Source organism: Hibiscus syriacus, unplaced genomic scaffold (genome assembly GCF_006381635.1).
Source record: "Hibiscus syriacus cultivar Baekdansim isolate YM2019G1 unplaced genomic scaffold, ASM638163v2 tig00003041_pilon, whole genome shotgun sequence".
Taxonomy (NCBI): Eukaryota; Viridiplantae; Streptophyta; class Magnoliopsida; order Malvales; family Malvaceae; genus Hibiscus; species Hibiscus syriacus.
In genome coordinates this window covers 2,766,183-2,838,271 of record NW_024061960.1, presented here as the reverse complement: position 1 = coordinate 2,838,271, position 72,089 = coordinate 2,766,183, and the positions used below count along the sequence as shown (strand labels likewise).

The 72,089-nt window shown below is 33.2% G+C and overlaps 2 protein-coding genes, 1 long non-coding RNA gene and 1 pseudogene across 3 annotated transcripts; 3 read left to right on the top strand and 1 right to left on the bottom strand.

Moving 5' to 3' along the window:
- Nucleotides 1-20,178: 20,178 nt before the first annotated feature.
- On the bottom strand, nucleotides 20,179-20,981 carry LOC120166697. Its single transcript, XM_039175931.1, has 2 exons — nucleotides 20,663-20,981; nucleotides 20,179-20,542 (listed from the first exon to the last, which is right to left on the bottom strand). The coding sequence occupies exons 1-2, from the start codon at nucleotides 20,927-20,929 to the stop codon at nucleotides 20,372-20,374; spliced, it is 438 nt and encodes a 145-aa protein (XP_039031862.1). The 5' UTR covers nucleotides 20,930-20,981; the 3' UTR covers nucleotides 20,179-20,371.
- Nucleotides 20,982-47,267: 26,286 nt separating this feature from the next.
- LOC120167978 lies at nucleotides 47,268-48,920 on the top strand (annotated as a pseudogene).
- An 87-nt stretch (nucleotides 48,921-49,007) lies between these two features.
- LOC120167968 (cysteine-rich receptor-like protein kinase 36) lies at nucleotides 49,008-49,989 on the top strand. Its single transcript, XM_039176851.1, has 3 exons — nucleotides 49,008-49,131; nucleotides 49,225-49,817; nucleotides 49,897-49,989. The coding sequence occupies exons 1-3, from the start codon at nucleotides 49,008-49,010 to the stop codon at nucleotides 49,987-49,989; spliced, it is 810 nt and encodes a 269-aa protein (XP_039032782.1).
- A 1,320-nt stretch (nucleotides 49,990-51,309) lies between these two features.
- LOC120166690 lies at nucleotides 51,310-52,113 on the top strand. Its single transcript, XR_005519950.1, has 2 exons — nucleotides 51,310-51,620; nucleotides 51,741-52,113. It is a non-coding gene; the product is annotated as an uncharacterized LOC120166690 (long non-coding RNA).
- Nucleotides 52,114-72,089: the final 19,976 nt, after the last annotated feature.

Here is a 72,089-nt window from a genome sequence, read left to right as displayed (position 1 = left end):
GAAATAGGGTGGCAAGAACAACATCACTGCTAGAAGATCGGATCAGAAGTAACTGATAAAGTATGTATTTGTCGTGTATAGTATGTTGGCATGTAATTAAAGTGTCAGTTATGAATGCTCTGATCGATTTTGGTTGTTTTGGTCATTTTATGTAAATAAACTGATTTTGTGTTAATGAAAGTTTTAAATGTTTCTTGAATTTTGTCAAGAGTCAAAGTTTGATAAGTCAATGTGACACCTCAGACTCGTATTCGGGTCGGATACGGGTTGGGGGTGTTACAGATACAGAGATGTGCGTCATGCTCCTCCTTAGTCTTAGAATACACCAAAATATTGTCAATGAACACAACCATAAATTGATCTAAATACGGTTGAAATACCCGATTCATCAAATCCATAAAGTCTGCTGGAGTATTGGTCAGTTTAAATATCATCACAACAAACTCATAATGACCATATTGGGTTCTGAAAGTCGTCTTTGGAATATCTTCCTCATTTATCTTTAGCTGATGATACCCTGATCAAAGATCAATCTTAGAAAATACTGAAGCACCTTTAAGCTGATCAAACATATCATTGATCCTTGGAAGAGGGTATTTATTCTTCACCGTCACCTTATTCAGTTTACGATAATCAATACACAATCTCATCGATCAATTTTTCTTTTCAATAAAAAGTACCGGTGCACCCAATGGAGATAGACTCCATCTAATAAAACCTCGATCAAGTAGCTCCTGTAATTACGCCTTTAATTCTCTGAGTTCCATTAGAGCCATCCTGTATGGAGCCATCGAAATAGGTGCAGTGCTCGGGAAAATATCAATTTTAAACTCCACTTCTCGATCAGGAAGTAATCCAGGTAATTCATCAGGTAATACATCTAGAAATTCTCGAACCGTCGAAATATCCTCCAATCAAATTTCAGATGTTCGGGTATCAATCACATTTGCTAAGAAAGTTGTACAATATGTTTCCATCATTTTCGTTGCCGTCACTGCTGATATTACATTAGGTAAAGATCTCACTTTTTCTCCAATTAGTATTATCGTTGTACCCTCCACATCCTTTATAAATAATCGCTTCATGCGACAATCAATCCACCCATAATACCGAGATAACCAATCCATGCCTAATATAATTTCAAACTCTTCAAACGGTAATTCTAAAAGATTCACCGGGAATACAATCCCTTGAATCTTTATCGGACAATTTCTATTAATCCGTATAACTCTAGAACTATGACTCAGTGGATTTATAGCTATTATATCACTATTGATGGGTTATAATGGACTATTCATATTTTTAACTAATTTCGAACTAACATAGGAATGTATAGAACCCGGATCAATCAAAACAAATACAGGCTCATCATAAAGATAGAAGATACCTGCTATGATCTCTGGGTCATCACGGTCATCATTAGTCTTGATGTTATAAATTCTCACTAGAGCACGAACATCAGACTGGGAGGTTATCTCTAAATATCCTCTCCCTTTACCTCTACCTCGACCACCTCTCTGAGGCATTACCACTGACCGCTTTGTCTGAACAGATCTCTCTCCTGCCATCGGGCAGTCTCTGATATAATGACCTGGGTCTCCACAACGAAAACAAACTCTTGATCCCGCTCTACATTCACCAGAATGATATTTTCTACACCGTAGACATAATGAGTGTTGTCCCTGAGACTGAGCTAACCTGCCAGCTCCTGTAGCCATTGTCTGTACCTGACGCCCTTTTTCCTTAGCCTCGGATCCTCTACGACTAGATGCACCAACTTCTGATTTACTCTAGTACTGATATCCTGAACCTCGACCTCTTTTAGATTGAGATAAAAATGATGTTCATGATATTTTAGATTGTCGTCTCCGCTCTATCATAAAATTCTCATTTTGCGCCATTTTCAAATCTTTTGCTTTGTTCACCACTTCCTGAAAAGTGGTTAAGTTCGCAGCCAACAAAAGTTCCCTGAGTCTGGGACAAAGACCTTTAATAAATTTCCGACATATATCTCTCTCGATGGGAACCATCTCCGAGGTATAGCGAGCAAGTTTATTAAACTACATTCATGCTCGTACACAGATTTACCACCCCGAATCAGATTAAATAAATCCTGCTTCATATGGGTAATAAATTGCTCACCGATATATTTCTTCTGAAAGGCCTCTAATATGAATCGCCACGTGATCTGATCTGGAGGAACATGTGTTGTCACATTCGTCCACCATATACGAGCCTGACCTCGTAACAGTGAAACTATTCCATCAAATCTTTATCCTCAGAACAGTGAAGACTTTCCAACATTATTTTCACATCATTCAGCCACATATCTGCCACTATTGGGCCTTTATTTGCTTCGCCTTTAAATTTTGTAACTCCTAATCTTTTTTATTCATTCGGAATCGATATTCTCAAAACTAGAGAATGAGGTGGAGGTGGAGAAAGGGAAGGTGCTGCTTCCGGCTGACATCAAGCCATTATAACTTTCAGAGCCTGTAAGAATGTTCTCTAATCTGGAGTGGGTACTCCCTGATGTATCTACTCTCCCTGACGTTCAGATACGTGCTCTACCTCGTTAATACTTCCACTATCAGTTCCCTTAGGAACCTCTTATTCGGTGGCCCATTTTATGCCTTCTAAACCCGACATCTAAACAAAAGTACAAATTTATGTTAGTAAGGAGCATCAGACCATACCATATCAGTAATTTCGTCATCCTAGTGGTATGCACATATTTCTAATATAACATAGACTCGGTTTAGGCCGAGAATCGGCTAAACCTGTAGCTCTGATACCAATAAATATAACACCCTTAACCCGTATATGTCTCGATATACGAGTCAAAAATGCCACATCAACTTAAAAATATTTACTGAACTGAAATTTCCTAAAAAATTTGTTTCCTTTGAAAACACTTTTATTCTAACTTTAAAAATTTATTTCAAAGTATATCTCAACTTATAATTTATTTCTTTATTATAGGAAAATAAAATCATTTGTTTTAGTAATTTTACTAAACCATGTATTTTCGTAAAATCTTTTAAAAACATAATTATGTAATAAATTTTTGTCATGCATAGATACCGATAAAACTAAACTAAGTAAAATAAATTAAAATAGTTCTAGTTTACTATTAAAAATAACTAAAATAAATATAATAAATAGAAACTACTGACATAATTATATATGCCACTATAAGTCAAAAGAAACATCATAGATGTCTTATTGATACTAATGATATGTATGTCTTTCCAAAATGATGCTCCGATAGCTCATTGCTGATCGTACTTATCCTTATTAGAACCTACGCATGAAAATCATCACGCGCTAAGTATAACTTAGTGAGACAGTAATAATATAAGGTGAGAAAAATCTGAAAATATCATAAACATAAATAAAATAATTCAACTTAAAACATTAAATTGGAAACCAAATTATCCAAGTCGATTTCTTCACTGAAACCTGAAATTTCTTTTTAATTCATGAACTCATGAAAATTCTGATAAATCATATCTAAAAAATAAGCATATCAAGCTTTCTCTCAACTGAAAATCATTCAGAACTTGTATATTCATTTTCATAGCCCAATGCATATTTATGAGAACATAAGATACGTGAGTAAGGTGCGCACTATGCACAACACGGTGCAAATCATAACTGATAATGAGATATGATGCACTTCAGTGCCATCATAACCTGAATAAGCACCAACAGTGCTGGACATTGATACACGAATGTATCAAAGGTTATATGATAGCATTGATACACGAATGTATCAAAGCTGATAATGGATAACTACTCAACTAATGGCATGCCAAGTGTACCAACAATTCTCAATTAACATAGATATGATGCACTTCAGTGCCATCATAACCTGAATAAGCACCAACAGTGCTGGACATTGATACACGAATGTATCAAAGTTGATATGATAACATTGATACACGAATGTATCAAAGCTGATAATGGATAACTACTCAACTAATGGCATGCCAAGTGTACCAACAATTCTCAATTAACATACAATGGGCTAATATATATCATAATAAATCCATCGTAAACATATCATACTTGGGCAGTTCATACCCTAAATCATTCGTAAAACTGATATAGAATATTATAAAAATATTCTTTATAAACTTTATAAATCATACTGTAAATTGGAATAAGGTTGACTTATCGCAAGTCGTCCTCAATCAAAATAATTAAATAAATAACTGCACTCATCTGTGCCTCACTACAGAACTTTTATACAATAGTCTTAGTCACGAGCTTTGTCTTTTCCTTTTGGATCGTTCAGATTGCTAGATTTATCATAGTCTAACAATACCAAATTATAACACAAAATGTTCGAACTACATATTAGTATCGTACTAATATAAGCTCATTTTAACATTTGAAAATCTATAAAATAAAATCGATAACTAAATCGATATCAACCAAACTCATAACTCCATTATAACTTCAAACTTATTGAAACACTTATGCAATTCCATAAATAATTATTCCCAACATGATTCTTCAACTTTTATCAATTATAAAATTAAACCACATATTTTAAATTCTTTATAGAATTTAACTCAACTTTTCCTTTAATTCATAATGGTCCTTCACCATTATGATAATTGTACACTAATTACTAAAGTTCTAGCACTTGAATAAAATACCCAAATAATACTTTGTCATTTAAGAACTTGCAAACAAGTCCCCAAAGTTTTGGAACCTTTCGAATTCCACCATCTAACCATTAAAATGAATTCTTTTAGAATTCTTCTCAACATTTCCAATTTATTCAAAATGGTCTCTTTCCATTTAACTTCAATTCCATGCATCCAAAAATATACTCAACATTTAAACATTACTCTTCATCTTCTAATCCATTTCAAATTAAATTCTAAAATTTCCATATTCAGACAACTTGCACTACCTTTAAATAATCAGTATTATGTATTGATATACACACTGGAATTTAATTCCATTTCTTCTGTTAAAAACTAGACTTGAATACAAATCTATCCACATAAAGAAATCTTTCTAATTCATTCTGTACAATTTATGGTGAATTTTCAAATTTGACTGACAGAATCTGTTGCCCGTTTTTCTGACCTTTCCTCGGTTAAAAATTCATATGTTTTTATTCACCTTGAAATTGATCCCCCGTTTGTTTTAAACAAAACTAGAATGATATACAAACTCAAATATATAAAAATAACCTCCAAATCATTTTTATAGAATTTATGGTGAATTTTCAAACTCACTGCCAGATTCAAAATCTAAAATGTTTCCATTAACTTCATCCTTAGGTTCTTCATCAATTCTTACAAACAATTCTTTAAAATCACTTAACTCTTCATAACCCCTAAAACACAAGAAATCAACATCCCCTTCATCAACTAAAGATGAACTTGAACATAAACCCTAGTGATATTCATGTCAAAACGTAGTGAATTGAACATAGAACATTTTTCCTAACTACACCGAAGTCTAATTCTTAAGAAAATAGCTTCAAAAATGAAAATAAAAATCTTACCTTGATGTGTAGACTTGGCAGTAGCTGAAGATGAAGAGAGAGAGTTTCGTGAGATTTCTTGAGAAAAATCTCCCCCTATCTTTAATATATAATTAAAAAAAATGAATTTTATATTCATTTTGGGCCAAAAACACAAATTACCCTTAATAAATTCCCACAATTACCTCCATGCCACTCATTCATCTCTATTTTAATATTATTAAAATAGCTGTAAAATTCTCATCTCTCAATTTTTCATTTTGACCCTTTAATTTTTCAAAATTTCATTTTAGTCACTAAATTTTCAAAACTTACATTTTAGTCACTAAACAAAATTTGGGGTATTACATACCCCAAGTGATTTTCCTAAAAAAGCCTTTTATACTGTATAAGCAAGTTTGTTTCCACAAATCAAACGATTTTAATGGTTAAATGAATGATTGTTATCTTTAGAGGTTTTGGGTTCAAGTATATCGTATGCAGGGACGGAGCTCTTTTAAGGCCCAAGGGCCCTCGACCCCTGTTAAAATTTATATATTCAATATAATTTTGGTTTAATAGTATTTTGGTTCATGTAAATAATTAAATTTTTGTTGAAAACATTTTAATATTTCGATATAACAAATTAAGTTAAATGAATTTTAAGATTTTCCAAATGATTTTCTAAGTATATTCGATATAATTATTCGAATATCAAAACATTACTCCAAATATTTCAAAAATCATTTTTAATCCTTACTTAAGTGTAAAATTAAGTTTTAATCTTAAAACAATTTCAAAATAATTTTACAAAGTATTTCGAACCATTTCAAAGCTAAAAATTCCAGATTGCTCAGAGGGAACCGATTCCCCCCCAAGGGGGTACCGATTCCCCCCTGAATGGTTTGGCTCCGAGATTTCCAGAATGCTCGGAGGGAACCGATTCCCCCATAGGGGGTACCGATTCCCCCTGTTCAACGGTTGAAATATTTGAATTTTACACTTAGGGAACCGATTCCCCATAGGGGGTACCGATTCCCCCCACGCTCCAAACTGTTTTATTAATTGTTTTCACACTAAAACGGCTATATGATCTTCACTAATCATCCCCAACGTTCGGAAGAGATTCAAGGTGTATTTAAACAAGTTCTGAAGCCCTTGATCAACAAGAAATCATAGAGAAACAAGAGAGAAAGCATCAAACACCAAGTTTGTGCAAATCAAGCCAATTTTCCTTTCAATATTCATTTTGCTTTCAAGAACACCATTTGTGCTCATTTGTAATTATCTTTGAGTGTTCTTTTCTTGTTCTAGAATTGTGCAAACATCTTACCTTGTGAGGTTTTCTTGTAAGTTTACAAATTTGTAATCTTCTCTTTGGGAAAAAGAGTGTTCTCAAGAGTTGGGGTATACTATTGAGGGATTTTGTAAGGTTATCTCTTTGGCCTCAAAAGAAAGAACAAATTAGTGAATTTGTTGGAAAATCCTTAGTGTGGATAGCTAAGGTAGTGGACGTAGACTTTGTTTGAGAAAGTCGAACCACTGTAAATTGCTGTGCAATTACTTTCAATTTTTCTGCAAAAGCTTCCACGAAATTTTTTAATTGCCAATTCACCCCCTCTTGGCCGATTCCGTCGATCGATTAACTCAACAATTGGTATCAGAGCCTAACTCATTTGAAGGTTTAATCGCCTCTTGAGTCGATTCAGGAAGAGTTATATCGATTATTAAAGTCATCAATGGCCTCCGCTTCAAACTTCGACTCCGGTCTCGATTCGATGCCCGTCAACAAGCCTCCTTTCTTCAATGGAGCTAACTATGCCTATTGGAAGAATAGAATGATGTACTTCATTCAAGCAAGTGACATGGGAGCATGGAATGCTGTAGAAGAAGGATACATCAAACCTCTCACTCATCCAAGGTTGTGGAGTGAAGGAGAGACAAGAATGTTCCAGCTCAACTCCAAAGCCATCCATATTATTTTTTTGTGCTCTTGGACCAGATGAATACGGAAGAGTTTCATCGTGTACAACCGCCAAAGAAATATGGGACAAGCTTCAAGTCACACATGAAGGCACAGATGAGGTAAAGAAATCAAAAATTAGTATTCTAACGCATAGCTATGAAAATTTCAGGATGAAACCAAATGAAGACATCAAAGGTATGACGGATAGATTTTCAACGATTGTCAATGGTCTCAAATCATATGGAGAGATCATCTCAAATGAAAAGCTTATGAGGAAGTTAGTCTACTCCCTCCCAAAATCATGGCAATCAAAGAAGACGACAATCATCGAGTCTAAGGACCTATCGTCCTTAACTCTTGAAGAACTTATCGGTTCACTCCTCACTCATGAGATGATGCTTGAAGATGAGGTGGACCTTGATAAAGTTAAAGAGACACCAAAGGAAAAGGAGAAGAAGAAAAATATTGGAGTTGCTCTCAAATCCACAAAAGATGAGAGTGATTCTAATAATGATGATGATGACGAGGAAATGGCATTGTTTGCCAAACGGTTCAGAAAAATGATGAGACCTTACCAAGGAAGAAAATTCAAACGAAACGAAGGCCTCAAAAATGAACCAAAAGAGAAGGACCCAATCATTTGCTATGAATGCAAAAAGCCGGGGCATGTCAAATATGATTGCCCATAATTGAAGAAAAAGGGTCAATCAAAGAATAAGCACAAGGCTCATGTGGCTACATGGAGCGATGAAGAAAGTTCCGATGAAGAGGAACAAGAAGTAGCAAACTTGTGCTTGATGGCATTCGGGGAAGATTCTAAGGTAACCTCTAACTCATCCGATTTTGATGATTTATCTTATGATGAGTTATTTGAGGAGTACAATGGGTTGGCTTCGGATTATGAGAAATTGTTTTTAAAATATAAAAATGATGTTTCAAAATTGAAAAATGAAAACAAACTCATATCTAAAACCAACAACGATCTTGAAAGTAAAATCAAAGATTTGCAAATCAAACTAGAAGAGTTTGAAAAGAAAAATTTAGATTTGCAAAATTTACTTTCAAATATCAATGATGATCATCAAAAGAAAATTGATGATCTTAAAAATTCTTTTGATAAAGTTGGAACAAAACATTTTGAAAAAGGTGGAAATTCAAAATCCAACTTTGTTAGAAAAAGTTTTAGAAACTACAATCATAGAGGTCCCCAAAGAACCTCTAATGGAAAAATCATTAGAAGTATGTGGGTTCCTAAAGAACTCATTACTACTAAAGATAAAAATATCCTACACAAATGGATACCAAAGGGGACTAGGATTTTGGAAACTAATGAATATGGACCCAAAAGAATTTGGGTACCAAAAATCAAAAATTAATCTATGTTTGTAGGGAAAGGAGCATTGCTACAAGGCACGGGAAACAAATTCAAATTCATGGTACCTTGATAGTGGATGCTCAAGACATATGACCGGAGACAAAAGCTGGTTCACTGAGCTTAACGCCAAAAATGGAGGAGAAGTGACTTTTGGAGACAATTCAAAAGGTCACATTGAAGGTATTGGTACAATAGGTAATACCTCTTCCATACAAATTAATAATGTTTTATATGTGAATGGATTAAAGCATAATCTATTGAGTATTAGTCAATTATGCGATAAAGGATTCAATGTCTTATTTGAAATTAATGGTTGTAAAGTCATTGACATTGCATCTAATCGGATTATGCTTGTTGGTCATAGAATAGGAAACATTTACATGGTGCATTTAGATTCTATTAATATGACTAATTTATGCCTAGTTGCTAAGGATGAGCATGATAGTTGGTTATGGCATAGGAGACTAGGTCATGCTAGTATGAGTGTTTTGCAACGGTTAATTCAAGGAGACTTAGTAAGAGGGTTGCCTAAGCTTAAATTTGATAATGATAAAATCTGTGATGCATGTGCTAAAGGAAAACAAAAGCGAGTTTCATTTAAATCTATTAATGATGTATCAACTAGTAGAGTATTACAATTGATCCATTTAGATCTTTTTGGGCCAACTAGAACTACTAGCTTGGGAGGAAAACATTATGCATTTGTCTTGGTAGATGACTATTCTAGATACACTTGGGTTCTATTCTTAAGTACTAAAGATGAAGCATTAGAAAATTTCATCACATTTTCAAAAATAATCCAAAATGAAAAAGGTTACTCTATCACTAGTGTTAGAAGTGATCATGGAACTGAATTTGAAAATCTTGGATTTATTGAGTTTTGTAATTCTAATGGTATTAGCCATAATTTTTCAGCACCTAGAACCCTCAACAAAATGGAGTTGTTGAGAGGAAAAATCAAACTTTAGAAGAAATGGCTAGAACCATGCTTTGTGAAAATAATTTGCCAAAATATTTTTGGGCGGAAGCCACAAATACTGCTTGTTATGTTGTAAATCGAGTAATGATTAGGCCAATTTTAAAGAAAACACCATATGAAATTCTAAAAAAAAAAAAGCCTAACATTAGTTATTTTCATCCTTTTGGATGTAAATGTTTTGTTTTAAACAACGGTAAAGAAAACCTTGGCAAATTTGATGCTAAAAGTGATGAAGCAATTTTTCTGGGTTATTCCTTAAATTCTAAAGCTTATCGTGTATTTAATAAAAGAACTTTAGTTGTAGAAGAGTCTATACATGTTGTTTTCGATGATAATCCCCTTCCGAGGAAGGATTCTTCTGTTAATGATGATGTAGGTATTGTACAAGCAAATGACGTTAGACATGACGTTGGAGAATCATCATCAAAGGAAGAAACAAAAGATGAGGAAACTCATGATCCCCTCGAGAATCCAACCAGTGAAGAAAGGGAAGTATCTTTTCCAAGAGAGTACAACTATGTCAAGGATGGTGAAATTATAGGTGATCCATCAAAAGGGGTAACTACTCGATCTTCTCTTAGAAATATCTGTAATTATGTTGCATTTATTTCATGCATAGAGCCTAAGAACATCAAAGAAGCATTAAAAGATGAACATTAGATTATGGCTATGCAAGAAGAATTAAATCAATTTGAGAGAAGTAAAGTATGGACATTAGTTGAAAGGCCTAGTAATAAATCTACTGTAGGTACTAGATGGGTTTTTAGAAATAAACTTGATGAAAGTGGTAATATAGTGAGGAACCAGGCTAGACTTGTTGCTCAAGGCTATACTCAAGAAGAGGGCATAGACTATGATGAAACATACGCTCCCGTAGCTAGGATGGAAGCAATTAGAATGTTATTAGCATTTGCATGTTTCAATGAATTTAAATTATATCAAATGGATGTTAAAAGTGCATTTTTAAATGGTTTTATAAAAGAAGAAGTGTACGTGGAACAACCTCCAGGTTTTGAAGATTCAAATTTTCCGGATCATGTTTTAAAATTGACAAAAGCTCTTTATGGTTTAAAACAAGCTCCTAGAGCTTGGTATGAAAGATTGTCAAATTTTTTAAATGAAAAAGGTTTTTTAAAAGGAAAGGTTGACACTACATTGTTTTTAAAGAGAAAAGGTAAAGATTTATTAGTAGTTCAAATTTATGCTGATGATATAATATTTGGTTCTACTAATGATGTTCTTTGCCAAGAATTTTCTAAGCTAATGCAAAGTGAGTTTGAGATGAGCATGATGGGGGAGCTCTCATTTTTCTTGGGACTCCAAATCAAGCAAAGAAAAGATGGCATCTTCATTAATCAAGCTAAGTACGTCAAAGATATGCTCAAGAAGTTTGGACTGGAAAATGGGAAACCTCATAACACTCCAATGAGCTCCTCAACAAAGCTTGACTTAGATGAAGGAGGTAAATGTGTAGATATTAAATTATATAGGTCAATGATTGGCTCTTTGCTTTATCTAACCGCAAGTAGACCGGATATTATGTTTAGTGTTTGCTTGTGTGCTAGGTTTCAATCATGTCCTAAAGAATCACATTTACTAGTTGTTAAGAGAATCTTTAGATACCTTAAGGACACTCCTAGTTTAGGACTTTGGTATCCTAGAGACTCTAGCTTTAGCTTGCATGCCTTTTCTGATGCGGAATATGGAGGATGCAAATTAGATAGGAAAAGCACCTCCGGTACTTGCCAATTCCTTGGAAATATGCTGATTTCTTGGTTTTCAAAGAAACAAAATTGTGTTGCATTATCTACCACTGAAGAGGAATACATTTCAGCCGGTAGTTGTTGTGCACAAGTTTTATGGATGAAACAACAACTTTTTGATTATGGAATTGAAGTAGGTACCATTCCTATCAAGTGTGACAATACTAGTGCTATTTGTCTCACTAAAAATCCCATCCAACACTCTAGAACTAAGCACATTAAAATAAGACATCACTTCATTAGAGACCATGTCACTAAGGAAGATGTAGTTTTAGAATATGTTGATACTTTGCATCAATTAGCGGATATCTTTACAAAACCCTTAGACAAGGAAAGGTTTTGGACACTTAGAAGAGAATTAGGTTTAACTAACCTATCTTCACTTAGTGTTTAAAATAATTTAGCACTTTTAATAAATACTGAAAAATGCTTATAATAATAATTTTTGATTGCATTCTTGCTATTAGTTAGGGGGAGTTTATGATTCTTAGTGAAAATTAATTGTATGTTCAAATAATATTTAAAGATTAATTTAATTGTTTGAATATAATTATTTTTCAATATATGAGTTGCCTATACCACTAGAGAAGATTAATTTAGCATTTTATGTGCTTAAAAGTCGGATTTTAGCATTTTGGTGCAGAGGGAATCGATCCCCCCATGAGGGAACCGATTCCCCCTTTGAAGGGGAATCGATTCCCCCCACAGGGGAATCGATACCCCCCTGGGGTTCTGTTAAAATCGGGCAGAACCCTTCAAAACACGCAAAAACCCTCCTTTTCTTCTTCTTCTGCCATTCTTCATCTCTAAATCTCTCAAATCTCCATTGTTACCTCAAATCAACGATATTAATCGGAATTTGCTTCAAATATCATCTTCTAAACCTATTGAAATCATTAAAATCGTGCAAACAACATCTAAATCCCCTCAATCTTCATATTTCAAGGTAAATTTTTCTAAACTCTCTATTTCATTGTTTTTGAACATAGGATTAGTTTTAATTAGTTCTAGGTTGAAATAGTGATCGGGCATTGATTATTTAGTGATTAGAAACTAGATGTTACAACTAATTTCATCAAAAACACAAGAATTTTCTAAAATTTTTAATTTTTTGAAATAAAAAAAATGTTAATTTTCAAATTATTGTGTTTTGATTAAATTATGTTGTTGTTATAAAAACTATACATATATTATTTCTCAAAACCATATTTTTCAAAAGTTTTTCAAAAACTTTGCCCATTAGGATTGATTTAGAGAACCTTGAAATATTGAGGACTCATTTGAGTTTTGGGATTAATTGAATTGCATACATTTGTTTTTAAATTTGCAGGTTATTCAATCTATTCTGATTTCCTTCACCATGTCTAATCCTAAACGTGCTAGGTCTTCATCTAGTCGTTCACATCGACAACCAAATCCACCTCCAAATCCTCCACCTATTCCAATTTCTAATCCTAATCCTATTGATCCTAATTTGACTATCCAAAATTCGTGTTTCAATCATCATGGTCCTAAAAATCATCGTTTTTGGTATTATCAATATTTCGACTCTTACAAAATCCGGGAAGAACGTATTCCTTCTCGTCAAGCTATGTTAGCTATCAATTTTAAATATCTTCCTCTTTTACAAGAGTGGAAATTTGATAAACTCTTTGACCTTGAACCCATCGTTTACCATCAACTTGTTCGTATTTTCTATTCTAATGCCGTTTGTGTTAAAGACCAAACTGAAACCGAAACCATAGGAATTTGTTCCTACCTTCTAGGACAATTCTTATATATTGACTCGGCTTACATAGCCAATACATTCAGATTAGATAATGAAGGGATTTCAAATGAAAAACAGGTTTTAGGATCTCGTTATAAAAGAAGGGATAGTGCAAGTGTCCTAGACCTTCATGAACGTTTTCTTCATCTAATGATTTCTTGGTGGTTTCGACCATCTGGAGGTCGTTATTCTACTCTTAGAGCCTTAGATCTTTGGTGGTTACATTGTTTCGAAAACAATATTAAAATCAACCTACCTCAGATTATTTTTGCTGAAATTGTTGAAACCGTAAATCTTGTTCCTAATAAAAAACTTTGTTCATCTCTTGTTTACGGTTGTATTTTGAGTAATCTATTTTCCAAAGCTGGGCTTCGAGTCAGTCTGGATGCCGTTTTTCCTCTTAAGAAACAAATTAACCTTCTTTCCTTAACGAGAGCGGGATGGATTAAGGATAAGGAAACCGGGGAATGGGTTCGATCTTCTGCAACTACTCCGGGAGCTAGTTCTTCACGAGCTCCACCCGAAGCTGACGAAGATCTCGAGCTTGAGCAACTAATACGAGACATCGATGAAGGTGAACCTGAGCAGGCCGAGGAGCAGCCCGAAGAGCAAGCACAACAATCGACTCAAATGCCTCCATATTTTCAATCTTTTATGGAGACATTTGATTACCGATATGCGACCATGGATTCGCGCTTTATTTCTATAGAGTCCCATTTATCCACAATGGGAGCTCAACAATTAGAAATTCTTCGGGAAATGCGTGCAAATAATGAAGCAACCAACGCATGTATTAATGACCTCACTAACGAAATGGCCACTATGCGAGCTCGTTTTCCTCCTCCCGATCCTCCTACGGATGTTTGATTCTATGTTTTACATTGTTTTCCAAACTTATTGTTTTAACATTTTGAATATTTTGGGATGTTTGAATTTGAGGATTGTGAATTTGTTTGGATTTATGGATGGTTTGAACTTATATGTTTGGTGTGATTTATTTATTATTGCATCATTTACATCATTATTAGCAATATGACCAATTTTACCATATCACATTGTTTATGAATATTGATTATGGAACTAATGGCTAACGTTTCTCTTAATTGTGATCTTAGCAGCTTATGCATACATATACCTAATCAATTGGCTTAATATTTTTCACAATTATTTGAATCTTTTTGATTTAACAAAAAGGGGGGAGAAGTGTGTTTTAAGTGTGTTTTTAAAATGATAAATGGGAAAAGTGTTAAAGTAAGGGGGAGTAATTTCAAAACTTGATTTCAAAATCTTAAAATTACTAAAATGTTTTGTTATATCAAAAAGGGGGAGATTGTTGAAAACATTTTAATATTTTGATATAACAAATTAAGTTAAATGAATTTTAAGATTTTCCAAATGATTTTCTAAGTAGTTTCGATATAATTATTCGAATATCAAAACATTACTCCAAATATTTCAAAAATCATTTTTAATCCTTACTTAAGTGTAAAATTAAGTTTTAATCTTAAAACAATTTCAAAATAATTTTACAAAGTATTTCGAACCATTTCAAAGCCAAAAATTCCAGATTGCTTAGAGGGAACCGATTCCCCCCCAAGGGGGTACCGATTCCCCCTTGAATGGTTTGGCTCCGAGATTTCCAGAATGCTCGGAGGGAACCGATTCCCCCATAGGGGGTACCGATTCCCCCCCTGTTCAACGGTCGAAATATTTGAATTTTACACTTAGGGAACCGATTCCCCATAGGGGGTACCGATTCCCCCCACGCTCCAAACTGTTTTATTAATTGTTTTCACACTAAAACGGCTATATGATCTTCACTAATCATCCCCAACGTTTAGAAGAGATTCAAGGTGTATTTAAACAAGTTCTGAAGCCCTTGATCAACAAGAAATCATAGAGAAACAAGAGAGAAAGCATCAAACACCAAGTTTGTGCAAATCAAGCCAATTTTCCTTTCAATATTCATTTTGCTTTCAAGAACACCATTTGTGCTCATTTGTAATTATCTTTGAGTGTTCTTTTCTTGTTCTAGAATTGTGCAAACATCTTACCTTGTGAGGTTTTCTTGTAAGTTTGCAAATTTGTAATCTTCTCTTTGGGAAAAAGAGTGTTCTCAAGAGTTGGGGTATACTCTTGAGGGATTTTGTAAGGTTATCTCTTTGGCCTCAAAAGAAAGAACAAATTAGTGAATTTGTTGGAAAATCCTTAGTGTGGATAGCTAAGGTAGTGGACGTAGACTTTGTTTGAGAAAGTCGAACCACTGTAAATCGCTATGCAATTACTTTCAATTTTTCTGCAAAAGCTTCCACGAAATTTTTAATTGCCAATTCACCCCCCTCTTGGCCGATTCCGTCGATCGATTAACTCAATAATTTTAAAAATATAAAAAAATATATTAAACATGTAATCAAGTAGGGGTCGAACTAAAGAATGATAAGTCTATGTTCTCAAAACTTTGGTCTAATTATAATTGAAGTCATTGTAAGTTTAAATATTAGACAAATTATAAGTTGTCTTTTGAGTTTTGAGTTTTTTTTTTCTTTAATTTAGGGTGAATACAAGGTAATATATCTACAAAGACTTTCAACTATTTGACAATGAACGCTCATACCCCTACATAAGTGCTTGAACTCGGGACCTCAAGGATAATAACAATCCCTTAATCACTAAGGTCGCTTGGTTCATGATGAATTTCAAGTTTAAATACCTAATAAGTCTTTATATTTTTCTTAAATAGTCCAATATTCCGGCCCCTGCCAATATTTAATTCTAGCTCCGTCCCTAATCGTATGTAGGAGTGTTTGCACATTCATGGTCAAATGGTTAAGAGTTTTTTGAACATATACTATCTTATAATCATCATAGTCTAATAAAAAAGTGTGCTCCCTTAAGTTTTAGGTTTAGGGTTATTTCAACTTTCTATGTTTCCAAAATATTCAACTATCAATTCTATCGTGGATTTCTTCAAGCATTTCGAGATTTATTTAATACTATGTTTCTTAGTTTTATTTGTAAGATCCCCTATATGGATACCTAATTACACTTTGTGTTAAAATTTAAACTTGACTATGCCCTTGAACTTTTGCAACATTTGTAATTTGGTCCTTGTTCCTTTATGATACTTGTTTCGAATTTATTTATTTTACTGATTTTGTATATGATCAGAATATGACATTATTTATCTGATCGAATGTCCAGGTCGAGGAAGATGCGTTACACTATCTATGTCTTTGATTGCCATGCCTTATTGCTTTTGATTGTTTTTTAAAATCACTATTAGAATGTTTTTTTAAATGGAGTTTTGTATTCTATACTTTGCAAAACATAAAAATAAGACTCGAACATGGGTCTCGTTAAAAAACCTCCCTAATCTTAAATGGAGGAAAAAAATGCAACATGAACGAGTCAAAGCATAACAAAAACATAACATGAGTTCAACACACTAAATAACCCAAAATAAGATGGCCACAAGGAACCTAAACCCAACAACATATAAGCAACAGAATAAAAAACCTCGTTGCTTCACACAGCTCAATCTGGCATATACTCTTAAAATATGGATGCCAACACTTTAAATATAAAACATCCATGAGAGTTAGTTATATTTCCCATGATCTCTCCTATATAACTAACTCTCAGAGATATCCCGTCAACACTTAACATATTTGCTTTACTTCAAATTTTGAACTGCTAGCGTATACTTTTAACAGTTATATGGAAGCCAACTCTCAGGATTACAAAGTATACTAGTCACATAACCTGTTGTCTTGTGCGAAATTTGTTAAGTGTTGAAGAGTCATCGATGATGACCAAGAAAAAGAAGTAATGAAAATAATTAGGGTTTGTATAAAATGAAGAAAAGACGGGACTTGAGAGATATATGGATTAAACTATTTTTATAGAATTATCGATTTGGTTAATTTATAAATATGTAATAACTAAAATATCCTTTTTAACAGTAGAAAGATTGAAATAGAATTTTCATATAATAGAGGGACTTATAGTAATTAACCGAAGTAGTGAACATAATTGGTTTTCATTCTAAGGATTGGAACATAGTTGGGCTTGGTGTCGGTTTTGCGGGGCAACCAAGAGTGTACTAAAAACCCAAGCTTTTAACTGAACGAGCCCAGAACACGTGTCAATAAATGAACAATGTTGGTAGGAGTAGATATTTGGTACAGTGGAGTTGAATAAAGTTAAAAAAATTGGTTAGGAGTTAAAATATTTTGTGCTAATCGAGTTCAGGAGTTTAGTTTTATTTGAATTTTTTTAATTTTAATCGAGTTGTTTGAGTTTTTATTTAAATTTAATTACAAATATTTATAGGCATAATGATTAAAATACTCACAATGTTTGTACAAAATATCACTTTGTCTCCCCTTTTTTTGAAGCATTTTATCCTGACGTTTTAATTTTTGATCTAAAACAAACAATGTTTAACGAAAATCATTATTTAACTAATGCTTAACTCATGTTGTTGACGTGACATGTGTTACACCACCCAAAATGATGGCATAACATATGTTACGTCACTAAAAGTGATAATATGACATGTCACACATCAGCAATTGAACACATGTGAAAATATTACGTCAGTAATATGAATTGATTGTTAGTTAATTAACAATTTCCATAAAAAAAGATTTGTTTTGACCAAAAATTAAAATATTAGAGGGTAAAATGCTAAAAAAAAAGAATACGGTGCAAAATAATCATTTATGCAAATATGAGAGGGTAATTTTATAATTATGCCTTATTTATAATATTATGGTATTAATGGATTTTAATTTAAATAACTTTCTATAACCATATACGACATACATATATATTTCTTCATATTTTTTCATTTGTGATATGCATATATCATGCAGAGGTGAAGGATACAACTCAAACTTAAAACCAATCCATTAATTACTAAAAGTTTTGAGTTAATCGAGTTGATGAGTCTTATTTTATAATTCAATCTTTATTTGAAAATTTTCGAGTCAAGTTGATGACTTTCTATAACCATCTATGATATATAATAATAATAATATTAATTATAATAATAATAATAATTTTTCATTTGATCAAGACTCAAGAGTTGTCATGGCATTGGTATTGATTGGATGTCCTAAGAAGTAATGATTTAGACTAATTTATCATCAAGAGAGACCACATGTATCAACACTTGGTCCTTGGTGATCATACACAAGATGTATTCGTAGGATAGCAAGTAAACGACACGTGGTAATTACTTGTTGTTCGTGGGTACGCTCCGCATATATGCATTTCTAGAGCTCGCATTTGCATACATAAATGTTCGCACAAGTAGTACGTTCGCACACCCAGAGTTTTGTGGAACTAGAGGTTCGCAGGTAGTAACACTTGCCCCTAGGTGAGTGAAGGTTATAAAGTGACAATTGTAAGGTGTTCAATCTACGCTCACCGTATCCCAATAAGCATATCTTGAGTCTGTACGAAAATGGGATCCCCAATGGCTGGAGACAAGAGATTCATATAAGAAAACATAAGTAAACGAGCCTCTGCTTGCGCCTCTAAAGATAAAGGTACATGAACATCCATTTGATCCCCATCAAAGTCTGCATTGAATCCCTTACAAGCTAATGAATGTAAACAAATCGCGCATCCTTCCACAAAAATAGGTTGGAATGCCTATATACCTAATCTATGCAGAGTAGGCGCTCTATTCAGCAATACAGGATGTCCCTACATAACTTCTTGTAGTATTTCCCATACAATCGGCCCTTTTTCCCGAATTTTACTCTTAGCAACTCCTATGTTTAGAGCAAGATGTTGTCTAATTAGACCGCGAATTACAAATGTCTGGAAAAACTCTATTGCTATTTCGCGAGGCAATCCACAGCGAATGTAATGAAAGTGAGGGGCCAACAACAATGACAGAACGTCCTGAATAATCGACTCGTTTGCCAAGCAAAGTCTCGCAAAATCTTCCCTATTTGCCTTCAATTACATCTGAAAACGATTTGTAAACCTTATTATGTCCGTCCCTCATTGGTTGTTCGCGGATTCCATTATCAAGAAGTGTATCCACAGCTTCTTGTAGTGGTGATAAATCCTGTCAGTAAAATGGGCCCTATAGAAAGTCCATCTATTCCCAATCTCCAGTAAAAATAAAAAAAAATTATCCATTTATAATCTTCTGCTAGCTGGATTAATGGACCGTCCAATCGGAAATGATAACAAAATGCATAGGTTGTTAGAAGGAGTTCAAATATGCATATACACATGGTATACCACTTAATTAACTTATTTCCTCTATGAGGAAGAAAGAAAATTAAAGAGCCTGCAGATATTGGTAAAATTACAATTATTGTTAACCAAATCCAATATGAAAATAATAATCAATTAATCCCTTCTACACGAATGAAACATGGAATTATTATAGATTTGTTTGTCATGAGAAAAAAAAAAGTAACAATCAATATGATCAATCTCAATGAAGTGACTTGAATGATTACATTTTAACTATAAATGATCGATTGGGTAAATCTTTTCCACGAGGGTATGATTATTTTTTGACTGAGGTCTTTTTACCCCACCATGTAGGATACCCTTTGTTATTTTTATTGTGTTAATTTTAAAGTATTTAGTTATATATATTTACATAAATCTTAATATAATTCTTATTTAGGCTTAAAATGTGTACTAACATATATAGTCCCAAAAAAATGTACTATCATGTAGCTCGAGAAATTCTAAATTAGTTTATCTGACTTTTTCGAGGCGAAGAAACATAAACGAAATTCATTTTTACTTCAAATAATTAAGCTAAAATTTGATTTAGAGACTAAAAAAATAACGGTGACATAATAAAAAGACCTTTCTATTATGCATAAAAAAGGACCATACATGACTTAAATTACATTAGACATTGAAAGACTTAATAAAGGGGAAGGGGTTGTTGGAGGAAGACTTGAACACAAGTCATTTATTACCCAACTTCCCTTATTTTGATATTAGTAGTGCATACAAAGCATCATTTTTAACCAAGACAGAAGGAGATCAAGCTTCCTCGAGTTTTGCATCCAGGTTTGGCTTAACGCTGGTTGGATCAATTTCAAGACTCGACTTGAATCCGAGATTACTCGCTGCAGCACTGTTGGTAGCCTTTTTCAGTTGTACATTGATGTTGTCCCAATTAATAGGGCTGTCAGTAGTAATCTCAGTATAGACCTGCAGTTGGAAGAGATTTAATTTATGTGAAATTTGGTTGATTTATTTCGTTACTAATAACAAAGAATAAGAAACAACAGATTGGATCTTAAATACGAGTTTGGTATAAAAAATGCATACCTTATTCACTTCATTTACCCCATTCCTCCAGGCAACAACCCACTTAATGTTTTGTTTGATAACAAACACAGTTCCGCCGATGGAGGATCCGACATTGGAATCAGCCAAGTGTTGAAAATACCGTGTCTGATGCGCCGGAACATTTAGCGGCTGATTTCCGGATCCATACCAATCTTTCTTGTCGAACGTGCTAAAATCTTGATCGGTTTGATTGTTCAGATACACCTCTGTAGATATTGCAGGACCAACCTTGCTTGGAGCAGCCATGTCTTCTCTTAGTTTGATATTTGCAAGTACCTTATGCTATTGGTTTGGTTGTGTAGTGGTCTACTACAAACCCATATATATATAGACTAATTTCCAGCCCAGTAGATGACAAATAGTTGTTATAACTATATTTCTCACATGTTGGTTTTACTTTAATTATTTATCATGTGGTTGTTGTAACTATAATACTCTTTTTTAAATATAAAATGCTGTGTAAATATATTAGCATTTTGTCTAATTAGTTCATTGTTTAATTACCATTAAACAAAATATTTACAGTTTAATGGTAAACTGTAAAATAATTAAAGTATAAAAAATTGAAAAATATAGGATGTTAATATCCCATATTTACAGTTTTCAACTGTAAAATAATTATAGTTACAACCACGTGTAAAATATGGAATGACAAAATGCTATTGTTTTGATTTTCGTAAACCATATTTTCCAATTTACAGTTTCCAAATGCATGTTTTCTAAATTGGAAGAATACCTGCAAGTCATAATCCTTGGACCAACCAATATTGTAATCGTTTTCACCCCCGCATTCATAGATCAGTAGACAAATACAACGTTGCTGATGGTTCATCCCACTAGTTGCACAGTTGGAATACAACAGCTACAAAGTTGTATGCAATGGGAGCTCTGTAGACAAATACAAAGCTGTGCGGTGAGCAGTGGGCGCATATGCAAAATAAAGCAGTTTTCCAAGGAAAAAAAAAGCTCTAATAAAAGTATTTTGAGCATGAGTAGTAGCTATGATAAACGCCACAAAGAATAGCAACTTATCAAAACAAATTCATAACTTCCAAGGTCCCAGTTTCAGATGGTTGCAAATCCATAGTTATCATAAACATGACAGCAACAGCTACCAATTAATCCATGCATTTATCAACTGACGGTAACTGGTTAGCATGGTAATACTTGGAAAGCAAGTTGAATCCTTACCAGCCATTGTTCGCCCAATACTTGTATTCGATCCATTTTCATCAATGGCATCAATCAGATGCAGTTGCTTTAAAGCATCTTCGAATGACTCAGCTGCAGTTAAACCAAAGATTCAATATCTTGCAAAAGCTGAAAGAAACATCAAGTCATCGACTTACTTGCTAATTTGAACATCAAGGGAGTACATTCCAGTTGCTGCGTTGTATTGATGTTGCTTCACGTAACCAGAATCAACAACATACCTAGAAATATAATGATAATTAATGTAGAGAGAATCAATCAACATATCATTACTATTGATCTTATTAACTGAGACCAAGTGCAAAAGCAGGTGGCAAAATTAGGTATACATTACAATTGATCACAGTAATGTAGTTACCATTGGATCATATACAAGTCTTAATACTCAGCAGAACCCTTAAGACCAAATCTTAGTGACTTCATCTGGGTAGAAAATTGTAAAATTAAGAAGCAAAAAGGAAAATGAATAAAGGATAGTAAACCAAACTATAACATTGATTTTTCAATAAAATAATTATGAAGCATTCTACCAGTGATGTGTTTGATCATTTATATAATTAAATATATAATACAAAGGTGCAAAGGCCTTCCACTAGATATTCAGAATAGCCTTGTCTCTGCTATGTCTCCGTTTTACATAAGTTTTTGGACATGGAGACCAAGGACTTAACCGCTTCTTGGTTTATAGTTGACCATTTATGCTAAAGACATAATGAAACAAATACTCCTAAAGTTTGGCAATATATGTAATTTTGCTCCTATTGTTTTTTTGGAACATTTGACCTCTCCATGTTTCATTTTGGGTCAAAAAACACCCTCGTTAGAAGAAAACCGTTACTAAACTGGAGGTCAACGCCTAAAGCTAACTCAGCAAGAACATGTAAAGGGAAATGCTGACATGGCATGTCCATATCATAGTAGATGATGACATGGCAAATCCATGTAGACTAAAAGCTGATGCATGTCCACGTGAGATGCCACATCAATATTTTTTTAAAATTAAATAATAATAAATAATTATTTTTTATTAAATTAATAGCAACCAATCATATGTTGCTACTGACATATTGGTTTTTTTATTAAATTAAGAAAGGAGGGATTAAACTTTCACAAAATTTTGCAATTCATGGGATTTGAACCTGGGTCTAAGGATTGAAAGCCTTGACACCTAACCACCAAACCATGTCACTTTGTTTTTAATGTTAGGCTAATAACATTATTTAATGTATATTGACGCCTAACCTCTTTTCTCAATGTGTGTTCATCGAGCTTCTCCCAGAATTGTCTCAAACACTGCTGCTTCATTTCAGTCCTTTGTTCTTCCTGTTGGCAACTATGTTGACATTCCTAGAGTTCCTGGAATTCTCTCTGGAATTGTTGTTGGCATTGTGGCTGTTGCCTTTGTCCTTCCTGATAGCACCGTTCCCGGAACTCCTCAAACCTCATCTGAGGATATTTGGGGTTCAAATCACGGTGGTTCCACCGTTCCTCCTCTTATTTCTCCCTTTGTTCTTGCTTAAACCTCTCCTAAGATGGATCCTCCTCGTCTCTTCTGCCAGAAGGATCAGCGGCGGAGCAAAGCAAGCCGAAAGAAACCACGAGAGAGAAGAGCAAAACTACAGGAAAAAACCTACACGTCACCATGGCTATACTATACTATTTGAGCTGTGTTTTTTAGTGCGTGATGATAATGGAGCGAAGAGTGGTGATTTAACTTGTACCCCAAGTGACTGTCCTAAAAAAAAGCCTTTTTATACTATATAAGCAAGTTTGTTTCCACGAATCAAATAATTTTAATAGTTAAATAGATGATTTTTATCTTTAGAAGTTTCGGGTTCAAGTATATCGTATGTAGGGACGGAGCTCCCTTAGGGCCCAAGGGCCCCCGACCCCTATTAAAATTTATATATTCAATATAATTTTAGTTTAATAGTATTTTGGTTCATGTAAAAATAAATATTTAAATTTAAAAAATATAAAAAATTATTAAACATGTAATCAAGTAGGGGTCGAACTAAAGAATGATAAGTTTATGTTCTCAAAATTTTGGTCTAACTACAATTGAAGTTGTGGAAACGTTTTTTTCTTAAAAGGTGAGATTTTAAAAAAATCGCATATTTTTAATTCTCTCTTGATTAATTTTTAATTAAAAAATAAATGTGATTTAAAAAACCTCTCCTTTCAAAAAATTCGAGATTTCCTTTACGATAGAAAAATACGGTTTGAGGAGTTGCCACCAATAATTGATTAGGGTGTGATTGGGCACCCAAAAAACGTTTTGTCATTTTAAATAAAAAGTAATTTTAATTAAAACAACAAATTGAGGTCTGCGTTACCAGAAAATGAGTTCGAGAGTTGGTTACAAGTGGAGAAGGATTGACACCCCCACAGCGCCCTAAATCGGTACCTAGTCGATTAATTAACTTATTTGCAATGAACTCTACAAATTCCAACTTAATTTGATTTTTGATCCCATAAAACAAAGATGTGAATTTAATAATATTCAAAAGCACCCAAATAAATTAAATTAAAATTACCGAGTCGTTTTAGAAAGATAAAGAATGTTCGATTATTTAAAAATATCAAGACCATATCTTAGATGAGTTGTAACAATATTTTCTTGAAAAATTTAAATAACCGAACATTTCCTTTTCTTTCATTCCCAATTTTTAAGTGATGAATCAATATTTTAGGTTTAACTTTTGGGATACACTTTTAATTTAAAATCGTTAAAACGGCCCTCTAATGAGTTAAGACAAGCCACTCATGATAATTTTAAATTAAAAGGGTATTACCCTTAATTCAATTATGTGATAGGGGTTAAGCTATGCATATGAGGGTAACATACAAATTATGCAAAAAGAATATCATGCAAAAATTAATTAAACAAATATTATGATTAAAAACATCATACAATGTGACATTCTAATACAAAAATTATACGCATATGTTTCTAAATTTAAAATTATAAACCATGCATACTAACCTATAATGTACAAATGTGACTTAAATATAAAAAATAAAAACATGACATGCTAAACTATAAATTTTAAAATATATATATATATACGTATTAAAAAATGACTAAATTTAAATAAATGTAAAATTCAACATACAAATAAAAAATAAACCAGGGAATTAAATAAAAACACATGCATAAACAAATGATCTACACGTAAATAACCCAACAAAATTATAAATAAAACTAAAAATGGGAAAATAACGAAATTAGGATAAACACAAAAGGTCAAATTCGAATGCAGTCCTAAAGGTAACTAAAATGTAAAAATCGCTTAAACATGGAGAATTGGAATCTAATTTACCATTTGGCTTCAATGACTAAAACTTAATTTACCCAAAACATTTAATATAAAACCTAAACTTAATTAAGCCTAAACTAACCTCACGCAGGCAACACCCACACAGCTGCTCAGCCCCTTTCCATCCTCTTCCATGCTCGGTCGAAACCCCATCTAAGTCACTCTTCCGTTCGTAACTCGTTACCACTCTCTCTCTCATACCTCTCGCGCACGACCACCGGCCGTCTCACACTTCCCCTCTCTCATAGCGTCGTTCTCGCCAACCCACAACTAAACACTGTCGGCTATCGCTTCTATGGTGACACTTAACCCCTCGGACGGTACTAAAACAAGCAATGAATACAACCCAAATACCTAAAGAACCAAAAAAATGCCTCTATCCTCCTCGATTGAGAGCCATGAACTCACTACAACACCACAATCGACCCTTCCCCGACCACCAACAGTGGTGGTCAGACTTTAGAAAGCCTAAACCAACGTGAACTCTAAACGTAAGTCCCTAAAATTCGACTACTCCTCCCTCAATCCCGATGACACAAGTGAATGGTCTCTAAGATTAAAGGGTAAATAACCTTTCCCTACTCTTTCATTTTATTGGGTTCGAGCATTTATAAATGGTTAGAAAATAGTGCCTTTGAAATATGAATAGTTACTGAATATGAAAATGGTTCTTACTCTATTGTGTAGGAAAAAAAACAAATAAAAATAGTCTCCCTCATACTCGTAATGGCAATGGTTTGCTGATATCTCTCATTTTTTTCCATTTATGTCTGTGCTCTCTAGTTCTCCTCGTTCTCTCGGTTAACCGTCCCCCTTTCTTCTGGTGAATTGTTGATATATCTCTCATCCTTTCCCGCTTGTTAACCCCCACTATATGGTTATTTAACTGCTAAAAACCGACCTCAATTTTTCTTCTTCTTTTTGCATGCAGCTGCTAATGACCATTGGGCTTGAGATAGGTCTTCAACTGGTTTTGGGTCAAGGAATAATAGGTCTTGTAACATAGCTTGGGATTTGGACCCAAATTGGGTATATTTGTAATAACCTACAAAATAATAAAATAACAATTAAATTAATATTTAATAATTATAAAAATAAAAATAACAAAATAAAATAAAATAAAAATCCCGGATAAAACGGGTATCTACAGCTGCCCCTCTTTATCTACTGTTGTACCACAAAAGTAGGACAAAGACTAAAGACATCAGTTTTCGTTTTGGGTCAAGGAATAATAGGTCTTGTAACATAGCTTGGGATTTGGACCCAAATTGGGTATATTTGTAATAACCTACAAAAATAAAATACAATTAATTAATATTTAATAATATAAAAATAAAAAATAAACAAATAAATAAAATAAAAATCCCGGATAAAACGGGTATCTACAGCTGCCCCTCTTTATCTACTGTTGTACCACAAAAGTAGGACAAAGACTAAAGACATCAGTTTTCGTCCCAAGGCAACCAATTTTTCCATGTGAAATTCGTTCCACTGCAACTTCTGGGTAAGTCAGATTTGATATGTTCTGCTATTCATTTAAAAAAGATCAGGCCCGATCTTGATTTGCTTCACTACTCTTCCGTGAAGGCTTGGGATTGATTTGCATTGTCTACTCTTCCGTGAAGACTTAAAATGATTCGCTTCACTACTTTTTCGTGAAGGCTTGAGATTGATTTGCTTCACTACTCTTCCGTTAAGACTTAGGATGATTTGCTTCACTGCTCTTCTGTGAATGCTTAAGATGGTTTGCTTCACTACTCTTCCGTGAAGGTTTAAGATGCCCGGATGACTTAATCATCATGCTCGGAAGGCTTACTGATGGATTTCTTCACTACTCTTCCGTGAAGTCTTGAGATTGTTTGTTTCACTACTCTTACGTGATGGCTTAAGATGGTTTTCTTCACTACTCTTTCGTGAAGGCTTAAGATGGCCCGGAGGACTTAATCATCATGCTCGGAAGACTTACTAATTTCTTACTTCACTACTCTTCCGTCAAGGCTTAAGATGTTTGCTTTACTACTCTTCCGTGAAGGCTTAAGATGGTCCGGAGGACTTATCATCTTGCTCGAAAGCCCGACAAATGACCCGATGGATTTAATCATCATGCTCGAAAGGCTTACTGATGGCTTGCTTCACTACTCTTTTATGAATGCTTAAGGTTGATTTGCTTTACTACTCTTCCGTGAAGGCTTAAGATTGACTTGCCCCAATCTCATATGTGCAATTCCTTTTAACCGTTCGATCCGCTTCTTCATACATGAGAATCTTTACTTTTTCTCCTACGTCTGATGATCCTCACTTCAAATTCGTGCTTCTTCTATGGATTTGACCTCTTTATTCTTTAGGGTATACCTCTCTAAACATGTTTCCTTGTATCTGAGGTTTGAAATCTTCCTTTCAACTTGTCAGGCTTTTGACATCACGAATCTTCTCTTTTCACTTGAAGAGCTGTCAAAACCATGTGTTTAAATGCAAGTGCAATTAAATGTACTATATTTTTATGCAAATGATGTTCTTATGAATGCACAAATGTTGATTAAATCTTCATTTGACTCTAAAGTGATGAACTCGATCTTCTTCCACTTGATCATTCCTTCCAGGGTTTACTCATATATCATTGTAACAACTCATAATTTTCAACTTTGATTTTTGAAGAGCCATCTAATATTCTTTTATCTTCTTGTCGTCTTTGTTTTTTTTCTTCATTTCAGAGAAAGTGTTTGCTCTCTCAAATTCTTGATATGATCGAAAATATGACATGGTTGCCCCATTTCAGTCTTTGACTCAATTGCACTATCAGAGTTGTTTTTCCAGGACTTTGTTGTTGATTGATACTCGACTGGCTTCCTCTACAAGTTAAGCTCTACTCAATATTCCAGGTTTGCCCCTGACACTCCAAGTTGTAAGACTCATTCTCAATGTCTTCTTGGTTTGAATCTTGTCATCTCAACATGATCTGGGTTTCTGGTCATGCCCCAATGTGGGTACCCATGACTCTCTTCGTGCCCAAAATATCTTAATATTGAATGGTCTTAATCTGGTGTCACTAAACAACAACATTTTCAAATAGCTTGAGGGCTTCTCTTCATGTTTCCACAAACACTTAAGAAATGATCATATCTTTTAACAGAATGTCTTGCATTTTAATATGAGCTGAGATATGTGTGCCGCTCTTCCAATAATGAGACCACCTTCTTCTTGACGAGTCGTTGCAACATCACAAGGAAATGTTACAAGTTTTATTCTTCAGTCCTTCTAATCTCTCGGACTACTTACTATCAATAATGTAGAATGTTTCATTATTCTGGCATCATTTATTTTTTTCTCCAATAGAGGCATAATGAGCCTCACCAGCTTCAAGGACCTTTCACATTTGAGACTGTCCTGTTTGAAAATGGTTTTCCATTTCTCTTATTTTAGGGATCAAAGAATGAAAGAATTTTATAAAACATTGCTCCTTAATTCAGGCTCACAATCAAATCAAATCATAAACACGAGTTCAAAGAATATTAAAAGAATAAATAGCTCTTTTTAATGTTTTTAAAGTTATAGCTCTTTGATAAGTGTCAAAATTGATGGGTTGGCTTCAGGTTAGCTTCCTATTTTCTAAGGTTTCGGCTACCAAAATTTCATTTCTTTCTTAGTCTTTGTCAACATTGCACTATGCCCCTCTTTCTTGGCTTAGTATTTTAACCATATGCGGACAAAATGAGGCAGCTAGTATTATCAATTACTAGACTTTCTAGAATACTTCTATTTCTGTTCTCTAAAATCTTTCATTTGTTCAAGCTCTGTGGACTCCTCTAACAAAGGTAGTGCGGAAATATCGGTCTAAAAATGAAATTCCTTAGTGGTCATGTGAAATCGACTATAAAAGGTGTTCCTTAACTCCCTTAGTCCATCTTTACCGAAATTCCTTATTTAGATAAATTTGACATGTTTGGCTAGCTGAAATCAGCTTTATTGTAATTTGTCTTTATCAGGCTAGCTTAATCTTATCCATAAAGCCGGGGCGTTTAACCAATTTCTCTAAAGGGACATTTCAAGCTTTATTGTATATATATTATAATCACAGTTATCAGACTAGTTGAATCTTATCCATAAAGTCGGGGCGTTTAATCAATTGCTCTAGAGTGACAGTTCAAGCTTTATTGTATACATATAATATAATAATATGGGTATACGGATCCAATTTCTTAAGCTTGTCAAGAAGAACCTATTATAGTCTAGGTGTTGTTGACAGTCAAAAAATCTCATCCTTAGAGTTCAATTCTAAGCAACTAACCTAAACTAGATTCACATACTCGACTATTCCATCTGTAAAGATCATAATCATCATTGAATGTCATCAACAAAAGTATGGTCTAGTTAATTTCGTAATGTCATACACAAAAGATGCCCCATGTTGTCCGCTCCTATACATACCTGAATACTAAGCCTCTCGTTTATTCCCTTATAAGAGGAGAAGGCTATATTGTTCCTTGCAAGAAAAGGGTATGTTGTTTGATTGTATATTCTGGGGTAATATCAAGGTCCTTGTTTTATTAGTTTCAATCTTGTCATTTTGTCAATGATCTATAATTCCAATCATTTATATAGTTTTTAATTCAGTTGATATTCAAAGAAAAGTTACAAATTCAATTCCATGCTCATCATCATTAAAGTAGTATAAATTCATTTAAATATCACTACAAAAAAAACTGAGAAATGATGAAAAACAAATTCAAACAAGATACTGCAAATGGAATAAAGCCTCACGAGAGATGAAATGATTTCTTCCTAATTAGGATGCCTCGTTACTCATCTAATGTAGCAACACCTGACCTAAACAGATGCTACATATTGTGATTTGATACCCCACTCGAGCTCGTCATCCACCGTTTCACTAATTCTTATGTCAACGTCCCATTTTCAACAAGCATCTTTATCTCCTTTAACAGCAGTCTGCAATTCCCCGTTGAATGCCTAGATGCCCCCAAGTGAAAATCACAAACACTATCTTGATCGTAACTGTGGGCAGAAGGGTTTGATTGCACTTTCACTGGCCTCAGTTTGAGGTATTGACCTTCAATCAAATGGGGATACATATATGAGATATGAGTTTGGAACACTTTTAAAGTATTTTTCGATCTTGGGACTTTCTTTGGACGTCTCGAGTAACCTGCTGCCCCTTTTCTTTTACGGCTTTGAGAGCTCTGGACGTAACATTCATTCACCTCATCAGCTTGTTCCTTTTGATCACTTGGGTTTTTAGAAGTGTCTTTCAAGTTTCCTTTGCTGATTTCATCCTCAATTAACTCCCCAACTGTCATAAGATCCTTGAAGTTATTCATCGACTTTCCCAGCATTAACTCAAAGAAAGGAGCTGGAAGAGAATCGTGAAACATATATGATATTTCTTCTTCTAACAAATGAGGCTGAACTTGTGCTTCCACTCCTCTCCATCTTAGGACATATTCTTTAAAGCTCTCAGTAGCTTTCATTCTTATCAATTGGAGATCATGAAGTTTTGGGCTAATCCTTTAACATATTGGTATTGCCCCAGAAAAACATCAGCTAGGTTGACCCATGTCTTGATTTGTTCTTTGTTCAAACGGTTATACCATACTATAGCTGGCCCAACAAGACTATCATGGAAGTAATGAATCAATAGATTGTCATTATTTAGGTACCCTTCAATCTTTCTACAAAACATATTTAGATGAATTAGGGCACAACTAGTGCCATTATATTTTTCAAAATTAGGCACCCTATATTTATGTGGGATGACCAAATCAGGGACCAAACTAAGTTCTCTATATTTTAACTCCTAGTGAGGGGGATTAACAACCTTCATATCTTTAATGGCTTCATTCAACCACCTGAATTTGTCTTCAAGTTGCTCATAATTGACGAGGCTCTTCCCTTGGTTTGAGTTAGATGCTCCAGGGTAGGTTATGATTCTCGATGTATTAGTCTGATAAGACCAGTATCCTTTATCAACGATTTTCTCTCTATCAAAAGCGTTAGTTGCCAACACTTGGATCATTTGATTTGATACCCCTTGCAGAGAACCCGATGCTTGATTCGTCATATCTTGTTGTGACCCGGCTAACTGCTCTTGTAGTTGATATTGTAATTTCTCATTAGATTGTTACATTGCTTCTATTTGTTTATTCATGATGATGAGGAATAATATGAATGAATGATCTTGTTATTACTGTCACATAACCTTCCATAAGTTATTTTCGTGTTTTTATAATTAATGCATATAAAATGCTTAAATAAATACATGCAATGCAAATGAAAATGACAAATGCAAATACAAAAGGTGTCATCCAGAGTGATCATTTTAAAACAATTTTCATTGAACACAAAGGTTTCGGTACATCAAACAAACTTTACATATAACGGATAGCTTTCCCTCCTAACTTTTCTATCTCCTTCAAAAACCACTTTAACTTCCACTCATGCTCAGGGGTTGAGTTGTCAATCTGCTTTAATTCTCTTGTAAAGCCAGTTAAATCAACCCATTTGTGAACCACATTGCTTGCTTGGGTCATAGCTTCTTTCATGACGTTATCCCTTTTCTCTATCTTAAGTGCCGATTCTCGGAGCTGTAGACACTGCTGTTGAATCTTCCTTATAAGAAACTCATTGTGGTTATGAAGCTCTTGCATAAGATCACTACAATCATCCACAATCTTCATCAACTTCTTGTTCTTGGCTCTAACGGCTTCTAGCTCAGCGTCATTCTCCCGTTTGTGGCGTTGATATGAAATTTCCATATTGGCAATGAACCTATTCAATATCTATTTTCGGCCTGGTATCTTCCCAAATTATCAACAGCTATATTGCGTCTTTTTTTTACAATTTGTAAATCATGAGAAAACTTCTCGGCTCGACCTTCATGCACCTTGTAATTCTTTCTCAATTGTTCAACATCATTTTTAAGTTTAGTGACCCTTATTATCAACTCCTCTGGGATATTTCCTATACCAGCAAATTTAAAAGCATGACTGATCCTTTGAAAAACATCTCGCATGCCTTCTATCTCTCTACTCAATTTATCATTTTCACTCCTTAAATGGTGAATTTGAGCTTCGTATTTTGGTAAACAATCTTCTTCCTGGATGTCCTCACTGACATCCTTACCTTTGGTCACTTTTGGTTAAAACTCAACAGGATAATCCGTTGCCAAACTAGGTTGTCCTTTTAATTCAAACTCCAATACTCCATGATCTAGAAGAAGTTGGACTCGACGTTTTGAAGGTAGAACAATTCTCAATAGAATGTCCTTGAATTCCAGCATGATATTCACAACGAACGTTGATGTCATACCAACTTCGAAATGGAGGCTGAAGAGGTTTCACATAATGCGAGGCCACTTCTCGGGCTTCTAACAATTCATCATACAATTCCTTATATGATATTAGGATGGAATCACAACCAGAGCCACCTCTCAACTTGGGTTGAACTGGAGTTTCCAATTTTATTTCCCTTGATGTTGGGAGTAGACTATCAAATACCAACGAGTTCTGATTGCATGGCTTTTTTCCATCTTTATGAACTTCTACGGTTACCACTATTTCCTTGGTGTTTCCAAACAACTTGTTGATACAAACAATGATTATGCGCGATTTCTCATATCGGTTAGGATCAGCAGGTTCTAAAGTAATCCCATTCATATTTGACACCTCGAGATTGTTTTCATGCTCTTTCTTTTCTTTTGTAGAAGTCCCTCTTCCTTTGGTTAAAACATCTATTCTATCCATCATTTTGGACATCTTCTCTTTTATCTCTCTTATCTCATTGTGCTCTTCGTCAGACATATGATCTTTGTGTGCACAGCTCTCCACTATTCTCAAAGCTTTCTCAGGATGCCATTTCTCGACTGTGTTATAGTCTTCTTGATCACGAAACCCCTTGTCCATCATGAAAACCTTTTACTATGATGACTACTCACAAATCAACACCTTTTGATTATGTCATGATGATCATGCAATGAAGATAAAGAGAAAAATAACATAAAAACATATTAGTACAAAAAAGATAACAAAATGACAAAAAAACAATAGCAAAATAAATTAATAAGCTAATACAAAATGAAAATGCAAATGCAGAATATGTTAATTCCAAAAGTGACCACCATAGAACAACCTTTCATTTAGACAACAAGAATTCAGTAAGTAAACCATGTAGTCAAAATATAAATGTGATTCTTCATTTCTTTATTTCCTTGAGTCGTACTCTACATGGAATCTAACATTGCACCCCAAAGTTGTCAGCGTATTTTATCACCATTGATGACGCCAGATGTTCTTTTTGAAATCTTCCTTCTTACTTACAAAGTGGTCTTCATGTCTTTATGAAAGGTATTCTCGTATTTGGTATGATTGTATCTATCTCCTGAGGGAGCATATTGGCCTTTACGTCTTCAAATGAAGTCTTCAATCAGCTTCAAATTTCTTCATTCCTCAAATGTCATTCTTCATGGACCATTTTAACATCTTTGGATCTCTCGGTTTTGACTACATGATTAAGAATTTCTTGTCTCATTATGACTAGCCTTCTTATTAGTCAATCACTTGTGAATTAACACCTTTAGATGTCATGAAGATGCAAATGCAATAAAATCAAAATAAAATAGACATATAATAAAATGGGTTAGTACACATAATATAAACAAAAAAATAATAAGTATCATAATCATTAAATAAAACCCACCCTCACATGTTGGCTACCCAATCATGCTTTAATAGATCCTACCTAACATGATATCTACCTCATACTTTGTTTGAACATTAAAACCCTAAATGCATGATATCTAATTTGCATAATTGTTCGAGAAAAAATAAACATAACAGCATGATTTCTAGTTCGTATACATGTTAAAAAAAATAAACCTAACCGCATGATTTCTAGTTCGCATGCTTGTTCGAGAAAAATAAACCTAACCTCATGATTTCTAGTTCGCATACATTTATTCAAAAGAGAAATTAAATGACTCAAAAAGATTTTCCTTGTGTTCCCTCCTCATGGGACTCTTAAGGTTCGGGTTAGGCTCGACCTAAGTTTAGGCTCTATGTTCACTATATGCTGGGTTCGGTTCTAAAGTAATAGGTTCTCGAATTGTCCTTTTCGGTGCCCTCTTGGGCTATCGAACCCTTAATCTTGGACCATCACATGCTTTTGGGGATCAAGTTCAATTTCGAGGGAACACACCTCCTTATGTCCATGCGGAAGTGAATACCATCACGAGGACCATACGGCATGAGCTCCAGGAGCGATCCACTATCCCATACAGAGGTGAAAACCACACGAGGGCATAGTCTCTCACTCCTACTTAAATAGGACGGAACAGGGTTTTACCTCATGTCATGATAATGCAGTTGTACAGTGTGTGGGTAAAAGCGAAAAACACACAATCACAAAACACTCAAATCAATTCTCAATTCTTCTTAAAACACTCAATTAATCTGAAACAACAACAAAAAGATCAGTACAACTATTTATTGATTAATTGAACTACAAATCAAAATGCAAACAAAACTTATTTAAAACCAAACAAAGGATCAAAAACCAAATTAAAACGATTTTATAACTTTTAATTGCAAAGACAATTAATTAATCGACTATCGGCCTGACTCTCTAAAAAAAAGTCCCCAGCGGAGTCTCCAAGCTGTCGAAACGATTTTTTCCTTAAAAGGTGAGATTTTAAAAAACCACATATTTTTAATTATCTATTGATTAATTTTTAATTAAAAAATAAATGTGATTTAAAAAACCTCTCGTTTCGGAAAATTTGAGATTTCCTTTACGATAGAAAAATACAGTTTGAGGAGTCGCCACCAATCCTTGATTAGGGTGTGATTGGGCACCCAAAAATGTTTTGTCATTTTAAATAAAAAGTAATTTTAATTAAAATAACAAATTTAGGTATGCGTTACCAAAAAATGAGTTCGGGAGTCAGTTACGAGTGGGGAAGGATTAGCGAAGGATTAGCACCCCCACATCGCCCTAAATCGGTACCTAGTCGATTAATTAACGTCGTTGCAATGAACTCTACAAATTCCAACTTAATTTGATTTTTGATCCCATAGAACAAAGATGTGAATTTAATTATATTCAAAAGCACCCAAATAAATTAAATTAAAATTACCGAGTCGTTTTAGAAAGATAAAGAATGTTCGAATATTTAAAAATATCGAGACCAAATCTTAGATGAGTTGTAACAATCTTTTCTCGAAAAATTTAAATAACCGAACATTTCCTTTTCTTTCATTCCCAAATTTTAAGTGACAAATCAATTTTTTAGGTTTCACTTTTGGGATACACTTTTAATTTAAAATCGTCAAAACGATACTATAATGAGTTAAGACAAGCCACTCAAGATAATTTTAAATTAAAAGGGTATTACCTTAATTCAATTATGTGATAAGGGTTAAGTTATGCACATGAGGGTAACATACAAATTATGCAAAAAGAATGTCATGCAAAAATTAATTAAACAAGTATTATGATTAAAAACAACATACAATGTGACATTCTAATACAAAAATTATACGCATATGTTTCTAAATTTAAAATTATAAACCATGCATACTAACCTATAATGTACAAATGTGACTCAAATATAAAAAATAAAAACATGACATGCTAAACTATAAATTTTAAAATATATATATGTACATATTAAAAAATGACTAAATTTAAATAAATGTAAAATTCAGTATACAAATAAAAAATAAACCAGGGACATAAATAAAAACACATGCATAAACAAAGGATCGACACGTAAATAACCAAACAAAATTATAACTAAAACTAAAACTGGGAAAATAGCGAAATTAGGATAAACACAAAAGGTCAAATTCGAAAGCAGTCCTAAAGGTAACTAAAATGTAAAAATCACTTAAACATAGGGAATTGGAAACTAATTTACCATTTGGCTTCAATGACTAAAACTTAATTTACCCAAAACATTTAATATAAAACCTAAACATAACTAAGCCTAAACTAACCGCACGCAGACAACACCCACACAGCCGCTCAGCCCCTCTCCATCCTTTTCCACGCTCGGTCGAAGCCCCATCCAAGTCACCCTTCGTCGCCGTTCGGCCACCACACCTTGGTGGCCTCTTTCTATCGCAATTCATTACCACTCTCTCTCTCTTATACCTCTCGCGCATGACCACCGACCGCCTCACACTTCCCCTCTCTTATAGCGTCGTTCTCGCCAACCCACAACTAAACACCCTCGGTTATCGCTCCTATGGTGACGCTTAACCCCTTGGTCGGTACTAAAACAAGAAATGAATACAACCCAAAGACCTAAAGAACCAAAAAATGCCTCTATCCTCCTCGATTGAGAGCCACGAACTCACGACAACACCACAATCAACCCTTCCCTGACCACCAACAGTGATGGTCGGACTTCAGAAAGCCTAAACCAACGTGAGCTCTAAACGTAAGTCCCTAAAATTTGACTACTCCTCCCTCAATCTCGACGACACAAGTGAATGGTCTGTAAGATTAAAGGGTAAATAACCTTTCCCTACTATGTCATTTTGTTGGGTTCGAGCATGCCTTTAATAATGATAGAAAATAGTTACTGAAATATGAAAATGGTTGAATACCTCTTGAAGAACAGTCACTGGGTATGCTCTGTATATCGAAAGGGAAGTCTCTGTTTACTTTCCAATATGGCTTCTATTGCTTTTAGGAAAAGAAAACATTATACACTGTTTTTCGTTCTTGCTATATTTTGTAGGAAAAAAACAAATAAAAATGGTCTCTCTCCTACTCGTAATGGCAATGGCTTGTTGATATCTCTCAATCTTTTTCGTTTCTGCCTGTGCTCTCTAGTTCTCCTCTTACTCTCGGTTAACTGTCCCCCTTTCATCTGGTGAATTATTGATATATCTCCCATCCTTTCCCACTTGTTAACCCCCACTATATGGTTATTTAACTGCTAAAAATTGACCACAATTTTTCTTCTTTATTTGCATGCAACTACTGATGACCATTGGGCTTGAGATAGGTCTTCAACTGGTTTTGGGTCAAGGAATAATAGGTCTTGTAACATAGCTTGGGATTTAGACCCAAATTTGGTATATTTATAATAGCCAACAAAGTAACAAATTACATTAATATTTAATAATTAATAATTATAAAAATAAAAATAACAAAATAAAATAAAATAAAAACACTGGACAAAACGGGTGTCTACAGAAGTAATTGTAAGTTTAAATATTAGACAAATTATAAGTTGTCTTTTGAGTTTTTAGTTTTTTTTTCTTTAATTTAGGGTGACTACAACGTAATATATGTACAAAGACTTTCAACATTTTGACAATGAATGCTCATACCCCTACATAATTGCTTGAACTCGGGAATAACAACAATCCCTTAATCACTAAGGTCGCTTGGTTCATGATGAATTTTGAGTTTAAATACCTAATAAGTCCTTATATTTTTCTTAAATAGTCTAATATTTCGTCCACTGCCAATATTTATTAAATATGGCTCCATCCCTGATCGTATGTAGGAGTGTTTTCACATTCATGGTCAAATGGTTGAGAGTTTTTCGAACATATACTATCTTATAATCATCACAAACTAATAAAAAAAGTGTGCTCCCTTAAGTTATAGGTTTAGGGTTATTTCAACTTTCTATGTTTCCAAAATATTCAACTATCAATTCTCTCGTGGATTTCTTCAAGCTTTTGGAGATTTATTTAATACTATGTTTTTTAGTTTTATTTGTAAGATCCCCTATATGGATACCTAATTACACTTTGTGTTAAAATTTAAACTTGACTATGCTCTTGAACTTTTGCAACATTTGTAATTTGGTCGTTTTCCTGATGATATTTGTTTCAAATTTAATTATTTTACTAATTTTTTATATTATCAGAATATGACATTATTTATCTGATCGAACGTCCAGGTCGAGGAGGATGCATTACACTATCTATGTCTATGATTGCCATGCCTTATTGCTTTTGATTGTTTTTTAAATCACTATTAGAATGTTTTTTTAAATGGAGTTTTGTATTCTATACTTTGCAATACATACAAAACGAGACTCGAACATGGGTCTCGTTAAAAAACCTCTCTAATCTTAAATGAGGAAAACAAGTGCAACATGAACGAGTCAAAGCAGAACAAAAACAGAACATGAGTTCAGCACACTGAATAACCCAAAATACGATGGCCACTAGGAACGTAAACCCAACAACATATAAGCAACAGAATAAAAAACCTCGTTGCTTCAAACAGCTCAATCTAGCATGTACTCTTAAAATATGGACGCCAACACTTAACATATAAAACATCCCTGAGAGTTAGTTATATTTCCCATGATCTCTCCTATATAACTAACTCAGAGATATCCCGTCAACACTCAACATATTTGCTTTACTTCAAAATTTGAACTGCTAGCGTATACTTTTAACAGTTATATGGAAGCGAACTCTCAGGATTACAAAGTATACTAGTCACATAACCTGTTGTCTTGTGCGAAATTTGTTAAGTGTTGAAGAGTCATCGATGATGACCAAGAAAAAAGAAGTAATGAAAATAATTAGGGTTTGTATAAAATGAAGAAAAGACGGGACTTGAGAGATATATGGATTAAATTATTTTTATCGAATTATCGATTTGGTTAATTTATAAATTATGTAATAACTAAAATATCCTTTTTAACAGTAGAAGGATTGAAATAGAATTTTTAATATAATAGACGGACTTATAGTAATTAAACGAAGTAGTGAACATAATTGGTTTTCATTCTAAGGATTGGAACATAGCTGGGCTTGGTGTCGGTTTTGCTGGGCAACCAAGAGTGTACTAAAAACCCAAGCTTTTAACTCAACGAAAGCCCAGAACACGTGTCAATAAATGAACAATGTTGGTAGGAGTGGATATTTGGTCTAGTGGAGTTGAATAAAGTTAAAAAAATGGTTAGGAGTTAAAATATTTTGAGTTAATCTAGTTGAGGAGTTTAATTTTATTTGAATTATTTTCAAGTTTAATCGAGTTGTTTGAGTTTTTATTTAAATTTAATTGCAAATATTTATAGGTATAATGATTAAAATACCCACAATGTTTGCACAAATTGTCACTTTGCCTCCCTTTTTTGAAGTATTTTACCCCGACGTTTAAATTTTTGATCTAAAATATACAATTTTTTTATGAAAATCATTAGTTAACTAACGGTTAACTTATGATGTTGACGTGACATGTGTCACGTCACCCAAAGTGATAATATGACATGTCACACATCAACAATTGAATATTTGTGAAAATATCACGTCTGTAATATGAATTGATTGTTAGTTAATTAACTCTTTCCATAAAAAAAGATTTTGTTTTGACCAAAAACTAAAATATTAGAGGGTAAAATGCTCAAAAAAAGAATGCAGTGCAAAATAATCATTTATGCAAACTTGGGAGGGTAATTTTGTAATTATGCCTTATTTATAATATTATGGTATTAATTGATTCTAATTTAAATAACTTTCTATAACCATATACAACATACATATATATATTTCTTCATATTTTTTCATTTGTGATATGCTATATCATGCAAGGTGAATGATACAACTCAAACTTAAAACCAATCTATTAATTACTAAAAGTTTTGAGTTAGTCGAGTTGATGAGTCTTATTTTATAATTCAATCTTTATTTGAAAATTTTTTAGTCGAGTTGATGACTTTCTATAACCATAATAATAATAATAATAATAATTTTCCATTTGTGATATACATGTATCATGTAAAGTTGAGAGACATTACTCGATCTTGAAAATAAATCTACTAATTACTAAAAATTATGAATTATTTGAGTAGCTTATTTTATAACTCAAATTTTATTTGAATTTTTTTAATTCGATTCGAGTTTTAAAAATTATGAGTCGAGTCAAACTACATCTATTTTTTAACTAATTAACAATGAATGCTCAATCACCCTTCTAGTTATTGGTACTCAAACCCTTGACCTTTAGAAACAACAATAATTCATTAAACTACTAAGTTAAATTAATTCATACAAATAATTAGGATCATTTCAGTTAAACTGAATCAATTTGACTTAATTAGTTTCAGTTAAGCAATATATCATTGGGCATAATAATCACAAGGTTTCATCATTCAATGGCATAATTTAAGTAACACGATTTATTAGTTTAGTGTGATTAGTGAGATGACCTTAAGTAACATGATGCATGTATATCTCAAATGAAAAATTATTATTATTATTATTATTATTATTACTATATATCATAGATGGTTATAGAAAGTCATCAACTCGACTCGAAAATTTTCAAATAAAGATTGAATTATAAAATAAGACTCATCAACTTGGCTAACTCAAAACTTTTAGTAATTAATGGATTGGTTTAAAGTTTGAGTTGTATTATTCACCTCTGCATGATATATGCATATCACAAATGAAAAAAATTTGAAGAAATATATATTTATGTCGTATATAGTTATAAAAAGTTATTTAAATTAAAATCCATTAATACCATAATATTATAAATAAGACATAATTAAAAAATTACCCTCTCATATTTGCATATGATTGTTTTGCACCGTATTCTTTTTTTGGAGCATTTTACCCTCTAATATTTTAATTTTTGGTCAAAACAAATCTTTTTTTTATGAAAATCGTTAATTAACTAACATTCAATTCATATTACTATCATGATATTTTCACATGTGTTCAATTGTTGATGTGTGATATGTCATTTTATCATAATTAGTAACGTAACACATGTTATGCAATCATTTTGGGTGACGTGACACATGTCACGCCAACAACATAAGTTAACAGTTAGTTAACTTATGATTTTCGTCAAACATTGTCTATTTTAGATCAAAAATTAAAACGTCGGGATAAAATGCTTCAAAGAAAGGGAGACAAAGTGACAATTTGTGCAAACATTGTGGGTATTTTAATCATTATGCCTATAAATATTTGTAATTAAATTTAAATAAAAACTCAAACAACTCGATTAAAATTGAAAAAAAATTCAAATAAAACTAAACTCTTCAACTCGATTAACTCACAATAGTTTAACTTCTAACCATTTTTTTAACTTTATTCAACTCCACTGGACCAAATATCCACTCCTACCAACATTGTTCATTTATTGACACGTGTTCTGGGCTTTCGTTGAGTTAAAAGCTTGGGTTTTTAGTACACTCTTGGTTGCCCAGAAAAACCGGCACCAAGCCCAACTATGTTCCAATCCTTAGAATGAAAAACAATTATGTTCACTACTTCGGTTAATTACTATAAGTCCCTCTATTATATTAAAAATTCTATTTCAATCCTTCTGCTGTTAAAAAGGATATTTTAGTTATTACATATTTATAAATTAACCAAATCGATAATTCGATAAAATAGTTTAATCCATATATCTCTCAAGTCCCATCTTTTCTTCATTTTATACAAACTCTAATTATTTTCATTACTTCTTTTTTCTTGGTCATCGTCGATGACTCTTCAACACTTAACAAATTTCGCACAAGACAACATGTTATGTGATTAGTTTACTTTGTAATCCTGAGAGTTGGCTTCCATACAACTGTTAAAAGTATACGCTAGCAGTTCAAAATTTGAAGTAAAATAAATATGTTACAAGTTGATGGGATATCTCTGAGAGTTAGTTATATAGGAGAGATCATGGGAAATATAACTAACTCTCAGTGATGTTTTATATGTTTAGTGTTGGCGTCCATATTTTAGGAGTACATGCCAGATTAAGTTGTGTGAAGCAACGAGGTTTTTTATTATGTTGCTTATATGTTGATGGGTTTAGGTTCCTTGTGGCCATCGTATTTTGGGTTATTCAATGTGTTGAACTAATGTTCTATTTTTGTTCTGCTTTGACTCGTTCATGTTGCACTATTTTTCCTCCATTTAAGATTATGGAGGTTTTTTTTAAAGAGACATGTTCGAGTATAGTTTTGTATGTATTGCAAAGTATAGAATACAAACTCCATTTAAAAAAAAACATTCTAATAGTGATTTAAAAAACAATCAAAAGCAATACGGCACGACAATCAAAGACATAGATAGTGTAACGCTTCCTCCTCGACGTGGACATTCGATCAAATAAATAATGTTGTATTCTGATAATATACAAGATCAGTAAAATAAATAAATTTGAAACAAGTATCATCAGGAACAAGGACCAAATTACAAATGTTGCAAAATTTCAAGGGCATAGTCAAGTTTAAATTTTAACACAAGGTGTAATTAGGTGTCCATATAGGGGATCTTACAAATAAAACTAAAAAACATAGTATTAAATAAATCTCCAAAAGCTTGAAGAAATCCACGAGAGAATTGACAGTTGAATATTTTGGAAACATAGAAAGTTGAAATAACACTAAACCTATAACTTAAGGGATCACACTTTTTTTATTAGTTTGTGATGATTATAAAGATAGTATATGTTCGAAAAACTCTCAACCACTTGACCATGAATGTGCAAACACTCCTACATACGATCAGGAACGGAGCCATAATTAAATATTGGCAGGGGACGAAATATTAGACTATTTAAGAAAAATATAAAGACTTATTAGGTATTTAAACTCGAAATTCATCATAAACCAAGTAACCTTAGTGATTAAGGGATTGTTGTTATCCTTGAGGTCTCGAGTTCAAGCACTTATGTAGGGGTATGAGCGTTCATTGTCAAATAGTTGAAAGTCTTTGTACATATATTACCTTGTATTCACCCTAAATTAAAGAAAAACACTCAAAACTCAAACGACAACTTATAATTTGTCTAATATTTAAACTTACAATGACTTCAATTGTAATTAGACCAAAATATTGAGAACACAGACTTATCGTTCTTTAGTTCGACCCCTACTTGATTACATGTTTAATAATTTTTTATATTTTTAAAATTTAAATATTTATTTTTACATGAACCAAAATTATATTGAATATATAAATTTTAACAGGGGTCGGGGGGCCCTTGGGCCCTAAGGGAGCCTCGTCCCTACATATATGATATACTTGAACCCGAAACCTCTAAAGATAAAAAGCATCTATTTAACCATTAAAATCGTTTGATTCGTGGAAACAAACTTGCTTATACAGTATAAAAAGGCTTTTTTTAGGACAATCACTTGGGGTACAAGTTAAATCATCATTCTTCGCTCCATTATCATCACGCACTGAAAAACACAGCTCAAAATAGTTTAGTATAGCCATGGTGACAAGTAGGTTTTTTCTTGTAGTTTTTTTCTTCTCTCTCATGCTTCCTTTCGGCTTGCTTTGCTCCACCGCTGATCCTACCGACAGAAGAGGCGAGGAGGATCCAGCTCGGGAGAGGTTCCAGGACTGCCAGAGGCGATGCCAATGGGAGAATCGTGGAGAAAGGGAGCAAGATCGATGCGAACAACAATGTGGAAGGCAATTTAAGCAGGATCAAAGGGAGAAAGAAGAGGAGGAACAGTGGAGCCATCGTGATCTAAACCTTAAATATCCTCGGATGAGGTTCAAGGAGTTTCGGGAACGGTGCTATCAAGAAGGACAAAGGCAGCAGCCAAAATGCCAACAACAATGCCGGAGAGAATTCCAGGAACTCCAGGAATGTCAACAAAGTTGCCAACAGGAAGAACAAAGGCCTGAAATGAAGTAGTAGTGTTTGAGACAATTCTGGGAGAAGCTCGATGAACACACATTGAGAAAAGGAGGTTAGGCGTCAATATACCTTAAATAATGTTATTGCCTAACATTAACAACAAAGTGACTTGGCTTGGTGGTTAGATGTCAAGGCTTTTAACCCTTAGGGGGTGTTTGGTTCAGGTAATATGAGATTATTGGGGGAGCGGAATGTCATTCCCCCGTTTGGTTGGCCAGTAATCCTATTATCCGGTAATCTTTTATCCCCAACAGTGGTATTTTGGGGTATATTACCGGAAATGTGATTACTCTCTTCCCTTAGGTATTGTTGGATTACCGGCGTTTTAGACTAAAATGCCCTTGAATTTTTTTCTCAAAAATATTATTTTTTCTGTCGTTCAATATTAAAAATTCTATGAAGGTTAAATTACAAATTTATCCTTAAACTATTTTAGATTTACAAAAAAAAGTTCCATAATTATAATTTTATATGAAGTTCAAGGGTTAAAATAAAATTTTACCCTTTCATTAAACATATTTATCTTTTTAATTTTGTAAAAAAAATTATATAAATTTTATGAATTTTTTTAAAGAAATTTTTTATTAGATTTTGTAAAAAAAATTTTGGTAATAATAATTATATTTTATTTCCTTTAACCAAACACTGTAATCTTACATTCATACTAAACGAACCAAACACAACATTCCCAGTAATCTTATTCCCGTCGGTAATCCTATTCCCACTGGTAATTTTACATTCCGTGAACCAAACGCACCCTTAGAATTTTATATGAAGTTCAGGGGTTAAAATAAAATTTTACCCTTTCATTAAACATATTTATCTTTTCAATTTTGTAAAAAAAAAAATTATATAAATTTTATGAATTTAATTTTTTTAAAGAAAATATATAAATTAATTATATTAATATTATAGTAGAATTCAACTTGCTAAAAAAAATATATAATAAGGACAGTTTGGTAAAATATACATTTCAATAATCTTTTATTCCTTTAACCAAACACTGTAATCTTACATTCCTGCTAAACGAACCAAACACAAAATATAACATTCCAGTAATCTTATTCCCGTCGGTAATCCTATTCCCACTGATAATTTTACATTCCGTGAACCAAACGCACCCTTAGACCCAAGTTCAAATCCCATGAGTTGCAAAATTTTGTGAAAGTTTAATCCCTCTTTTCTTAATTTAATAAAAAAATCAATGTTCCACGTGGCAACATCTGATTGGTTACTATTAATTTATTAAAAATAATTATTTATTATTAATTAATTTTTAAAAATTACTGACGTGTCATCAAACGTGGACATGCCACGTCAGTATTTAGTCTACGTGGATTTGCCATGTCATCATCTACTATGATATGGATATGCCATGTCAGCATTTCTCTCCACATGTTCTTGCTGAGTCAGCTTCAGGCTTTGACTTCCAGTTTACAAACGGTTTTCTTCTAACAATGGTGTTTTTTGACCCAAATGAAACGTGAGGAGGTCAAATGTTCTAAAAAAACAATAGGGCCAAAATTATATATATTGCCAAACGTTAGGAGTATTTATTTGCATTATGTCTTTAGCATAAATGGTCAACTACAAACCAAGAAGCGGTGAAGTCCTTGGTCTCCATGTCGAAAAACAGAGACATAACAGAGACAAGGCTATTCTAAATATATAGTGGAAGGACTTTCCGTCTTTGTATTATATATTTAATTACATAAATGATCAAACACATCAATGGTAGAATGTTTCATAATTATTTTATTGAAATATCAATGTTATAGTTTGGTTTACTATCCTTTATTCATTTTCCTTTTTGCTTCTTAATTTTACCATTTTCTACCCAGATGAAGTCACTAAGATTTGGTCTTAAGGGTTATGCTGAGTATTAAGACTTGTATATGATCCAATGGTAACTACAATACTGTGATCAATTGTAATGTATACATAATTCTGCCACCTGCTTTTGCACTTGGTCTCAGTTAATAAGATCAATAGCAATGATATGTTGATTGATTCTCTTTAAATTAAGTATCATTATATTTCTAGGTATGTTGTTGATTCTGGCCACGTGAAGCAATATCAATACAACGCAGCAACTGGAATGTACTCCCTTGATGTTGTTCAAATTAGCAAGTCGATGACTTGATGTTTCTTTCAGCTTTTGCAAGATATTGAATCTTTGGTTTAATTGCAGCTGAGTCATTCAAAGATGCTTTAAAGCAACTGCATCTGATTGATGCCATTGATAAAAATGGATCGAATACAAGTATTGGGCGAACAATGGCTGGTAAGGATTCAACTTGCTTTCCAAGTATTAACATGCTAACCAATTACCGTCAGTTGATAAATGCATGCATTAATTGGTAGCTGTTGCTGTCATGTGTCATGGTGAGAGGAGAAGGGTGAGAGCACGAAGACGAATTGGGGGAAGAAATGCAAGGGTTAGGGATTGGGCATGAAAGATTGGGGATTGAGGCACGTGAGGGAGAGGTTAATCACTTACCTTCTGATGTGGAGCATGCCGAACCGGATCTGAAGAAGCTGGAGCAGACCCAAGAAGAAGTAAAGCAGCCCGAGTACACTAGTTCAATATCTACAAAAGAAGAAGGTTAAATGAGTTGTTATATTCTGTTAGAAAGGACCGTAATCTGGCTATTTTCTATTAGCATTGTAATTAAATAAAAACGGCTGAGAGGATATTTCACATATGTTATGAATGAACAAATATGGGGAAGAAATGTGAGGGTTAGGGAATGAGCATGAAAGATTGGGGATTGAGGAACATGAGGGAGAGGTTAATCACTTACCTTCTGATTTGGAGCAGGCCGAACCGAATTCGAAGAAGCTGGAGCAGACCCAAGAAGAAGTAAAGCAGCCCAAGTACACTAGTTCAATATCTGCAAAAGAAGGTGGTTAAATGAGTCGTTATATTCTGTTAGAAAGGACCGCTAGCTGGCTATTTTCTATTAGCATTGTAATTAAATAAAAACGGCTGAGATGATATTTCCCATATGTTATGAATGAACAAATATTTTCTTCTCTAAAATTCTCTCTATTTCCTATTACCTCTTTCTCGATTCTCTTCTATTTCTCTCAAACCATAGTAATTGGTATCAGGAGCCTTAATTCCTGGCAAATTGCAGACTGGATATGCAAAAGAAGAACCTAACCATGGTCGAATCTACTGATCTCTCTGACATTAAAAAGCAGATTGAGGATTTAAAGAAAACAGTGCAGCAAGCAAATGATGAAACCAACCCTCCTAAGTGGTGGGAGGCACAAGATAAACGTATCAGTTCGTTGGAAGCTAGGATGATGACGCTCAAAGTTACATGGAGCAGATACTGGGGGTCTTGACAGGAAAGACGGCGGAGCAAGACCAAAACAGCCCTGAAATGGGGTCGTTACCAGCTGCAATTAAAGGCACAAATGATGGGTGTCAAGTGTTTGATAAAATGCCATCTATCACTAGTACCCAACACTTGAAAAGTGATTCCCAGCGTGAGTGGTATGAAGAACAAAAACTGGAATGGATGATTACGCTTGATGCTCCGGGTTTTATTTCAGTTATGCAACATGCTCGTAACCGTGCTTTGCGTGAGGAAGTTTACCGTGCTTATATAACACGGGCATCAAGTGGTGATTTGGATAATACACCAATCATCAATCATATATTGAAACTTCGGTTAGAGAAGGCTAAGCTTCTCAATTACAAAAATTATGCTGAGGTAAGCATGGCAACAAAAATGGCAACTGTTGATAAAGCTGAGGAACTATTAGAAAAGCTTCGGAGTGCTTCGTGGAATGCTGCTGTCCAGGATTTTGAAGACTTGAGAAGTTTCTCCAAAAGTCAAGGTCCTACAGAAGCTGATAATTTGAGCCATTGGGACAGGAGTTTATGGAGTACGAAGCTTCGTGAGTCAAAATACAACACCAATGAAGAAGAACTCCGACCATATTTCTCATTTTCAAAGGTTATGGATGGCCTTTTCAACCTTTCCAATGTACTTTTCGAGATTGATATTGAACCAGCTGATGGTCTGGCTCCTGTCTGGAACAATGATGTGCCGTTCTACTGTGTCAAAGACTCTTCAGGTAGTCCAATTGCCTACTTTTATTTTGATCCATACTCTCGTACATCAGAGAAAAGTAGAGGTGCATGGATGGATGAGGTCGTTTCTCGAAGTCGAGTACTGTCACGTAATGGTACCACCTCAAGGTTACCTATTGCTCACATGGTGTGTAATCAAACACCACCATTCGGGCACAAGCCAAGCCTCGTGACATTTCGTGAAGTAGAAACTGTCTTCCATGAATTTGGCCATGCACTTCAGCATATGCTGACTAAGCAAGATTAGGGTCTAGTAGCTGGCATTCGGGGGATTGAGTGGGATGCTGTTGAGTTGCTGTCCCAGCTCATGGAAAATTGGTGTTATCACAGGGATACACTGATGAGCATTGCAAAAAATTATCAAACAGGGGAGAGCCTGCTTGAAGAGGTATATTTGAAGCTCCTTGCTGCAAGGACTTTCTGTGTTGGTTCTCTAAGCCTTTGTCAGATTAAATTTGCTAGCCTGGATTTCGAGTTGCATACAAAATATATACCAGATGGGTCTGAATCTATTTATGACGTTGATTAGAGAGTTTCTAGAAAAACACAAGTAATCCCTCCATTGCCGGAAGATAGATTTCTTTGTGCTTTGAACCATATATTTGCAGGTGGATATGCTACTGGATATTACAGTTACAAGTGGGCAGAAATTTTGTCTGCAAATGCTTTCTCAGCTTTTGAGGATGCTGGATTAGAAGACAACAAGGCGGTTAAAGAAGCTGGCCACAAGTTCCGAGAGACTATTCTTGCTCTTGAGGATGGAAAAGGCACTCAAGCAATTCCTGTTCGAGGAGTCCATGGCCAACTCATATCAGCCATCTCAGTCGATCCCAATTTCAGACCCAAGCATGAGGAGAAGAAAACAAAGACTTTCCCAATTGTCATTGGTCTTGTAGGATCAGTTCTCGTATTCTTGGCATTTAGGATTCTAATCTAGAGATACTATTTTAAAGCCAAGAGCCAGAGAGAACAAGATCTCAAGGGACTGGATCTGCAAACAGTTTCTTTCACCTTAAAGCAAATAATGGCGGCAACTAACAACTTTGATTTTGGAAACAAGATTGATGAAGGTGGATTTGGACCTGTTTACAAGGGTCAGCTAGCCGATGGAACAATAATCGCTGTCAAGCAGCCCTCTTCAAAGTCGAGTTAGGGAAACCGTGAATTATTGAATGAGATGGGCATGATTTCATGTTGGCAGCATCCTAATCTTGTGAAACTTTACATTTGTTGTATTGAAGAAAATCAATTGTTGCTAGTATACGAGTACTTGGAAAATAATAGCCTTTCTCGGGCTTTGTTTGGACCAAAAAACTCGCATACTTGGAAAAAGATTTGTGTTGGAATAGCTAGAGGCTTAGTGTTTCTCCATGAAGAGACTAGACTGAAAACTGTCCTCGAGACATCTCAGGAGCCATTACTTGAAGTTAAAGATAATATCAACTCAGCTTATTCCTTGAGCGTTGAAGCTGCATATATAAATCACAAGGACAATGCGAATAAGTTGGCTAAATGGACTGCACAAGTGATTTTAGCCAATGTTGAATTGATGAGATTGGGACATGTTCCGACGGTGCATCCTAGGGATCATTTTAACCAGGTGATATTGGGTGTTGTTGGTTACAAGCAATGGCTAATTAGTTGGGATGGACTTCCATCTTTTGTAACTTGGAAGATTTTTGTGGTCTTACTACCACAAATTCAATACTTTGATCCTTGGGGACAAGGATCGTCTAAAGGGGGGAGGAATTGTCATGGTGGGAGGGGGAGGAATTGTCATGGTGGAAGGAGAAGGGCGAGAGCACGAAGAAGAATTGGGGGAAGAAATGCGAGGGTTAGTGATTGAGCATGAAAGATTGGGGATTGAGGCACATGAGGGAGAGGTTAATCACTTACCTTCTGATGTGGAGTAGGCCGAACCGGATCCGAAGAAGCTAGAGCAGACCCAAGAAGAAGTAAAGCAGCCTGAGTACACTAGTTCAATATCTGCAAAAGAAGAATGTTAAATGAGTTGTTATATTCTGTTAGAAAGGACCGCCAGCTGGCTATTTTCTATTAGCATTGTAATTAAATAAAAACGGCTGAGAGAATATTTCCCATATGTTATGAATGAACAAATATTTTCTTCTCTAAAATTCTCTCTATTTCCTATTACTTCTTTCTCGATTCTCTTCTATTTCTCTCAAACCATAACATCATGTTTATGATAACTATGGATTTGCAACCATCTGAAAGTGGGACCTTGGAAGTTATGAATTTGGTGCAGTCAACTTCCTGTCGATCAATTACGGACCCTTTTCATTAAACTAAACCCAGAATGGTCACCTTCTTTAATTCCTAGTTAACTCATGTCTAGAACCAGAAAGCATGAGTTTCTATCTATTACAATGCTAAGGAATTATATTTACCTTGAATGACCTTGGAAGATATGAATTTGGATGCAGTCAACTTCAGGTGATCAATTACAAACCCTTTTCGTGAAACCAAACTCAGAATGGCCACCTTCATTGATTCTTTGTTAGCTCATGTCTAAAATTGGTAACCCTGAGCTACTGTCTATAACAATGCTAATGAATTTTACTTGCCTGTAATTACTATTTGTTTTGATAAGTTGCTATTCTTTGTGGCGTTTATTATGGCTACTACTCATGCTAAAAATACTTTTATTAGTGCTTTTTTTTCTTGGAAAAACTGCTTTATTTTTCAGATGCGCCCACTGCTCACTGCACAGCTTTGTATTTGTCTACAGAGCTCCCATTGCATACAACTTTGTAACTGTTGTATTCCAACTGTGCAACTAGTGGGATGAACCATCAGCAACGTTGTATTTTTCTACAGATCTAGAATGCGGGGTGAAAACGATTACAATATTGGTTGGTGCAAGGATTATGACTTACAGGATTCTTCCAATTTAGAAAACATGCATTGAACTGTAAATTGGAAAATATGGTTTACGAAAATCAAACATAGCATTTGTCATCCCATATTTACACATGGGTTGTAACTATAATTATTTTACAGTTGAAAACTGTAATATGGGATATTAACATCCTATATTTTTCAATTTGTATACTTCAATATTTTACAGTTTTACCATTAAACTGTAAATATTTGTTTAATGGTAATTAAACAATGAACTAATTAGACAAATGCTAATATATTACACAGCATTTTATTTTTAAAAAGAGAGTATATTATAGTTACAACAACCACATGATAATAATTAAAGTAACCAACATGTGAGAAATATAGTTATAACAACTTTTGTCATCTACTGGGCTGGAAACTAGTATATATATATATGGGTTTGTAGTAACCACTACACAACCAAAACAATAGCATAAGGTACTTGCAAATATCAAACTAAGAGAGACATGCTGCTCCAAGCAAGGTTGGTCCTGCAATATCTACAGAGGTGTATCTGAACAATCAAACCGATCAAGATTTTAGCACGTTCGACAAGAAAGATTGGTATGGATCCGGAAATCAGCTAAATGTTCCGGCGCATCAGACACGGTATTTTCAACACTTGGCTGATTCCAATGTCGGATCCTCCATAGGCGGAACTGTGTTTGTTATCAAACAAAACATTAAGTGGGTTGTTGCCTGGAGGAATGGGGTAAATGAAGTGAATAAGGTATGCATTTTTTATACCAAACTCGTCATTAAGATCCAATCTGTTGTTTCTTATTCTTTGTTATTAGTCACGAAATAAATCAACCAAATTTCACATAAATTAAATCTCTTCCAACTGCAGGTCTATACTGAGATTACTACTGACAGCCCTATTAATTGGGACAACATCAATGTACAACTGAAAAAGGCTACCAACAGTGCTGCAGCGAGTAATCTCGGATTCAAGTCGAGTCTTGAAATTGATCCAACCAGCGTTAAGCCAAACCTGGATGCAAAACTCGAGGAAGCTTGATCTCCTTCTGTCTTGGTTAAAAATGATGCTTTGTATGCACTACTAATATCAAAATAAGGGAAGTTGGGTAATAAATGACTTGTGTTCAAGTCTTCCTCCAACAACCCCTTCCCCTTTAATAAGTCTTTCAATGTCTAATGTAATTTAAGTCATGTATGGTGCTTTTTTATATGCATAATAGAGAGGTCTTTTTATTATGTCACCGTTATTTTTTTTTTGCCTCTAAATCAATTTTTAGCTTAATTATTTGAAGTAAAAATGAATTTTATTTATATTTCTTCGTCTCGAAAAAGTCAAATGAAGTATTTTAGAATTTCTTGAGGTACATGATAGTACTTTTTTTTGGACTATACATGTTAGTACATATTTTAAGCCTACATAAGAATTATATTAAGATTTCTGTAAATATATATAACTAAATACTTTAAAATTAACACAATAAAAATAACAAAGGGTACCCTACATAATGGGGTAAAAAACCTCAGTAAAAAAATTAACCATACCCTCGTGGAAAAGATTTACCCAATCGATCATTTATAGCTAAAATGTAATTATTCAAGTCACTTCATTGAGATTGATCATATTGATTGTTATTTTTTTTTCTCATGACAAACAAATCTATAATAATTCCATGTTTCATTCATGTAGAAGGGATTAATTGATTATTATTTTCATATTAGATTTGGTCGAGGTTTAAATGAAGTGAATGGTGATAAGTTGAGGCTTAGGATTCTTTGGAGTTTCAGTAATTGATATGGTGAGCGTAGATTGAACACATTACAATTGTCACTTTATAACCTTCACTCACCTAGGGGCAAGTGTTACTACTTGCGAACCTCTAGTTCCACGAACCTCCGGGTGTGTGAATGTACTACTTGTGCGAACCTTTATGTATGCAAATGCGAGCTCTAGAAATGCATATATGCGGAGCGTACCCACGAACAACAAGCAATTACCACGTGTCGTTTACCTGCTATCCTACGAATACATCTTGTGTATGATCACCAACGATCAAGTGTTGATACATGTGGTCTCTCTTGATAACAAATTAGTCTAAATCATTACTTCTTAGGACATCCAATCAATACCAATGACACGACAACTCTTGAGTCTTGATCAAATGAAAAAATAATATTATTATTATTATTATATCATAGATGGTTATAGAAAGTCATCAACTCGACTCGAAAATTTCCAAATAAAGATTGAATTATAAAATAAGACTCATCAACTCGACTAACTCAAAACTTTTAGTAATTAATGGATTGGTTTTAAGTTTGAGTTGTATCCTTCACCTCTGTATGATATATGCATATCATAAATGAAAAAATATGAAGAAATATATATTTATGTCGTATATGATTATAGAAAGTTATTTAAATTAAAATCCATTAATACCATAATATTATAAATAAGGCATAATTATAAAATTACCCTCCCATATTTGCATGTATGATTGTTTTGCACCGTATTATTTTTTTTGGGAGCATTTTACCCTCTAACATTTTAATTTTTGGTCAAAACAAATCTTTTTTTATGGAAATCGTTAATTAACTAACATTCAATTCATATTACTAACGTGATATTTTTCACATGTGTTCAATTGCTGATGTGTGATATGTCGTATTATCACGTTTGGTGACGTAACACATGTTACACAATCATTTTGAATGACGTGACACATATCACATCAACAACATAAGTTAACAGTTAGTTAACTAATGATTTTCGTCAAACATTGTTTGTTTTAGATAAAAAATTAAAACGTCGGGGTAAAATACTTCAAAAAAAAGAGAGACAAAATGACAATTTGTGCAAACATTGTGGGTATTTTAATCATTATGCCTATAAATATTTGTAATTAAATTTAAATAAAAACTCAAACAACTCGATTAAAATTAAAAAAAAATCAAATAAAACTAAGCTCCTAAACTCGATTAACTCAAAATATTTTAACTCCTAACCATTTTTTTTAACTTTATTCAACTCCACTGGACCAAATATCCACTCCTATCAACATTGTTCATTTATTGACACGTGTTCTGGGCTTTCGTTGAGTTAAAAGCTTGGGTTTTTAGTACACTCTTGGTTGCCAGCAAAGCCGACACCAAGACCAACTATGTTCCAATCCTTAGAATGAAAACCAATTATGTTCACTACTTCGTTAATTACTATAAGTCCCTCTATTATATTAAAAATTCTATTTCAATCCTTCTACTGTTAAAAAGGATATTTTAGTTATTACTTATTTATAAATTAACCAAATCGATAATTCGATAAAAATAGTTTAATCCATATATCTCTCAAGTCCCGTCTTTTCTTCATTTTATACAAACTCTAATTATTTTCATTACTTCTTTTTTCTTGGTCATCATCGATGACTCTTCAACACTTAACAAATTTTGCACAAGACAACATGTTATGTGATTAGTTTACTTTGAAATCCTGAGAGTTGGCTTCCATATAACTGTTAAAAGTATACGCTAGCAGTTCAAAATTTGAAGTAAAACAAATATGTTACAAAGTTGACGGGATATCTCTGAGAGTTAGTTATATAGGAGAGATCATGGGAAATATAACTAACTCTCAGGGATGTTTTATATGTTAAGTATTGGCGTCCATATTTTAAGAGTACATGCCAGATTAAGTTGTGTGAAGCAACGAGGTTTTTTATTCTGTTGCTTATATGTTGTTGGGTTTAGGTTCCTTGTGGCCATCGTATTTTGGGTTATTCAGTGTGTTGAACTCATGTTCGATTTTTGTTCTGCTTTGACTCGTTCATGTTACACTTTTTTCCCTCCATTTAAGATTAGGGAAGCTTTTTTAAAGAGACCCATGTTCGAGTGTCGTTTTGTATGTATTGCAAAGTATAGAATACAAAACTCCATTTAAAAAAAGCATTCTAATAGTGATTTAAAAAACAATCAAAAGCAAATGAGGCACGGCAATCAAAGACGTAGATAGTGTAACGCATCCACCTCGACCTGGACATTCGATCAGATAAATAATGTCATATTCTGATAATATACAAAATCAGTAAAATAAATAAATTTGAAACAAGTATCATCAGGAACAAGGACCAAATTACTAATGTTGCAAAAATTAAAGGGCATAGTCAAGTTTAAATTTTAACACAAAGTGTAATTAGGTGTCCATATAGGGGATCTTACAAATAAAACTAAAAAAACATAGTATTAAATAAATCTCTAAAAGCTTGAAGAAATCCACGAGAGAATTGAAATAACCCTAAACCTATAACTTAAGGGAGCACACTTTTTTTATTAGTTTGTGATGATTATAAGATAGTATATGTTCGAAAAACTCTCAACCACTTGACCATGAGTGTGCAAACACTCCTACATATGATTAGGGACGGAACCATAATTAAATATTGGCAGGGGCTGAAATATTAGACTATTTAAGAAAAATATAAAGACTTATTAAATATTTAAACTCGAAATTCATCATAAACCATGTGACCTTAGTGATTAAGAGATTGATGTTATCCTTGAGGTCCCGAGTTCAAGCACTTATGTAGGGGTATGAGCGTTCATTGTCAAATAGTTGAAAGTCTTTGTACATATATTACCTTGTATTCACTCTAAATTAAAGAAAAATACTCAAAACTCAAAAGACAACTTATAATTTGTCTAATATTTAAACTTAAATGACTTCAATTGTAATTAGACCAAAATATTGAGAACACTGACTTATCATTCTTTAGTTTGACCCCTACTTGATTACATGTTTAATAATTTTTTATATTTTTTAAATTTAAATATTTATTTTTACATGAACCAAAATACTATTAAACCAAAATTATATTGAATATATAAATTTTAACAGAGGTCAGGGCCCCTTGGGCCTTAAGGGAGCTCCGTCCCTGCATACGATATACTTGAACCTGAAACCTCTAAAGATAAAAATTATCTATTTAACCATTAAAATTGTTTGATTTGTGGAAACAAACTTGCTTATTCAGTATAAAAAGGCTCCTAATTACACTTTGTGTTAAAATTTAAACTTGACTATGCCCTTGAACTTTTGCAACATTTGTAATTTGGTCCTTGTTCCTGATGATTCTTGTTTCAAATTTATTTATTTTACTGATTTTGTATATTATCAGAATATGACATTATTTATCTGATCGAATGTCCAGATCAAGGAGAATGTGTTACACTAACTGTCTTTGATTGCCATGCCTTATTGCTTTTGATTGTTTATAAATCACTATTAGAATGTTTTTTTAAATGGAGTTTTGTATTCTATACTTTGCAATAGATACAAAACGAGACTCGAACATGGGTCTCGTTAAAAACCTCCCTAATCTTAAATGAAGGAAAAAAAAGTGCAATATGAACGAGTCAAAGTAGAACAAAAACATAACATGAGTTCAGCACACTGAATAACCCAAAGTACGATGGCCACAAGGAACCTAAACCTAGCAACATATAAGCAACAGAATAAAAAAACCTCATTGCTTCACATAGCTCAATCTGGCATTTACTCTTAAAATATGGACGCCAACACTTAACATATAAAACATCCCTGAGAGTTAGTTATATTTCCCATGATCTCTCCTATATAACTAACTCTCAGAGATATCCGTCAACACTTAACATATTTGCTTTACTTCAAATTTTGAACTACTAGCATATACTTTTAACAGTTATATGGAAGCCAACTCTCAGGATTACAAAGTAAACTAATCACATAACCTGTTGTCTTGTGCGAAATTTGTTAAGTGTTAAAGAGTCATCGATGATGACCAAGAAAAAAGAAGTAATGAAAATAATTACGGTTTGTATAAAATGAAGAAAAGACGGGACTTGAGAGATATATGGATTAAACTATTTTTATCGAATTATCGATTTGGTTAATTTATAAATATGTAATAACTAAAATATCCTTTTTAACAGTAGAAGGATTGAAATAGAATTTTTAATATAATAGAGGGACTTATAGTAATTAACCGAAGTAGTGAACATAATTGGTTTTCATTCTAAGGATTGGAACACAGTTGGGCTTGGTGTCGGTTTTGCTGGGCAACCAAGAGTGTACTAAAAACCCAAGCTTTTAACTCAACGAAAGCCCAGAACACGTGTCAATAAATGAACAATGTTGGTAGGAGTGGATATTTGGTCCAGTGGAGTTGAATAAAGTTAAAAAAAATGGTTAGGAGTTAAAATATTTTGAGTTAATCGAGTTTAGGAGCTTAGTTTTATTTGAATTTTTTTTAATTTTAATCGAGTTGTTTGAGTTTTTTTTAAAATTTAATTAAAAATATTTATAGGCATAACGATTAAAATACCCACAATGTTTGCACAAATTGTCACTTTGTCTCCCCTTTTTTTGAAGCATTTTACCCAGACGTTTAATTTTTGATCTAAAACAGACAATGTTTGACGAAAATCATTAGTTAACTAACGATTAACTCATGTTGCTGACGTGACATGTGTCACGTCACCCAAAATGATGGCATAACATGTGTTACGCCACCAAAAGTGATAATATGACATGTCACACATCAGCAATTGAACATATATTCTTCATATTGTTTTTCATTTGTGATATGCATATATCATGTAGAGGTGAAGGATACAACTCAAACTTAAATTCAATCCATTAGTTACTAAAAGTTTTGAGTTAGTCTAGTTAATGAGTCTTATTTTATAATTCAACCTTTATTTGAAAACTTTCGAGTCGAGTTGATGATTTTCTATAACCATCTATGATATATAATAATAATAATAATAATAATAATAATAATAATAATTTTTCATTTGTGATATACATGCATCATGTAAAGTTGAGAGACTTTACTCGATCTTGAAAATCAATCTACTATAATAATAATAATAATAATAATAATTTTTCAATTGTGATATACATGCATCATGTAAAGTTGAGAGACTTTACTCGATCTTGAAAATCAATCTACTAATTACTAAAAATTATGAATTATTTGAGTAGCTTATTTTATAACTCAAATTTTATTTGAATTTCTTTAATTCGATTCGAGTTTTGAAAATTATGAGTCGAGTCAAACTACATCTATTTTTTAGCTAGTTAACAATGAATACTCAATCACCCTTGTAGTTATTGATATTCAAACTCGTGACATTTAGAAACAACAACAATTCCTTAAACTACTAAGCTAAATTAGTTCATACAAATAATTAGGATCATTTCAGTTAAACTGAATCAATTTGACTTAATTAGTTTCAGTTAAGCAATATATCATTGGGCAAAATGATCACAAGGTTTCATCATTCAACGGATATCATAATTTAAGTAACACGATTTATTAGTTTAGTGAGATGAGATACTAGATCTCTTAAGTAAGATCAGAGATTTTAATTCTGACATTGTAAATAGAGCAAACTTTATTAGGAGAGTCGTTCTCATAAATAGACATATGCAAGCAATATTCTATCTAGATTAATCGATCAATAAATCAAATATAGATAGTTATACATATAAAAAAAAAGTTGTGAGTTATAAAAAAAGGTGAATGACTGATATTCATAATCATAGTATCTCATGCATCTACGCAAAGGCTTTGTAATGTTTGCCTCCACTCTCAGGACCTATCTAACATGTAATCGTTTGGTCTTCGTTCTCCATTATATTGCTAAAACACTAAAGGGTCTTTGTTAAAAGATCAAGGCTCAAAAAGTCATATTCTATCTCATTCGATTCAAACTCGAACAACAATAAGATTACGTGCAAGATATAAAATTTGTAATTTTATCATTAGTGTTTGAATCAATTGGTACAAACTATATCTGTTTAATTAAGATGTTGAGTTTGAGTCATCGAGAATAAAACGATATTAAATAATTGATTGAGATACATGGAAAAGAAAAAGTAGAAATCAAGTAAAAAGTAGTAATGGATGATGGGAATGGTTGCTTTAGCAAGTGGAGTGAAATGGGACAGGAGCATGAATCTTCTATATGTAATAATGCTTTATAATTCACTTTGTTTAACGTTTATGGCATCAACGAACGAGGAAGGAAGTAGCAGCATTCTTTTTTGTCTTGGGCTTCACTCAAAGCTGCAAAGCTTGCAATCGCAACGTTGTCTGTCTGCCTTCTCTTTTTACTGCATAATCAGTTGAACAACACGGGCACTTTTTTACCTATTTACCAGAATTTTCATCATGTTCCAACTCAACAAGCACTCAACACGCGCAGTTTTATTGTGGGACGGTCTGATTTAATATTAAAATTCGGTGCTTTTAGAGCGTATCTTGGAATGTGATAAAAATCATAATTACCTAAAATATTATTTTTTACTAACATTTTTAATTGAATTTAAAATGTTATAAAGAATGTAACATTTTTATCATATTTTTTATTGCGTCTTAAATCACTATTTTTTTTTTATTTTAAATTAAATTGCCGTTCCTTAGACTTCCCTCCTTTAACCGAGTTCAGCAGCAAGCAACGATTTTATTGCTCCTACTTCTAACTTTAACTTTTTTATTTCATGTAAATATAATTTAACAAGAACAAACATTTTAAAAAATATTTCATATTTAACATTACCAGCTACAATGTAAAAGCCGATGTACGTTACCAACAATTAATTGATTTATTAAGATGAGATATTTGATCACTTAAACAAAATTAAATGTTCGAATGTTGATAATATGAATGGAGTAAATTAATTAAGATGGATATTCTCATAATATATTTTTGTAATATTTTAACTTTACATTAAATTAATTAATCTATAAAATAATATTGATAATTAGAAGAAAAAAACTCATATAACGTAATTATTAATTAACATTAATATTTATTCGTGTTCTATTCAAATTCTTTTCATGTCATAATTGTATGTAAATTATTATATAATAATTTGTGATATGTAAATATCATATATTCGGGAGTTTGTAATTTTTCATTTATGTTGTCAATTAGAGGTGGGTTTCTTTCACAAATTTCAAGAAAAAAGCTGCACTTCTTACACAGCAATGACAAAGCATAACTGCTCTTCTATGATAATTGTTGGGTTTTTATGCCTCTGGTTGAGGTTGTTTATTTGCTTTATCACTACAATATCTGCATTCATTTTATTATCATGTACTACCCTCATTATTATTTATCTCCAATATATATATATATATATATATATATAAGTAGGAATGTAGAAAAAAAATTACAATTATCAATATATATATTATCAATATATAAGTAGGAGTTTAAAAACAACTTTTTATGATGATAGAAAAAATAATTTTAATTAAAATATAAATTAACTATATAAAATTATGATTAGAATATTATGAACTCAATTTAAAATATCCGACGAATCTAAGAGTATTACATTTGGATTATCAGAGCGATCTACAAAAGTTCTTCAAAATTATTTAAGATAAATGGAAACTAGTTTATTATTAAATTATATGGATCTAAACCGTTTGTAAAAGTGGAGTTCACAAGATTAAATAACTATATAAAATACTGGTAATAAATTAAATAAATTTACAAACTTAAAACACTAAGTAAGTTCCTATAAATAATACATGCTCAATCAAAATGAACAAGTATAAATAAATAAAAAAGTATCACTATATTTATTTGCCAAAGAGAAAAAGCAAAATTATAGAGAAATCAAGCTCCACATGAAACTTGTTGATGAATACTTTCTCTCTGACAAAGTGGACATCAAGCTCTACATATTTCGTCTTATCATAATATATTGGTTCCTTGCTTGCAGTTATTGCTTGCAGTGATAACTGCCATAAATGGTTGATATTCAATCGGTAAATTATTAAGCATGGGTTCAATATGCTCAATATTCGAGACAACACTGCCACAAGCTGTGAGAGCATCACATACTTCCTTGATTTACGTGAAGTATGACTTTATAATTTATTCTCCTTTTCAAATGGATCCAAGTTTGTAATTCAAACTCATAACAGTTGTAGTTGACTGATTAGTGAAGAACTTGAGAACATTATTCCACACTGATGCAATAGTTTCAGCACCTACAAACTGGGGAAGTAGACGCGAGCTGATCGTAGACACTGCCAAGATGCTGGGGCACTATCTTGTGCTTCCAACACTTCATAGTCATCATTAAAAACTCGATTATCATGCTCATCAAAAACCATTTTTGGAGGTTGAGTAACCTCCCTTGTGAGCAATCTCTCCAATCGGTGGCTTTGAACTGTCAAAAGAATATGTTGTTTCCAAAAGAGAAAGGCCATCTCATTAAGAATAATATTTACTTTCTTGTTCGTGAATGTCTTCCCACCGCTCGTAAACTCCATCAACTTAGAACTCTGTCCAATACTGCTTGTAGTCAATTTTAACCAAAAAGTACGCAAGATCAACACAAAAACCAAGGGTTGAAACAACACCCAATAAACCCTAAAAGAATAACGAAAGTGTATAATTCTCCAGGAACTAGTGATTGATGCCATGTTAGGAAACACTAAATAGCAATAATAAAAGTTGATTAAAGGATCCAAGAAGCTCATATTATTAAGGAATCAATATTATGTTTATATACACGTGAAAGATACGTTAACCTAAGTTTGTTAGGCTGACAACAATATAGCAACTCATTCTAACTGCTCAATTGTTCAAGTATAGTCTGGTTGCTTTTATTATCCTCAATAAGAAGTAATCTTGGTGGTGAATACGTTAAACCATTTGATGAATGTTATTCAAAACATTGCATTATTCAGAAAGTAACATCATTATATTTTCCTAGATTAAAAGGAGTAGTCAAAACTATAAAAGAAATAATAACGCAACAGTTGAAAGTTTTGGATTACCACAGAACATGTGGTGGAAGATGAGAAGTTATTATGTAAACTAATTACCTTTTAAATAAAGTTATCATGAAAGAAAAAGGACAAGACACAGGAATTTGATATGAAAGATTTAGGTGTTGCAAAGAAAATTCTTGGAATGGAAATTTGCAGGGATAGAGACTCAAGAAAGTTGTGGTTATCTCAATGGGGTTATGTTGAGAAAATGCTAGAAAGGTTTGCAATGAGAAACACAAAATCTATTAGCACTCCATTGGCGAATCAATTCAAGCTCTCATCAGAACAGTGCCCTAAGACATATAAGGAAGCTGACGATATAGAAAAGGTTCTGTATTCTAATGTTGTTGGCTGCTTGATGCATGCAATGGTATGTACTCATCCTGATTTAGCTCATGTTGTTAGTCAAGTTTGTAAGTACATATCTAAGCTTGTTAAGCAACATTGGGAAGCAGTCAAGTGGATCTTTCAGTACTTAAAGGGTACTGTGGGATATGGAATTGTTTTTGGTAGTCAGTGGGATAATCCTTTGGTTCTAGGATATGTGGAGTCAGACTATGCAGGTGACTTAGATAATAGAAGATCTACGATAGGGTATGTCTTTACTCTTGGTGGAGGGCCTATTTTTTGGAAGTCTATTGTTCAATCTGTTATGGTATTATCTACAACTGAAGCTGAATACATAGCAGCAGTTGAAGCTGCAAAAGAAGCTTTATGGCTTACTGGTTTAATGAAGAAGTTGGGTGTTCAGCAAGGTGGAGTTCAGTTGCTTTGTGACAATCAAAGTACTATTCACTTGGCTAAGAATCATGTATATCGTGCTAGAACTAAGCATATTGATGTAAAGTTTCACAATATCAGAGAGTTGGTTGCATCTGGAGAGATTTTGTTTCAGAAGGTACATACTGATGAGAATGCTACTGATATGTTCACCAAGCCAGTTACGACAGACTAGTTCATGCATTGTTTGGACTTGTTTAATGTTTCGAGTTATTAAAGAAGTAAGGTAACCCAACCCACATTGAATGTTTCCTAAGGGGCAGGATATTTGTCAAGGTGAAGATTTGTAAGGTATGGCTCATAAATATACAGTACATGGTTTTTTTGTAAATATGTACCAGGGTTTTTTTATTATAAATACAGATGTAACCTAAATGTATGAGACATTGAATAAAACTTCTAGCGCCGCCTAGGCACCGAGGATGTAAACACATTGCTGAACCTCGTTAAAAATTCTTGTGTTCTTTCGTTTTCTTTACCCGGTTCTTCAACATGAACCGATAAACCAAAATCTATTTTTGGATATCAGTCCTTTATGGAGACTAACTACAACTATCATCGTTATCACCAACATGTTTTATAGATCTGGAAAAACCTGACTTGGACTATGTCGCCTCAATGGAATCTAGCCCAATATCAATTTCCCTTAGCAGACCGCCGCTAAGTGTGTTCACAGGAAGTCAAACTTGCTACCAGCCGATTCTCCCTCCCAAATGTAAATCAGAACAACTTTCGAACCAAGTCAACTTTTTTATTAAAAAGCGTTTTGATTTTTAAAAAAGATAGGTCGGTTATCAATCTTATTCCTCCAGAAAATTTAAAAAGTAACTCAAAGTTATTTTAGTTCCTTTCAATCCTCACAATAGGGATTGAGTTATCGCTTCATCCCTTGGTTTTGGAGAAATTAGCTAAGCATGGCAATCATACTTAGCATCTTTGAAAATATAAAAATAAAAATAAAACAAAGAATAACTTTGAAAAAAGAAAAGAAAAACATTTATTAAAAACTATAGAAAGAAGAATAATGATTTCTTAATGTGTTTCTAGGCTTACCCTAAGAGGGTATTTATAGCTTTTAAAATCCTAAAAATAAGGAAAATATAATTTCTAAAATAAATAGATAATTCCTAATGAAAATATTTAAACTATTTAAACTAAAATACTAAAAACAAAGATAAGATAAAATATAACTCTTAAAATATTTAAACTAAAATCCTAGAGATAAACATGGAATAAAAATAATCCTAAATATAATTCCAAATGTTTTATTCAAATTCAAACTTTAAATCTCCTAAGATATCTCTGGACGTCCACATTCCAGAAGGTACTGACTAGATTTTCTAGAAAATTGATGCTGACTGGACCTTCTAGAAACTGCCACGTTAGATCGTATCATGCCCAGAGTCGTTCTCATGTCTCCAGCTGTGACCAAATAATAAAAAATGCAGAATGCACCCTTTTTACTTCTAATTCTGAAAGTAAGATCCTGCATGAAAATATGCATAACACAACCACATTAATAACAATAAATTCACAAGATCGAAGAATTAACAAGCAAATATTATCGATTTAGAACACTCATCAAATTCCCCCTCACTTATTTCATGTTTGTCCTCAAGTATGATATAATCAAATAAACCAAAAATTCCATTTACCTTTATTTGTCAAGTTTCACATTCGAAGAGGCAAGGTAGAGACCACAATAATCATCCAAGTCAAGACATCAATCAATTGAACATCACCAATTGGAACAAGTTAAATACAAATCCATTTATTCATCAATATCAATGCCACATAACTCAACACCTTACCAGGATTCACTCAAAGCACTCAATGTGTTTGAGGTATAGAAACACTCAATGTTAGAACCGACACGATATTACTATAGATCTGCAAGTAAATCAAATCTCCACTACTAATAAGAACAAGATGCATAAATCAAAGGTTGTTTTATTGGTTGTAATGGAGGTTAGGTAAAGGTGGGGAAAAAGCTAATAATATGGCTAATATTCAAGAAAGGGAATTAACAAAAAACAAGTTCAACTCCATCAATCGACTAAGTACCATCAAACAACACATTTTTTTTGAATTGAATTGGACTTTTCCGTACTTTTGTTGTGTTTTGTTTTTCCACTTTTTATCATGTGTTTTGTTTGTTTCCTTTTCTTTTTTTTTGTTTTTTTCTTTTTCAAACTGTTTTTTAAAACTAAAGAAGAATTTTTTTCTTTTCCACATGACTTTCTTTCTAACACCACAAAAATTCTTCTGTTTATGGAGCATTATCATACACCGGATAAATTGTTCACTTGTCTTGAAAATGGTTGAAAAGAAGGATACAATAAAAGGGCTCAGGTTTATAAATTATATGAAAACAAAGAATGTGAATAGGCTCAAGAGTGGTTAACTAGGGGAAAAAGCATAGCTAAGCTATTTAGTGGGGGAAACGGAGTGGTTAATCCTAAGGTGCCCAAATCATTTTTAAGCATCATAGTCGTGTGTAATCTTGATAGTATTTAAAATGCATGTTCTAGAAAACCAATGTCAAATTTGACACACTCAATCTAACAAAATGAGAGAAAAATGATATGCTCGTAAAGGCTCAAATCTCACCAAAATGTTTTCATGCATTGAGCTAAGCACATTTCAACCAACAAAATCATGGAATATCACAAGAATACCCACTTAATCACAACTCATGTTGTCCTCTATCAAGAATATCTTACCCTAAACAATTATGTTTTCCCAAACAAGCATGTCATACCAAAAACATTCAACAAAACAAAGAGATTCAATGGAACTTTCAATAAATCTAACCAACATATATTAGCATCAAAACATAGAAATAAGCACAAAAAAATCAGCCAATACTCTACTCCCCCTCACTTAAGGCGTTTTGTTCCAAAATGTAAAATTAAAGTACGAGAGAAAAAATAGAATACTCCCCGGATTTACTGTTGAATAATCTTCACTACTTTAGGGGTCTGATTTTTACATTGTTCGAATGAAGATTTCCAAATCCTCCTTTAAGAGGCAAGTGACACGGTTTACCAAAAACAAGTCAGTATGGAGACATACCAATGGGACCTTTATAAGCGGTTTGGAATGCCCAAAGTGCATCAATTAATTTTAGAATCCAATCCTTACAGTCTGGTTTAACAATTTTCACAATAATTGTTTTTATTTCACGATTCGATACTTTTGCCTGCTTTATTTGTTTGTGGATGGTAAGAGGTAGCAATTTTTTGAGTTACTCCAAATTTATTCATCAGCGATTCAATTACAAGGTTAATGAAATGGGTTCCTCTATCGCTTATTATAGCCCATGGTGTGCAAAACCTGGAAAAGATAGAAATTTTCAAGAAGTTAACTGTAGTTTTAGCGTCATTATTCTGTGTAGTCTTAGCTTCCACCCATTTAGAAACATAATCAAAGGCTAAAATTATATAAGTATTTCCAAATAAAGAAACAAAAAGACTCATGTAATCGATTCCACAAACATAAAAAAGCTCACAAATTTGTATCGGATTAAGCGGCATCTCATTTCTACGGCTTAAATTACCTATATATTGACATATTTCACAAGTTTTACAAAATAAATAAGAATCTCGAAAGATGTTAGGCCAAAAGAACCCACATTCAAGAATTTTATGAGCTGTATGTTTTGGCCCAAAATGACCACCACAAGAGTAAGAGTGATAACATTGTAAAATTGAATTTACCTCATTTTCGACAATACATCATCGAATTACTTGATCCGAGCAATGCTTCCATAAATAAGGATCGTCTCAAATATAATATCAGGATTCTCGCTTAATTCGATTGATTTTAGATCTCGAGAAATCTAATGGTAACTTACCTGTGGCCAAATAATTAACCATATCCGCAAACCATGGAGTTATGCTTTGCGCCATCATCAAATTTTCTTCAGGAAATTCTTCTCGAAGTGGTAGATCAGTTATGGAAAGGGGAATTTGAATCAAGTGATTCACTACCAGATTTCCTCGCTCTTTCTTATCATTGATTTCTATGTTAAACTCCTATAAAAGCTGGATCCATTGCATAAGTCTCAGTTTTGCCTCTTTTTTGCTCATCAAATATCTTAAAGATGCATTATTAGAATAAACAATAATTTTAGCGCCAAGCAGATAAGATCTAAATATTTCTAAAGCAAAAATTATAGCAAATAATTCTTTTTCCATTGTGGAATAATTTCTCTGAGTCGAAGCCAAGGTTCGAGATTCATATGCTATGACATGCGACTCTTTGTCAATTTTTGACTGAGAACGACTCCAACGCTTGTGTCTGATGCTTCACACATAAGTTCCAAAGGGTAATTTCAATCTGGTGGCTTAACAATTGGGGCTGATATAAGCTTATCCTTTAATGAATCAAATGACTCATTGCATTCTGAATTAAAATCAAACTCTTGATCCTTTTGAAGTAGATTGTATAAAGGTTGTAATATCTTCGAAAAGTCTTTAATAAACCTGTGGTAAAATCATGCATGTCCAAGAAAAGAACGAATTTACCTCACAGTTGTGGGGTAAGGAAGTGAGCGTATAACATCCGTTTTTGCTTTATAACCAACAATCCCTTTTGAAGAAACAATATGGCCTAGAATTAACCCTTTATCAACCATAAAATGACATTTTTGTAATTTAAAACAAGGTTAAATTCTAGGCACCGTCTAAGCACATTTGTTAAATTTAATAAACATTCATTAAATGAATTACCGTAAACATTATAGTCATCCATGAAGACTTTAATACCTTTCTCGATATAGTCAGAGAAATACTAACCATACACATTTGGAATATGACAGGTGCATTGCAAAGTCTGAAAGGCATACGTAGTAAGCAAAGGTGTCAAAGAGACATGTGAATGTTATCTTTTCCTGATCTTCTGGTGCCACTAGAATCTGGAAAAATCCTGAAAAGCAATCAAGACAAAAATAATGAGATTTACCAGCTAATGTTTCTATCATATAATCTATAAATGGAAGAGGAAAATGGTTTTTTCGAGTTAACGAGTTCAACTTTGTGCAATTGATGCACACTCTTCATCCATTCTGAACTCTTGTTGGAACTAACTCACCTTCCAAATTTTCAATTACTGTAACTTCGGTTTTATTCAGAATCACATGGACTGGACTTACCCAATTACTGTATGAGATTAGGTAAATTACATATGCATCAAGAATTTTATGGATTTCTTTTTTCACCACTTCCATCATAGGAGGATTTAATCATCTTTGTCCATCCCTTGACGATTTTACTCCTTCCTCAATCTTGATTTTGTGCATGCAAGTTGAGAGGCCACGTCCATTAATATCAGCAATAGTCCAACCGATTGCCTTTTTATATGCTCGTAACACCTGTAACACCCATAACCCGTATAATTATACCTATACAGATTATAGATGTCACTCGAATTTTAAAAACCATTTCATATTCAAAAGTGATTTAAAATTTATTTTCTTAAATTGGTAAATGATATTATAAAAATATCACAAATATCATTTCATATGAATTGTGTTTCATTATAACAAATTTAATTCAAAAGATTTTTTTATGAATAGTTAACAGTGAACGGTGAGTGTATCGGTACCCCCTTAAGCATTCTAGAAATTTTCTTAAAACGTGAGTATTGTTCATTGCTACATTAACTGCTACAGTAAATTTAGCAATATATATATAACTCATAAAATTACCATTTATTTCTAAATTTGTTTGATAAAGAAAATAAAACATTAATAATTACATGCCACTAATAAAGTCAACATTACATCTTAGGATGTCTTACTGATATTAATATGCACTCCTCGATGCTTGATATCAACTTGAACTATTTATTCCACTACTGGCTTTTTACCTACGCGTGAAAATCATCACACGCTAAGTATATACTTAGTGAGGCAATTAAAACAATAAACAGTGCAACACAATTCATGCATGAATCTCCATGTCAAAATCAAATCAACATAATATAAATAAAATCATTTTTATCCATAAATATTGCCCACAATTCACAATCTATGAGGAACCCGGTATAGGAGTCAAATATTACACAAAAGTGCTGAGGTTGAGCATTGCTCACCTAATAATGCATCGTAGTGCTGAGGTCGGTTTTTACCCACCTGACTTGTACTATGTATCTTATTTGACACTATAGTACTACTTAATTTTGTAGCTGCTAGACTCTATGGCATGCCATTAATACCACTGAACCTCAATAACATATTTGGGCATATATTCATCAATTAAATCATCCATGGAAACGTATAGCCATGTATAAACATTAGGGCAGTTCATACCCAAAATAACTTCCATATCAAATCTTATGTTGATAAAATAAGGTCGACTTATCGCAAGTCTTCCAGATGATGTATAAAACATCTATGTACACGATGTATAAAACATCTATGTACCATATCATGCATGTATTGCACTCACCTTGACACTTTATAATATCCACAATATGTGTGCCTCACTACGGTCCACAATAACTCTTTTATACTTGATTTGATTCAATCACAATTCTATATAAAATTACAAATTCATAACAATACTTATGTTAGTATTGTACTAACATAAACACATCCCATAACAATTCCATAATATACTTGGAACTTATTTTATACCAAATCTTTAACACTTAATAATTCGTTTTAACAATGGCATCAACTTTTCCAATTACATAAAATGGTTCTTCACCATTTTATCACTTAGATACATCATGATCGAATACTTTATCCTTTAAACTACGTTTTCATGATTTTGCTCGATTTTGATTCGATTCAAGCATGAAATCAACCTTTTAACATCTCTAAAATCAAATCCCTAATCAACTTTCATCAGAACACAAAGTTCTCCAACTTATAATTTGGCCAAATTTTACATAAAAATCTCTAGAAAGATTGAACATGTTTTAACCATAAATCAAGCTTGAAAATGAATCTACAACCTCTAAATCATCAAGATTTATCATCAATTTCATGAATCCTATCATGAATATAAACCCTTAGATTTGGGATCTTTGAAATCCAGCAAGATTAGAAAGAAATACTTGTACCAAATGATAGCGTTTTTTGCGTAGATCACTTTCCTATTTCACGACATAACCCGAATTCCAAAGGAATCGACTCAAAAATGGAAAAAAATATTTTTCCCTTACCTTGGTAAAGCTCACGTCCATGGAGAGATGATAAACACTTTGGCATGAATTTTCAAATATTTGTCATGCCTATCATCCTTTAATTATCATTTAATGAATATTAAATTCATTAAATTGAGAAAATACCAATATACCCTTAATGAAACTTTATAATTACCATAATACCAAGATTCCTATCCTTATCATCTTCCAATTCATATCACCTGAACCTTATCTTCATCCATAAGTCATATGAAAAAATTATATCTTGGTTTACTAATTTACCCTTTCCAAAAATCATAATTCAATCACTTTAATCAAACAATTCAAATTAAACATGGAATTAAATCATTATATATTATTTTCTAACATTTTAAAAAAGTGAAAATAATATTTTTATTTTCTTATTTTCGTGACCCATTTGTAATTTTCCAAAATTAGATTTTGGTCCTTAAACTTTTCAAAGTTTATACTTTGGTTACCAGACTTTACCAAATTATAATTTGGTCACTATATAAATCCATATATGGAATAAAATTCTTTTTCGAAAATTTAACACTTAATTCCTTAAACTTTTCCCAAATTTTCTACTTTGACCATCAAACTTTCAAAATTTACATTTTGGTCATTATCTAAATTTTTGGGGTATTACAATTCTTCCCCCTTAAATAAAATTCGTCCTCGAATTTTAAGACGTACCTGATATGAAAAGGTGTGGAAACTGCTTTCTCATGTTCTCTTCTCTTTCCCAAGTAGCTTCATCAACTTTATGATTTTGCCAAAGTGCTTTGATTAGAGGAATCGTCTTGTTATGCAGTTCTTTAATTTCTCGAGCTAAGATTCTAACTGGTCCTTATTCATAAATCAAATCTGGTTGGATTTCAATTTCCTCTGATGCAATGACATGTGAAGGATCTGATCGATACTTTCTAAGCATTGACGCAGTAAAATCATTGTGTACTTTGTCCAACTCTGGAGGTAATGCTAACTGGTAAGCCACCGATCCGACACGCTTTAAAATCTCATAAGGTCCAATGAATCTTGGACTTAGTTTCCCTTTGCGCCCAAAACGTAAAATCTTTTTCCAAGGTGAAACTTTAAGAAAAACTTTATCACCTTCTTGAAATTCATCTCTTTTCGTTTCAAGTCTGCATAAGACTTTTACCGATCAAATGCCACCTTGAGATATCTTGAATTATATTTACTTTATCCTCAACCTCTTTCAATAAATCAGGACCAACAATGTTTTGATCTTTTAACTCGAACCAATTTAATGTTGTTCAACATTTTCTCCCATATAAAGCTTCATATGGAGCCATCTTGATGCTCGTTTGATAGTTGTTGTTGTAGGCAAATTCTGCTAAAGGCAAATATTTTTCCCATGATTTCTTGAACTCAATCACACATGCCCTCAATATATCCTCCAATGTCTGGATAGTCTGCTCATACTGATCATCCGTCTGTGGATAAAATGTCGTACTGAAATTCAATCGAGTACCCAAAGCTTTATGCAAAGAATTCCAAAATCTTGAAGTAAACCTTGGATCCCTGTCAGATATGATTGATACTGGAACTCCATGTAGCTGAACTATCTCCTTGATATACAACTCTGCATATTTATCCAAGCCGTAGTCCATTCGCACCGGAATGAAATGTGTCGATTTAGTTAACCGGTCAACTATTACCCAAATAGAATCCTTCTTATTTGATGTCAATAGTAGCCCTGTAACAAAATCCATTATAACTCTCTCTCACTTCCATTCTGGAATAGAAATTGGTTGTAACAATCCTGAAGGCACCTGATGTTCAGCTTTCACTCGCTGACACGTCAGACATGTAGCAACAAACTCATAAATGGCTCTTTTCATGCCCGTCCACCAAAATCGACTCTTAACATCATGATACATTTTGCTCCCACCTGGATGCATAGTCAGTGGACTATAATGTGCCTCAGAAAGAATATCTTTCTTCAACTCATCATCATGTGGAATATAGATTCTTCCTCGATAATACAGACATCCATCTGACTTGACTTCAACGTCTTTAGTCTCACCTTTTTCCACTAATGAAATATTTTCCAAGCATTTGCCATCTTTTCTTTGTAGCTCTATTACCCGATTTAAAAGCATCGACTTTATTTTTAATTCAACCAATAATGCGCCATTTTCTTTCAACAATAGTTGCAGATCCATACCTCGCAAAACTATAAAAGTTTTCCGACGAAGTGCATCTGCTACAATATTTGCTTTACCCGGATGATAATCAATTATCAAATCATAGTCCTTTAAAAGTTCTATCCATCTTCTGTGTCTCAAATTGAGCTCTTTTTGAGTCAACAGATATTTCAAACTCTTATGATCCGTGTAGATGTGGTATCTCTCACCATACAAATAATAACGCCAAATCTTTATAGCAAAAACAACTTATGCTAACTCAAGATCATGAGTAGGATAATT

Bases quoted from the DNA above. Each gene is read 5' to 3' on its own strand.
- LOC120167968 (XM_039176851.1), top strand. From the start codon at position 49,008: ATGGCGGCAACTAACAACTTTGATTTTGGAAACAAGATTGATGAAGGT. The intron at 49,132-49,224 runs GTTAGGGAAACC...GTTGTATTGAAG, and splicing joins GCAGCCCTCTTCAAAGTCGA to AAAATCAATTGTTGCTAGTA. The intron at 49,818-49,896 runs GTTAGTGATTGA...GATGTGGAGTAG, and splicing joins TTGGGGGAAGAAATGCGAGG to GCCGAACCGGATCCGAAGAA.
- LOC120166697 (XM_039175931.1), bottom strand. From the start codon at position 20,929: ATGGCTGCTCCAAGCAAGGTTGGTCCTGCAATATCTACAGAGGTGTAT. The intron at 20,543-20,662 runs GTATGCATTTTT...TTCCAACTGCAG, and splicing joins GGGTAAATGAAGTGAATAAG to GTCTATACTGAGATTACTAC.